At 28.2% G+C, this 63,233-nt stretch overlaps 3 protein-coding genes across 4 annotated transcripts in view; 1 reads left to right on the forward strand and 2 right to left on the reverse strand.

Annotated features, from left to right (window-relative positions):
* Nucleotides 1–826: 826 nt before the first annotated feature.
* LOC101240139 (codanin-1) lies at nt 827–33,683 on the reverse strand. Its single transcript, XM_065805126.1, has 15 exons — nt 33,503–33,683; nt 33,217–33,296; nt 28,075–28,132; nt 26,779–26,817; nt 23,846–23,982; nt 21,829–22,217; nt 19,866–21,613; nt 19,632–19,702; nt 19,480–19,553; nt 19,111–19,200; nt 10,695–10,731; nt 10,160–10,242; nt 5,083–5,146; nt 1,462–1,534; nt 827–1,367 (listed from the first exon to the last, which is right to left on the reverse strand). Exons 5-15 carry the CDS (start codon nt 23,945–23,947, stop codon nt 1,231–1,233), a joined length of 2,868 nt encoding a protein of 955 aa, XP_065661198.1. The 5' UTR covers nt 23,948–23,982; nt 26,779–26,817; nt 28,075–28,132; nt 33,217–33,296; nt 33,503–33,683; the 3' UTR covers nt 827–1,230.
* A 1,473-nt stretch (nt 33,684–35,156) lies between these two features.
* LOC105846011 (uncharacterized) lies at nt 35,157–35,966 on the reverse strand. The gene has a single exon (XM_065805125.1). It carries the CDS (start codon nt 35,919–35,921, stop codon nt 35,181–35,183), a length of 741 nt encoding a protein of 246 aa, XP_065661197.1. The 5' UTR covers nt 35,922–35,966; the 3' UTR covers nt 35,157–35,180.
* Nucleotides 35,967–62,195: 26,229 nt separating this feature from the next.
* The window catches only part of LOC101240955 (uncharacterized), a 28,353-nt gene continuing 27,315 nt past the window's right edge, over nt 62,196–63,233 (forward strand). The window contains exons 1-2 of one of the 2 annotated variants that reach the window (XM_065805127.1): nt 62,196–62,476; nt 62,809–63,233. The exon at nt 62,809–63,233 is cut by the window's right edge and continues 351 nt beyond it. In XM_065805127.1, coding sequence (XP_065661199.1) covers nt 62,978–63,233 — 256 coding nt within the window. In that variant the 5' untranslated portion in view covers nt 62,196–62,476; nt 62,809–62,977. Of the gene's footprint in view, nt 62,580–62,808 lie in introns of both variants that reach the window. The other variant, XM_065805128.1, reaches the window with a different exon arrangement.

Consider the following 63,233-nt stretch of genomic DNA (forward strand, 5'->3'; position numbering starts at 1 on the left):
AACTAATTACACATTATTTCCTTGGCATTATGTAAAATTAATAACAACTATAAATATAAATAACATATTTAGAACAATCGATAAGTTTTTATCTTGTACAATATACTGTTAGTATAAAGATTGCCTTGGAAAAAAAGTTTCTATCACTCTAACTCTTCAGGAAGAATATATACTCAACTTCTCGCTTTAACTTCTGCTTAACACTGGCCCTCAGTTTATCGCACAATTTGTTCGTTTACACAGCCTGTTAGTATAAAGATGGCCAAGGGAGAGAGGGTTAGACCACCGAGAATATGAAACGTATAAGAGGGGGGGGGGGGATTCCAACCAAAGCGTATGCACGCATGGATGAGGGAGTGTAAAAATGTACGAGGTGCATCAGAGGGAGGGGAGGGGTTCAAATCTGGAGATTTTTGCGTACGTAATATATGAATGACCCCTTACTCGTTAGCGTGGCAACCACAAAAAGATCTTTCAGATTATTAAAAAGAATTAAATCACCTTTATGGACAGCGATGGTGCAAGACTATTTTTGCGCTAAGCCTTTAAGTAATTGAAACAGAATCAGCAGCTTAATTAAATTTAAAAGATATAGACCAGTTTGCAGCTATGAAGAATAAAATACTTTCATTAGATTTTTATTATACTACGATTACATACTAGTTTTTATGTCAAAATTAGGGCCAGTAGTGAAGCTTTACGGGGATGCCCTTTTTTGTCGCTACGCTACTGATTTAAGCATATTAAGTATTAAATATTTTGTTTTTTACATCTACTAATGAAAAATATATATAAATGTATAGAAATTTTTAACAAAAAGCAAACATTAAAACCATTAAAGAAATCTTTACTGTAAAACAGACTTTAAAACCATTAAAGAAATTTATAAAATGAGAAATACTAAAAATACACGGCAAAATAATAACATAAAAAAAAGAAGATTCAACAAGTGTTTTGCTTAGTAAAAAAATGCATAAAATAGCTTTGAAACTCTTCAAAACAGATTTTAAAACCAGGACTAGACAAACCAGAAAGTTTAAAAACTGGACCAAAAAAAAACAAACAGAAAGATTAAAAATAATACTTAGCTTGAAAAAATTTATGGAACTAAAATCATTCCTATTAATAGCAGAATTGAATAAATAAATATACTATTTCATTTTTATAATATTAGGTAATTTACTATCTAATATTTAGAATAAAAACCTACACAATAGTTTAAAATAAAAACTAGCAAAATAAAGAACTATCTGAGCCAGTAGAAAAATCATTGAAAAGAGAACTGTTGTACTGTTGTGTGTTATTCTTGATGAGGTTTTTTAAATAGCGATTATAAAGTATTTCTACACCATGTAAATATATTTGTTCTATAAAAAAAAATATTAAAAGTATTCTAAAAACTCTCTCACTCTAAATTACATACAATTAAATGTTGCTAAATAAAGCTGAAAGCATACTCACTGTTTACTGTTAACCATTCTTGAACCTTTAAGCAAACATTGTGAGTGACTACTTTTCCAGCAACATGTACAAACTAAAAACAAAGTTAATGTAACTTAAAAACCTTTTTTTAGATTTAACTAGTGAATGACCGGGGCCTCGACCACGGCTAAAAATCAGAATTTTTTGCAAACCCTGCCTCGTAAAAATTATAGTAGTTGATAGCCGAAGGTTAAAAAAAATTTATAACACTTTATATATTATAAATTTATGCATACACTTAGTATTTATCAAATACTGGCATATATTTATACATATTTAAACTCATTCGCCTCCAACAAGGTTGCAAGCAACCACTATTAAGTTATGAGTTACTATAAAATAGAGGATAAGGTTAGAGAGTTGTAGGTTGTATGAGGCAGGAAAATATGAAAATAGGTAAGAGTTTTTTTGTTGATGGCAAGGAAAAAAACTGGATTAAAAGTTTTATAGCATGAAGGGACAGATACAGTAAAACGATGCGACTTTCTGAATAAGAAGCTAAGCGACAATGAGTTTTGGTTGATCGAACTAGAGATGATAGCTCATTTGAGCATGATAGTATTTACCATGATATTATTTGTAGAAAAAAAGGAAGAGAGAACTTGGCAAATAAAGCAGGTTTATCTACATTTACAATGTGCTTTTGAACCTTGTCTGAAATGATAGGATTGTTATTGACCAATATATAAGAATGTCAACAATATTGCAATAGTTGTTAGCAGTAATTGAGTTTTGTTGGAGTTAAAATCCATAAGCCACTGCAAGCCCCAGGCTGTTACAGAAGAGAGATCAGATTGAAAACCGGCTGCTTGTTCTTAGCGATCAAAAAGTGAATACCTTTTGTCAAGAAAAGAGTATAAAGTTGATTTGTCAGCAAATAGACCCACTTTAGATGTAAAATTTTAAGGAAAACTGTTATTGTAGATAAGAAACAATACAGGAGCAAAGATAACCTAATTATAACTGTAAGGGAACCTCGCAATACCCTTACAGTTACTGGAAATGAAGAAAAGTGTAGGGCTTTAAGAATAACTTTAATACTGCACTTAAAAAGAAATGATTTAATAAACTCAAAATTTATATAAAAAAGAAACTAATAATAGAGTGAAAACTAATTGTAGGATAGTTGGAGAATTCAGAGTGTTTTCAAGAGTTTTTAAAAATAGGAACAACTTATTAATAGCTAACACTTTTGTAAAACTTTGATAAATAGTTTGAACCACAAGCTGTAGAAGAGTTTAATTGAGAATTAATTTTAGCATTGGAAACCTGAGTGATTTGGGTGTCTAACAATGGCTTAATTATTAAACTGTTTAACCATGGCAGGAAGAGTATGACCATTATCTAATGGCCATACTCTTCCTGCCATTCCGAGTCAAAAGAGTCATTAAGAGTCAAATTAGAAGAAAGGTTCTTTGCAAATAGCTCTGCCTTATTCTGGGGAGAAGTAATAAGATCAGACCCATGAGTTAGAGATTAAACATTACACTTACTTTAAGTAATGATGCTGTTGAAGATTTTCTAAAAGTTTTTAGAACCTAACACCTGAGATAAAATACTAAATTTAGTAAACTGAGAATAACATAGGTTAACATCAGACAAGACCTTTTTAAATTGGCTTCTTGCAACAAGGACATTTATTCTCAAAAGAGATGTTCTTGTAAAAAGATCAAAAAATGATGATGGTTTAATAGAGCAAGTGCTCAAAATGGTAAAAAATGTTGAGTAGATGAGGCTTGACTTAAAACTGAAGAGGAATAAAAGATTCCATAGCTTCTTGGATCCAAGAGGTTAAGATCCAGGAGGTAAGATGCACATTTATGCATACATAACTTTAGTATTTATACGGTGTAGAAATTGCCAAAAGAGAAGATGATGATCAGAAGGATGTGTGATATGACTCTAACAAGACAAGAAAACGAGCAATAATCTTAGGCAGAGATTAGAAAAAATGTTGTATCGAACAACATTTGTGAGAGAAGATTAAAGTAATTTGGATATCACCATGTAAAGAGGTAGCAGCTTCAGGAGAAAATGGTAGTGGTAGAAGTTAGAAAACTTGGAAAGAGTGTGTTACTTATTGTATGAGTTTTAGTTGATGAAAGAAGATACTTGAGATAAAAACTGAAAAATTTTTCATCATTATCATTATCTGACTAAAGCTTGATGATGATGATGATGATGATGATGATGATGATGATACTGATGATAAATAATGATGATGAGGACAATGATTATGATGATCATGTTGATCATGATGATGTTTACATAAAAGTATACATGCATATATATAAAATATAACATAAAGTTTGAATAAAAAAAAACAACTTTAGGACGTATCATTGTTAATGCATCCTCGGTCACAAACCCGGCCCTGGCTATTTCTTATCAAACTTGACCAAATATTTTTGTCAAACTTGGTCAAATTTTAACCCTGGTCGCTTACTAGACTCAACATTTGATTTAATTCAACACATCAGAATAATTAAAATATATCAGAATAAAGTAATAATAGCAACAAATAAAAGATTCAATATGGTAGGATTTCAAAAAATGTGAAAACAAATGTGGCTATCACTTAAACGTAATCTTCAACGTAAACAATACAAAAATTTAGAAATACCAAATAAAAATATCAAAAACAACAGAAACTGAAATAAAAATCTTATTTGTGTATAAAGCATAACATCAATTAAATTCTTTATGGATAAAATCATAGGTAAAAAGAAAATATTAGTTAAGTGATTTCTCATTAAAAACTGATTAAATGATTTTATTTACTTTTGTAAAGGGTAAAAAAAAATATTTAACAAAAAAAGATATTTAACTAGTATTTAAGAAATATTTTGGAAAATATTTCTTTTATACCTTAGTTTTCATAAAAAATTGAGTCTTTCACAAAAAATAAACTTGTCACTTGTTTACTTGTTCTGCTTAATATAAGATAACTTCCTTTTAAAATTAAAAAAATAACACTCTTAAACTTTAGTTGGAAATCGCCAAGACAAAAATAATCTTGCATTATTTATTTTATTTATTTAAAAACAAATGCTCCCTGAGCATTTGTCATTACTTAATTTAGAAAAAAAGAGAACTACCCTGCCCTAGTGTAAAAAACAAACAAACATGCTCAAGGTGGTGAACATATAAAATAGTGACAAAAGTTTAATACTCATCTTGAAAAAAGCCAAATGAAATTTTTTTGTCTAAAGGACCAAAAAATAGTATTACATAAAGCTCCAATATATTTAAACTTTGCCATTCTTAATTGAGCCAAATGAGTCAAATTATTAATTGAGTCTTAATTGAGTCAAATAGTCAAATTATAAATGAGACAACTAAAATTGAGTAAAATTTAATCAAAATTCTGCAATTCTTAGATGAGTCAATTGTATTATTACCCTATAACCACAAAAATTATTAAAGCACAGTAAGTTTCAACCACATTAACAAATGAAGACTTACAAAAATTATAAAAATAAAGACAAAAAATTATTTGAGCATTTGCAAGAGATCTCAACTGTTAACATTTAAAAAAAAAATTTTTAAATCAACAAGTTGTAAAACAATTTGATACCTAAAATAAAACATAACCCATACCTGTACATTGATAGATTCTGGAAAAAGTGACTCGATACTATTTGTAGCTTTTTCTTTCAGAAATCTAAAAAAAATGACAATGTAATATTAAATGTTTATAAATTTCCTATCTACCTAGAAAAATGTACCAAAAAAAATTTAAATTAAAAGTGAGTATGGCAAAAAGTGTATTGTTTTTAATATCAAGTATATGCTTTTGTTAGTTTAAACATAATAATAACAAAACCAAAATAATTAACACATCGCTCAATAAGTCCGTAGGATAGCTAATAAAACAACAACATTTTGACATAATTTGATTTTATTCATCAACATAGTCTCCTTTTAAGGCGATACAGTCATTCCAGCGCTTCTCTAACTTTTCGATACCATGTTTGTAGAACGATTTATCTTTTCCTTCAAAATATGCTTCAGTTTCGGCGATGACCTCCTCATTCGATCCAAATCTCTTTCCCTGGAGCATCCTTTTGAGATCTGAGAACAGCCAATAATCGCTGGGGGCCAAATCAGGCGAGTATGGTGGATGGGGCAACAATTCGAAGTGTAATTCATTCATTTTTACCATTGTTTTCATTGACTTGTGACACGGTGCATTGTCTTGATGAAAGAGAATTTCTTTCTTCTTCATGTGCGGTCGCTTTTCGTCAATTACAGCCTTCAATCGTTCCAATAATGCCATGTAATATTCGCTGTTGATCGTTTTACCTTTCTCAAGATAATCAATGAACAATATACCATGGCTATCCCAAAATATGGAGGCCATAACCTTGCCAGCAGAAGTTTGAGCCTTTGGGCGCTTTGGGCGGCTTTCACCCGCTGGTGTCCACTCAGCCGACTGTCGATTTGACTCAGGAGTGAAATGGTGGATCCATGTTTCATCCATTGTGACGTAGCAACGCAAAAAATCCTTTTTATCTCGGTGAAATAGTGCCAGACATGCTTCAGAATCATCGATTCGTTGTTGTTTTTGGTCCGGTGTTAGCAAACGCGGCACCCATTTCGAACAAAGCTTTCTCATACCCAAATGTTTGTGTAATATTGTAAACACACTGCCTTCTGATATCTTTATGGCCTCGGCAATCTCCTTCAATTTCAATTTGCGGTCGGATAAGACGATTTTATGGATTTTTTTGATGTTTTCCTCAGTAACTGCCGAATTTGGGCGACCGGAGCGTTCAGCATCATCGGTGTTTGTACGACCACGTTTAAAGTCAGCAAACCACTTTTCAACCATTTGCCTCGATGGAGAGGAGTCCGAATAACACTTATCAAGCCATTGTTTGGTCTGCACCGTGTTTTTTCCCATCAAAAAGCAATGCTTAATGAGCACACGAAATTCTGATTTTTCCATTTTTTTCAATTCACAAAAGTTGATTCAATCGTTCACACACTAACTTGGTAATGGTCCGATTGTCATGAAACTTTGACAGATATCGTTTGAAGGTTGGTACTTTCTAAAAACAATACGGATTCGGTATTTGTGTTGCCATCTATATGTCATCCTACGGACTTATTGAGCGATGTGTTAATTGAAAAATAAAATCATTGACAAACCAACTACTGAAAATGACCTTACATATTGCAAAGAAATCCTATAACTCTCCAATGAAAATAGAAAGCTTGTATTTTTTGTTAGCTATTAAACAATTATAGAAATTATTTTTTAATTAGCACTATAGATTGTTTGCCTTTCTTAAATTCTTTTACTTAACTTTATCTTTTAAAAATTTAAAATTCTTTTACTTTGCTTTTCCTTACAGAACCTGTAGGATTTTTTTTTGTAAATTATTGTAAAAATATTCATAATAATACAAAACCTATATTTGATACTCAAAAATTCATTCTTAGTGAAGTAAAATCTTAAAAAAAAAAAAAAAATGTGCTGCTATGTAAATCTTAAAAATTACTCTACAAAACCACTTTTTGAACCATGAGTTAAAATTTTATTTTAGTTTTTTAGTTAGATAACCATCGAATCTTCAGCTTCTAATCTTCAGCATCTAATTTTCAGCTTCATAAAACTTTTAAAAACAACAACACTTATTAAGACTATTATCCGAATCTTCACCAATATATTTGTTATCAATATATTTATACTTTAATATAGAAGCATGCAACCATATAATACAAGTTTTTTTGCAACAAATCTGTTATAGATTTAGATGCATCAATATCGACATCACTTCGAATTTTTCTAAGTAAACTAAAAGATCGTTTCTTTTTTTTTTAATTTTTAACTTAAAAATTATGATCTTTTCATACTTACACCCAACATAGATTGCAAGCAATCATTATTTAAAACAGGAGCTACTAGAAAACAAAGAATATTGTTAAAAGGCAAAACAGTTGACAGAAGACTTAAAAAATTTTGTGAGGAAAATATAAAGTCGAGAGAGAACTTTGATATTTGCAACATTATTATGTGCAAGGAAAAAAACTAAATGAATAAAAATCTTTAGAGTTTAAAGTATAAGATACAGAAAAAGAATGCAAGTTTACTGAATACGAGTCACAGAAAATTTTAGCTGATGACAGCTTGCTTAAGCAGTGACCATGATAGTATTTGTAGAAGAAAGAAAGAGATGCAATCTTGCCAAGTTTAAGCCTTTGTCCCAATGAGAGGCTTAAACTTGGTAACTAGAGCTGATACAACTGCATATACAATACATTTTTGGACTTTGCTAGAAGAGAAAGAGAATCATTAGAAAAACCAGCCCAAATACAACAATATTATTCTATACATGGATGGATAAGAGATTTTAGGAATAAGAAAATGGAATTGGACATAAGGAAATAGCAGGCACAATAAAGCAAGGCAACCTTACTCAATAATTTGAAAATTTTTTCCCAGGTACACTATATGAAACAAGATTATGGAGAAAACCAGCACAAAAAAACCTTATCAAAAGCTTTTGATTTATCAAGAGTTACAACCCTTGCCTCACCACTTCTGTCCAATAGTAGAATCATCTATTTAACCCATGTTAAATTTTTTGTTACAACAGTTAACAAGTCAGCAGTAGAACATGAGAAACGAAATCTGTATTAATTGTCAAAGAGTAAGTTGTTTGACTCAAAATAAGATACTAAAAGTTGAGATATTAGAAATTTGTTAAAAACTCAAAGACCTATTATAATTTATATTTATAAAATTATAATTTTCTTAAGATTTTAATTTTTTTTGACTCAATTTTAATTTTTTTGACTTCAATTCTATGTTCAGTTTGTTGTAATATAAAACAACTTTGCAATATTGCATTATTGTTATTTTATGCAGCTTTTTATACAAAACCTTTTAATTTTTGTATAAAAGACAGAACCTTTTATTTTCAGTATGAATGTTTTAGCATTAATTAACAATTAAAAAAATAATTTGGTATAAAATATTATCAATATTAACTAATAAATAACACTGATAACAGTTTATAACTTTAAAAATTATATAAAATTATAAAATAATAACCTCTAATTATAAAACAATATTTTATAATTAGAGGTGTGCTAGAACCTGTTTATGCCAAGTCCCTGATTCTGGGTACCCAAAAGGAATTACTGGGTCCGAGTTCGGGCACCCGGCAGCAGATCTATTTTAAAAAGTTGGGAATAAAAGCTAGTGAAATCTCTAGCACTGAATTGTTTTCACAAAATAACACTGAATAATTTTCACTAATGAAGTTTACTAAATATACCAAGTTTTTTTTAATAAACAACTATATTTTCACCGCCGTCTGACATCCTTAATGCCAAAAACATCAAGAGCTTTAAGACACGTCTAAATTGAATAAATAAGGCTTTGTGGTTATCAACTCCACTCTTACTTTTATCAAGAACATTTATTAGTTGAAGTTTAAATAAAAAGCAATCCTATTAATAATACTTTGACTTTTTAAAGTAACACTTCAACAAATAGTTACAGCACTTAAGGTTACTGTTTATTAAAAATTTCTTTTAAATGTCTAATTTAAATTTAATTTAATTTAAATTTAATTAAAATTTCTTTTAAATGTCTAATTAATTTAAATTTTTCTTGGTGCCAGGTACTGAAACAAAATGGCAGATTCTGGATACCTGACAAAACAGCCGAAATACCGGGTCCAAATCAGGTACACGGCACATCACTATTTATAATACTAATATTTTCAATTAAATAACTTTTTCAGTTTAAAACATCTATTAAAGATGATAAACTAAAAATCTTCAAAAAAAGTTTATAGTATAAACACATTTTAGAAAAAGTAAATGCGGTAAGTGGTGTAATGGTAAAAAAATTATGCGGTAGTGGTGTAGTGGTAAAGCGCTCGCTTCATAAGCGAGAGGTTCCAAGTTTGATCCCCACCACGTCCCTGGTAGTACCGCGCTCAACTTGTTTCTCCGCGCAGCGGCCTTGTACGTCGAGGTTCGTGTTTCGGAGTTATAGAGTTGAGAGAGGGTTATAACCACTATTAAGTAGCCTCCTCATCTGTAGTGGCCTTCTCGGCCTTGAGGAGGTGAATAACAAAAAAAAAAAAAAAAAAAATCCCACTTGAATGAAACTAATTTCTTTTAAATAAAATTAACAAGAAATTTTAATTTTCAAAAACTTCAAAATGGCTTGAATAGCAACAGATTATTATTTACATCAAACTTTTATAATGAGAACATCAACAAAAGTAAACTATTTGTAGCAAATCACTTTTCTAGAACATAGACGCATTAAATCTTAAGTATTAAAAAAATCACTTGGAAGATAAAAAAAAAGACGGATCAAACTTCTCTTAGACACCCAATGATGTCAAGCATTACAACGAAGAATAATATGAGCTGAAAGTTATTTTTTGATTAACTATTTAGAAACATCACAACAATAGTAATTTTGTATTTAGTTGCATCACATAAATTAGTACTAGGTTGGCTACAAACGCAAAAGAAACCACTTTAAAAAAAAATATTTATATGAATATTTTTTGAAATAAAATTTTACTAAATAAGCCTAATAAGTATGAACTTTTATTTTACCCATAATAATAATAATAATAATAATCAACAGCAGCATCATAATTACTTTCATCATCATCATCCTATAAAAAAAGATTTTCACCTTTTTAGATAAGAGTCACACTTTAGAGCAACAAGCTGCTTTCCTTCCTCGAGATATTTATAGTAAATAGCTGAGTTAAGAAGCTATAAATAATATTGAACTTATAATATTTAATATGATAACAATAACATTTTTTTAATGAACTTTGATATAGAAGTATGTGCCAAAAATAATAATAATTAATTTGAAACTATCAATCATAAAATTAATAGAAAATTTACTTAAAATAAAAACTTAAAAACTTAATTTACTTTTTAAAAAATGAGTTTACTCAGAGAAATATAATTAAAAAAAAAAAAATTAATTTCAGTCATCCATTATAGTTTGATTATAAAGTAATTCTATGATTTTCTTTATACTTATATAGATTGTAATAGACCGTAAAAAATAATGGTCATAAGTGGTAAGCTTGTAAGAGATAAAAAAAAAAAGATTGTATCAGATACTAAACAGATTACAAGAGATTCTAGATTGCAAAGGATACAAGTATACAGTTTACAAAAATAAAGGATTAAAAAAATATTGGTAAAATAACCTTTAAACTGTCGAGCTCAGTAACTTCTGTATCCAATCTTAAAACAAAAATTATCATTTATTAAATTTATATATAATATATCGTATATAAAAAAAAAATTATCATTAAACTTAAGTTTCTTTACAAATTAATAAGAAAAATAGCAAATAAAATATTTATAAAATAAAAAAGTAAATTAAACATTTGTTGAATCTAAAACTAAGTTCATTTGTGGAGAAAAAAAAGTTGACAGCGAGATAAGAGACTCAAATAAATTCTATTATTTTCAAATGATAACAACAACTAAGATTCTCATTTTACTTGCTATTTATATTTATTCTACAATTTTACTTGCCCTCAACCACAAGAAAATGACCTTGTATTAAAAAAAAGCAGAAAAGCTGTAAATAAAAAAAGTGCAAGACAATTGATCAACAATATATCAGTTTCAGATGTTTCATTACTTACTTCAATGCTTCACATATTACTCATGTCAACATTAAATATAGTACTGAGAGGCTAAAAAATGAAAAACATAACATGGTTTCTTATAGACATGGTATTCCATTTTTTAGGATCATAACCATTTGGAACAGCACCACGATCTTAAATTCAAGGATAATAAATGGTTTGCAATCCCAGATCCTGAAATCTCTTATAACCTTAAAAACCTAAAATCTCCTGGATTATTTTAGAAATATCCTGGGATCAGGAGATTTAAAAAATTACAATGCACACTTTTAAATTGGGTCAAATAAAACAAAAGTATTAATCCAGTATGAAATTTAGTTATTCATAAATGAACTAAATTTCAACATATTCATAAATGAACTAAATTTCAACATTTTCATTATCGATTTGTAAGTTTTAGTATGTTTAACCAATCAATCTAATATATTGTAACAATTACTAACATGTTTATTAGAAAACAGTAAAAAAACTATAAAGAAATTATAGTAATTACAAAGTTACAAAGTAGTAGTAACAATAATAATAATAATAATAATAATAATAATAATAATAATAATAATAATAATAATAATAATAATAGTAATAGTAATAATAACAATAATAATAATATTAATAATAATAATAATAAAACCAATAATTGATTTATGTTGATTTAATTATATTGTATTTTTGTATTAATAGATTTATTTGAATTTAAGGAACTTTAAACTTTTATAAGAAAGTTGAAATGTTAAATGAGTTCTTATATTTTCTTTGATTTATCAAATTAGGATACTATGTCGAATTTCATAGAGTTAAACAGCAAAACCCCTATATGGAAACATTTTCTGTGCAAAAAAGAAAGTGACTGTGTGAAGTAAGCTATTGCAAAAAAAAATAATGAAAACTACTGGCAGATCAACAAAATTTCCTCATACGCATCTACTTCAGTTGCATAAAATAAATTGAAAAGAATGAAAGAAGAACCGCAGAGTAAAAAAAATCAATTCATATTTTTAATCAAACATAAATAAAGAAGAAAATCCGAAGGGCTTACAAAGTTAACAGCTAAAGATAGAATATATCTTTCAACTTAAAATGCACTTCCATTGATATCATCCTGGGCTGGCTATGAGGTTGCCAACATACCTAAATCTACTTATATTTTTAAAAAAATGGTACTAGATTTCTTCAGCTATATATAAGATGCTATAAGAAACGAATTGCTACAAAAAATTAACAGTGGAACTAAATTTTCAATTTTATTTGATGAGTGGACATCAATTTGAAGTACCTGTTATTGAATATAAACTTACAGAGTAAAGATAATATTTGGAATCTAAGTTTAGTGAGGATTGTAGGAACAATGCCAGCTCTAAAAAATAGTATTGTATGCATGATGATAGATGGCGCAAGCCTAATAAAAAAAATTGGAAAAACCACCACAGATCAATCAACACCTATGCTTTGCTCACGATATTCAGCTGGGTATTACATCAGTTTTATATAACACATCAACATCAACCTGTCTACAGAGACAATTAGTAAAGAAAGTTGATGATGCCATAGAAAGTTTGGAAAGTGAATGTAAATTTAGTGAAAACTGTGAATAAGATAGTGATACTGATGAATATGAAAGTTGCTTTATAGTGGAAAATCACTTAATTGAGGACATAATAATTACAAACAAAGATATTGGGTTAGTGATGAATAAAGCTTGAAAAGTTATGATGATTTTTAAAAAATTACTAACTATGACAACTATGACGAAATGACGACTGTTTTCAAAAATACATAAAAATTGATATTAAACAAATAAATGGATAACAATGAAATTTACATCACATGATGTAATTTCATAGAACAAAGAAATGAAGCTTATAACCTAAAAACAATTTTTATGTTTATTGATTGAACATTCACATACCTAATATAGAAAATAAAAATTAAAACAAGAAGATAAAAATTGTTAATTTAGACATAAATGCAAAGGAAGGGAGGGGGGGGGGGGAAGGTCATACTTTTTAAATCATTGAAATCTAAAACTGTATAAAGTTATTTTTAAGATTCTCTATAATTTTCTTAAAAGGAATATATTAGAGAGACCTCTCTCGGCTACTAGCTGACATTGTTTTTCAGAATTGCATGAAAGTCAATGCTCTTTTTAAACCTCTAGTGATAGTTAAAAGGAAAACTTTGATGGAGAAAATTGAAATATCCTGGAACACAATCAAAAATATAGTACATGGAAAAGCTTTTAAGACACAAGTGCCTTCTTGAGAATCAAAACTGGATCAGTTGTTAAACATCACATGTTGCAAGTGTGAAATTGTATTATGTAACAAGTATTGTTTGAAAAATTATTCTTGTTGTGATCAAGTATTGAGTGTACTTGTATCAAAAAAAATTATAAAATGCAAGGTTTAAAAAAAAAGAATTTTCAAAGTACCTAAATGATATCAAAAAGACCGCTAGTTAGATTTCTCTAGAGAAAAAAAAAAATGAAGAGGAAGTCTGGAGAAGAGAAGAAATTAGAAATAGAAAAAAAAAAAAAAAAGACAGAAAATGACAATGCTGATGAATGTTTCTTTGAGGATGATTCAGATTTAAATGAGGAAAAGATTTTGGAAAATCCACTTCAAAACAATAATTAGAAAAAACAACTATACATTAATTAGCCATACTGCAGAAATTTCAATAAGATACAATACTTCACCAGCAGCAGCGTCAACTGTAGTTACATCCTTTTTTTTTAGACCTTATTGAAGTATGAATATATTTGACAACTGATATGTACTATTTAGCAGTTGACCCTATGAAAGTAAGGATAGCAAGGGAAGCAATAATGAAATTATGGGAGTAAGAATGTCTGAAGAAAGAATAATTGATAAAGAAACTATTAAAGATTTGTTTATTGATGGAAGAAAGACTCAACTTTAGTGTTGGAAAGGAACCATCAAACAATTAACTTTCACATGAGGACTATTAAGGAAGAAAAAATAACTGTGACCTGTGAGCCTGATGTAAGATATCCTACTCTTTACACTCCTGCTAAAGCCATACTACCAAGAAAAGCAGCCAAAGAAGTAGCATTTGCTATTGGATGATTCCAAGGAGAATCCATGGGTCCTAAGAAGTCATAAGTTAGGATTTGATAAATTGCATAACAGGAAAAGATTGAGTTTTGCTGTCAAATTTGGAACAATTAATTGAGAGGAAATTAATCAGGTTCATTTGTATGCTGCGTTGTAACAAATTACCATTGAGGCCATTACTTCAAAGGTAAATCAATACAATGAATTACCATTGAGGTAAATAGAGGAATTACCATGTAACTGTTGAACAAGATAGTCAAATAAATTCAAAGTATGGTTTCACTGACCCTATTAGTAAGACTATCTAAAGTTAATGATATAAAACAAACTGAAACATTTGAGCCTCTAGAACAGCTGGAACCTTTGATTGAAATTCCCCCAAAATTTCTCAAAACAATGTGGACAAATGCAGCTCTCTGTTATATTGCCAATACTCAAAATATTGCCACACAAAACATTCAAAATGGAGCTTAATTTGCACACTTGGAATCCCTGAACTCAATTCTTTTATCGAGCTCAGATGAAGAATCAAGAAGATTTACCACTTAAATTAAAGATTTAATGAAAACCTTGCAGCTCGGAGACTCAGCTCACACCCTGTAAAAATCATATGTAACATGACCAAAAAAGTCGGTTGTTGCCCTTTTGAAGGGACAAAGTATACCCTTGGGTACCTAAAACATAAAAAATTTAAATCTTTTACTGACATCCAATACGGAAATTTCACTTTGAATTTGATGAATAAAATTACTACTTTTTTAAATATTTGACGAATGTATATATGCCTCTCTCAAGTATACCTATGAGCAATATTTCACTTAAACCTTGAAAAAAAACATGCTTGCTGAAATTCAATTTTCCAAAAGGATTTTAATAATTCCAACAAAATAAATTACAAAAGAAACACAAGGCACATAAACAATTTCACTCGGAGACAAATTGATATACAAAATTTTCCAAAGCTTTTCTACATAATACTTCTAAATAATAATAATTTAATGACTTCTTGATGGCTTTGTGGTTATTAAGCAAGAGCTGACTTTTTATCCTTCTTTACAAGTGCTTGCAATTGTAGTCGAGAACACGCTTGAGCAAATTATGACCATACTCAGGGTGGCTTAGCTGTCTCTTGTATCTTTCCCAGCACACCTTGAAATTGGCATGTAAAGCCTCTGTTGCCTGTTCATTTTAAACTCCAAGACTTTGTCCATAAATGCTGATGAAATGTGGCATATGAAAAAAGACTGTGTACACTTTGGGCGTTACTGAAATTTGCAGTTTCATGAACGACTCTTTGAACTGATCAATTTTTTTTTTGTAGCTGGGATTAAGGAAGTTTCCAAAGCAGGTAGATCCCACCTCATTTCAAAATGTTTCTATGAAACTGAAAGCCTGGAGTGCACAATGAGCTTCAGCAAGACGCTGGAATATCTGTTTTTCAGCAACTTGTGGCAGTCATTCCAGGCAAAATGACCAACATGGTAGGGCTGAATGGCAATCCAAAGAACAGACACTGACTTGCTCCTGGCCAAACTTGACAAAGGCTCTTGAATAAATGGTTCACAACCCCAAGAAGCAAGTGCAATTCCATTGGAGGAATTAGTTCCAAAATCAGTTGATCATCTGGCAAATCAAGAAAAAGGAGGGGGGGGGTTAAACTGAGTTTTTGAAATCCTTTGAATTTTCTTCCTTCCTGACAAATGCTTGATTGTCTTTAAGAGATCCAATGCTCCTCAAGGCTCTAATGTCACTGAGTTAGCCTGATTCAGCTTCACACCAGCAGTAAGGATGCTTGCTGCTGTGCTTGAATGCCACATATGATATTGGCAAGTTTAAGATCAGTGCTGATAATCAATTGGAGCTTGTTTGCTCAAATGAGATCAAACAGTCTTTTTAGATTGAAGTAAGTTTCTGCAACATCTTTAACAATTGCAACCAAGAGTAAACACTTAACTCCAGTGACTCTGGCAACAGTCCTTGATGTAAGTCGCAATGTTTTCTGCTCGGGGCTCTGTTTCTTTGTTGTGATCAATGATGCACACACTCATTTTCAAAAAACCTCCTCCATCCAGGCCAAGTTTCACAGTGCGGTTGGCAGAAACTTCCCTCTCTGAAACAATCTTTAAACAAAGGTCTTCTACATCAATACAATGCACAACTTGTCTTGCGGCAGCTTCTGTATCAGTTTTTTCAAAGGATATTATTGAGGAAATGGTGAAAACATCATCAAGGCTTTTGCCTGTCAGCAAACTTTTGGCAAAAGTAAGGCTCAACAACTACACCTGCACCAACTTATTTCAGTGTAGAGGCCAGCTGTCACATTTTTAAATTTGATAAGCCAGTACTTAATTGCACTTGCACAAGACCAGCTGTAGTCAAGGTTTCTGGAAGTGGTGGCTGGTGCAGAGATAAACCAAAATAAAGGAAAATACAGTAGTAATACTTTGCCTATAGCTATATACTTATTTTCTATAAAAAAAAAAGCCAATTTTTTACCTTGTTGTACAGACAGACGTTTTCCTCCTTGATCTAGAGTCGGATTGTTCCACCAGGAGAGGATTTGTTCCACCAGGAGAGGATTTGTTTGGCTCTAAGAGCTTCAGTCTGAACAAGTTTTTGCAAATTTGCATGTCTGGTTCTAGGTGTACAATTGTATGAGTATCCACGATGAAAAACTGTGAGGCATTTGACACACTGTTACACGACAGATGCAGCTGGTGTGGATGGACCTGTGGAAGTGCTGGGTTGGCTGGCAACTTGCAATGGATGAGGCTGATTCAGTTGGAGTTGTCCAATGCTGCAAAAGAGACAATCACATGCAAGACTTATCCTTGTCAGTGGTTTGATTGTGATAAACTTAAAATCATATCGAGCTGGAAGAGGAGTGCTTTTGTCACCTTTGTCATGATTGCTCAAAAGAAATCTGCATTTCATGCAAATTCCAAGAGGTGTTCGGTGTTCTTGCATCGATAAAGTCTATGTGTTGGCCAATGGTCTGCAATATGTTTTTTGAAGGTCAGTTTTTAGTCACTTTTCTTCATGCAAAGGAAACACACACATTCGTGAAATTCATCATGTGTCTTGGCTATTGTAGGCCTTTTTAATTTTTTAGATACAAAATCTCAACAATTTATACCATACACATATCACATTATGGGTTAATTTGAAGACAGTGGTGTTTCCCAGAAAAAAATCCCAAAAATGGTAATTTAGCACATTTGCTGGTATTTTGTTGTAACTTTTTAAATATTCCTATTTTAGGTTTATTTATATTTAGTGATTCAATTCAACATTTATAAATGTTTGTGAAATGTTTATAAAAAGCAAATTATCTAATTTTTTATTAGCTACAACTTTTGTTTTATTCATTATATACTAAAAACTGATGTATTTGATGATGGAGGCTCAAATACATTTGTCAAATATTTAAAAAAGCAGTAACTTTATTCATCAAATTCGAATATAATTTCCGGCTTGGATGTCAATAGAAAATTTAAACTTTTTATATTTTAGATCCCCAAGTGTCCTAACAAAGTATATGCTTTGTCCCCTCAAAAGGGCAACAACAGACTTTTTTGGTCATGTTACATATAATTTTTACAGGACGTGAGATGTAAGGTCACAAAAAAAGGTTTTGCTTTTTTTGTATTGTTTTATTAATTAAAGAGGTAATAGATCGGGAGAAGGAAATATCAGATGTGTGCACAGTGCACAGTGGGCCAGAGTTTAAAATGGCAAAAGTATTTATGGGTTAAATATAGACATATGATACATGTTTATAAAGGCTTTTGGGGCCAAGGAATTCATTTTCAGGCTCCATTTTAGATTTAAAGTGGTCATGATCACACAAGTGATAATTTTAGGGGTTGTCAAGGGTGGTCAAATAATGTTTCAATGGTTTTTAAATTAGATGGGACATGTTGTATGTTTAAATATAGGTAATTGCAGTCACAGAATTCAAATCTGGGCATATTCAATCTTTAGAAGCGATCATGACTTCAAATGGTCATTTTAGGGGTGGTCAAGGGAGGCCCTTTCAATTAGATAGACACGTTGTATGTCTAAATATAGGTAATTGCGGTCAGCGAATTCAAATTTGGGCATATTCAGCCTTCAGGAGTGGTCATGACTGCTCAAATGGTCATTTTAGGGATGGTCAAGAGTGGTCCTGGAATATACCAATAGTTTTTAACTAGATGGGACATGTCGTACGTCTAAATATAGGTAATTGAGATCAAGGAATTCAAATCCGGGCATATTTGGTCTCTGGAGGTGGTCATAACCGTACAGGTGGTCATATTAGGGGTGGTCAACAGTGGTCCTGGGATGTCCTGATGGTTTTTCAATTAGTTAATTGAGGTTGGGGAATTTAAATCTGGGCATATTTGGTTTCCAAATATTTTGGTTTTTGTGAGAGCAAGAATAAATGATAGAAAAACTTTGCCCAAGCTTAAATCAAAAAAAGATTTTAGTAAATTTTTATATTAAATAACAAATTGACATTTTTTAAAAGTATATCATTTCCCCATTAGATTGAGCTCCAAATAAGACAATTGCAATATTTTGATTTTGTGTTCATCTATTTAGACCATTCTAAAGCTCAAATAAAACTTAACTTTAATAAAAAATAAAAATAAATAACTTAATTCAAATAATTTAAAACCATTTTATAATATTAATTTATTATGTATAAATTAACACTGATATGATATTAGCAAGAAATTCTAGCATGGGAAAAGACCATTAACGTTTGCAATACACTGCAAAAATCAGAGATCTTTTCTATACCTCCATTCTAGCCTATTAGCACCTTAATAAATTTATTGTCCGCTTCTTAAAAAAATACAACAGCAGTGAAACATCTCAACCTGACTATAACTAATGTAACTTACATAAAATCATTTTTAATATTGTTAACAACTTCTTCGCAACAGTAAGGTATTAAATCTTCAGTAATGTAGTGCTTTATATTTGTAAAGTGTCTAAATAAAAGAAAAAGAGACAAAATTTAAATATTTAGGAAAAACTAAAGATTAAAACTTTTAAACAATAAATATGCAATATAGAAGCAATAAATTAAAAAAATATAACTATAGCAAAATTTATTCAAATAAAAGTATGACACAAAAATAAAGATTGTGCTACAATAACAAAATTGAAACTCCTTTTTAACTATCAGTAACAAAAAACAAAATTGTTATTCGCTTTTATCTATCAGTAATAAAAAACAAAACAAAAAGCAAAACGTTATTACTTTTTACCTGTCAGTAACAAACATAAGGCATTCTTTTGTCCTTTTTGACGAGTATCGAAAAAAGCTGTCCAGAAGTTGGTTCTAATTAAATCAGATTTTTTGATTGAAAGAATTTTACAGAAGTTATTTTATTGCTTATAATCAAATATTTTTACTGACCTTCAAATTTTTAATGACATCTAATCCAACAAAAATATTTGTTCTAATAGGGGTGATTTTTCTGAATGAGCCTTGGTAATAAATTAAAACAAAAATAAACAATTATTAAGACAAGAACTAAATAATAAGTAGACTCTGACTAGAAAACGCTACATGCAAAAAAACATTTTAACAAAAGAAATACAAAAAAAAAAAAAAAAAAAAAAAAAAAAAAATATGAAAATAATAAACTACATTTTGTTGTATTACGATTTCCATTTGAAAAATCAAGAAGAGGTTTTTTTGTATGGCTTAAGAATGGACAAAGTGCATAGAGAAAGTTTTTGTCTACCAAAACAAAATCATCAATTCCAAAATTATTTGAGGTAGAATTGAACAACGATACATTCTCAATCTTTATGGTTACATGTGGCTGTTCAAAAAGCCAGCCAAGATGTAATAGAAGTGCCAAATTCAGTAAACTAAATGCATCATTGAAAATAAGCATATTTTGACTGCAGTAGAGTTCAAACAAATAACGAAGAGGAGTTTGATACTTCCCAAGCTGAAAAGCATACCTATCAGCCATACTAAAAAATTCCACAACCCAAGGTACAGTAATAAGCAAATGATGGTTGTTATACGCTTCTTCAATAAAGTTTTCAAGTTTAAATGATTCTGTAACAGTATCACGATTTTGAAAACAGTCCAAGTTATCATATGAAACATTTTTATATGGTAAGAACACTATTAATCCCAAAAACTTTGCCAGTAGTCGTAATTCCAAAATAACAACTTGTATATCTTGCCATAAACGCTTTGCATAGTCAGATTCAAAAAGCACATTCGAATGTTTTTCTATACCAAATGATTTCCTATTCAAATCTGTAATATGTGCAAACAAAATATGGAGTAAATATTTGTTAAAACAAAAACTGTCAACAATTTGAACAAATTTGTAAAAAAATAATTCCGCCAAAGAAAAACTAGGAGTTGGGCAAGGATTTGACGTAAGCAATGGTTGAGTTAATCTATCTTGCAAGCTTTTAAACTTTTCTGGATACCGCTTCTTTAACTCTAACAATGTACTATCTGAGGTGTCTATTTCAAAGTGTTTACTACCAACAGTATCTCTGCACATTTCTAAAAACTGGGCGATGAAGAGTTTAGCAAACTCATAATAAGTATTGAGTTCATTGTCACAAATCATAATTTGAGATACTCTACTATTAATTAATTTCTCTAAGTTAAAATCAGGATTACTGTGTTTCTCTTGCCATTCTCTTACCAAACCATAAAATGCATCACGTTGCTTAGAAAATGAATAAAAATGCTTATCACTTTTAAAAGATGTTCTTTTTTCAGAATCAACTTGAAAAGGAATCCCAGTTGCAGATAATTGCAAAAAATGTGAGCTGTAGTCAATAGAGATATTATTATCGGAATCAATATTTTCTTGTAAATACTTTAAAAAGTCATAACTAGCAAAAGCATGCACTCGTGTATTTTCAGCTAACAACTGCAGTGTTTTTATATCGAAATGGACTAGTAAGCTCTTTAACCTACAAAGGCTATTTACAGCAAAGTAAACACACCCAGCTAAATTATCAAATGGAAAAGAAAACTTGCTTTGCTTTGTTTGAATTGTAAGAGTTGAAAATAGAAAAAAAAACTCAAGAGTAAAATTGGTCACAAGATTTTGTGAACATACAAATATATAAAGCTCCACAACAATGTTTAATGCCCATGTGTTATGTACATCCTTTTCTGATAGCTCAGGTGGCAACAAAAAACATTTGGAGAACTCTTTATTTACCTCAGAGTTGGTTACTGATTGGAGTAGAGTTGAAGTCCTTGAAAAACGCTTATTATCAATAAAAAGCTTGTTCATGGATTCATCAACAACTGCTAAGGAGTTACTAGTATCAAAACATGTAGAGTTCACAAGTTCTGGTGAAGAAGAGTTTCCTACTGCAACAGGTGTTGTTGTAATTCTACGAGGACTAAAAATGTAATATTAAAAAAATTAAAATATTTATTTAGTAAATGATAATAAACATGAATACTATGTAAATAATAAATGTAATAATTGTAAATAAACAAAAAAAAAAGCCTGAATAAAATAAAAAATAAAAAGCAAAAAATGAAAGTACAAATACCTAAATATAAATGTCAACAACTTTTGCATAAAAACAAAAAAAACTTAAACAAAACTAACCCTTTTGGCTTTACTTGTTTTGCCAATTTTGTCATTGAGATAGATGGAAAATCATCAAAATTAGAAAGTTCAAAACTATTTCTTCTGGAATATTTCTTTTTATCAGAACTATCATTAGACTTAATAGGGGACACTCCAAAAAAATTAGATGAAATCTGTGAAGGACTTGTTGAACCGACCTTCATAGGAGAAGAATAATTTAAGCTTTGAACACATTTTTTCTTGCTTCTATTTTGTGGTAATACTTTAGATTCATTCTTATCTATATTTTTCTCAACTATTCTCTTTGGTGACTGATAATGAATATGGTTAGATGGAGATGCCTTTTCATGAAGGTAAGCAAGAAAATACTCAATAAACTCAGATGACGATGCAGAAAAGCCATTAGACTAAATAAAAAAAAAAGAATAAATGCAATTCAAATAGACTGCTAATTACGTAGATATAATTTATACAAAAATAAAACATAAATAAGTAAAAAAAAAATTCAATTAAAAACTTTTTAAATAAATTTAATAAGATCTTAAAAATAAAAACCAGCAAAATATGATACAAAATATGATACAAAAGCTTTAAAATGCTTCAATAATCATTAAACTTTGGCAATCATTAATTTGTTTGTAAATTTCTAAATTAAAAATTTCTAAACAAATTCAACCCATTTACCAAAAATTTGATTGAAAAATAAATTTTTGTTTTAGTATCAGCAAAACAACAAATTATCAAAAGCTGAGAGAATTTTCATCTCAAAAACAAAATTTTGAGAAATATTTCAAAACTGAGCAGACTTGAACCTACAGTAGTAAATAGATATATACACAATCAAAAATTATCTTTCTTTTCTACCTTATGTCAAATGGAACAAGAGAGATGTCAGTTGACAAGATATATACAAGAATTGCAGAGTTAAAAAAATGTCTTTTCATTGCTTTAATTGTCAGGGAGAAAAACTTGAACAAGCTAAAGTGAGCTATATTTGTGGTAAACTTGACACCAATTTTTTTTAACAATACATCAGGGGAACATAAAAAAGAAAAGGATTATTATCTATCTTATTTATATATAAATATCTTAATAATTTATGAGTCAGGTCTATGAAATATTTCTATATAATTTCAACACAAGGACAATAGCTAATTTAAAAATTAAAACAATTAATTTATATAAATAAAAAATATAACATAATTTTTTTATATTTAATACAGGAATCTGAGTTGCTTGAACTAGATTGAGCAATGAAAACCCACAGAGAAATATAAAACTAGACTGAGCAATGAAAGTCCATAGAAAAATATGAAAATAGCTCTTAAAAAAAAATTTATATCATGGAGAATTTTATTAAAAACAAAGAAAATCAAAAAGATGTTCAGAATGAACACAGATTCATTTTAAGAAGAAAAAGTTTATACACATATCATTCACATAAATATTTATGGCCTTGAAATCGTAAGACCTGACATTTTACATCTTTTATTAATCTCAGACACTGATTTAAACTTGCTATTCACATTGTTTTTCAAAATGACCGAACCAAGTAGTGTGCTTAACTTCTTAACTCATTTTCATAAAAATTTGAGTTATTTTCAAAAAAGGCCATTTAATTTTTAATTCTGCACTACTGTCATTATTTTTCTAATAACCCACAACCAAACAAAAGATTCTCTTTTTTGAGATATGCTATAAAATAAAACTAAACTAAACAAGAATAATTTAAATATGCGATATTATTTTATAAGTTTAGATTTTAAAAATGTATGAAACACAAAACACTTATTTTCTAACTTATTAATAATATATATTATATAACAAAATTTAAAATAATCATAAAAAGAATTTATTATTTTTTTAAATATAGCAAAAGAAGTATTTATTTAAAAAAGTCGCATATTTTTAAATTTATGTATATCAAGTACTCAATAAATTGTTAGCAATTAGATTTTTAACATGTTTCCTTGTTATGTTAAATAATATAAAAATTTGGTCTTGTTATTATTCTATAAGGTTTTAAAAAACGTACAACAACTGGAGTTCTGTTTTTAATGGCATTGCAAACATAAGCAACATCAATTTCCCCACTAAGAACAGCAGAAAGAATGTTTTCAGCCATTCTTTGTTTCATCCATTCTTTGTTTCACACAAAATTATATTCCTTATCTAAATAAAAAATATATAACTAAAACATTATAATCAGAAGATAAAAACAGAAACAAGTACACTCTTTTGTAATGACTAACTGATTTTTACAGAGCTTTAAATTATTAAACCATTACATATTAGGCTTTTAAATAAAGGTGTGAATCATTTATTTAAGTACAAAAGTATGAAATAATAAGTATAAAATTGGGTATTAAGTAACTTCAATTTTGAATTTGTGATGATATTATAGGTATTATACAAGGCACTTATGTTTCTTTAATGTTTTATATTTATAAAAATATTTTACATAACAATAAATATATATATATATATATGCATATATATATATATATATATATATATATATATATATATATATATATATATATATATATATATATATATATATATATATATATATATATATATATATATATATATATATGTACTCAGCAAAATTTCTATGGTTCCACTTACAATTTGTACATATAAATGAATTCTCTAAGCATTTGAATTTTTTTTTATTTATTACAAGAATTATTAGGAATAAATAAATATGCAAATAATACTTTAATACAAAATATTTATTAATTTATTTCGTAAAAAACTAAAAGCTAGAAATATTTTGAAAAACATGCGAAATTTTTATAGTTCCATCAAAAGTTAACCTTCATAATTTTTGTTTTGAATAATAATTTTTTAAATACTTTAGTTTTATACTGATTTTTTTTTTTTTTTGTAATTCACCTCCCCAAGGCCAAGAAGTCCACTACAGATGAGGAGGCTACTTACTATCCCGACTCTATAATTATGAAACAAAAACCTGAAAAACAAGGCTGTTGTGCGGAGAAACAAGTTGAGCGCGGTACTACCAGGGACGTGGTGGGAATTGAACTCGGAACCTCTCGCTTATGAAACGAGCGCTCTACCACTACACCACTACCGCATAAATCAATTTGGAGATTCGGTCTTTCATACTTTTTATGACTTTTTTAAGACTTTCCAAACAAACTTTTGAAATATCGTTTCATGCTTGTTGAATAGAAGTTTTAAGTTTTTGAATTGTATTATATTGTCGATAATTTTTATATATAGTTCGTGCCAATATTTCCTATAAATTTTCAATAGGGTTCAAGTCGGGTGAACGTGATAGCCAATCCGAAACTTGTATATCTTTTTCCTGGAACAACTGTTTTACACTTTGTGCTGTGTGAATCGCAACATTATCTGGTTGGAAAATCCAATCCTCAATAGGTAAACACTAAACATTAAAAACCTTTACTAAACTCGATTAAAAACATTAAATATTAACACTAAACATTAAAACATCCTTTTAAAGATCTTCGTAATTTCTTGAATTCATTTTTGTTGTAATAAAACATATTGGAACTTTGCTGTGGAAACAAAATGCAGCCCACATCATAACTGTACCTCCTCCAAAGTTACAACTCATAGCAATACTATCTTTTTTTTTCCTCAGAAAAAAAAATCTTTTTTCCATTCTGCATCCCATGTCATGTGGTTCTTGGCAAACTCAAATTTTGCACTTTTATGTTTTTTAGTTAATGGAGGTTTTGTGATCATTTTTTGCCACTGGAATTGTTCTGATTTGGACAAAATTTGACATCTCCTGTGGTCACAAATTCTAGTTCAGTCCTTATTTGTCTTGCTGTTCATACTTTGGATGATGCCAAATGCAAAATGTAAGAATGTCGTCTTCTGGTTATTTATTATTTCCGCCCTTTGGGTGATTTTTATAGTAATTTTCATCTAAGTTTATAAAATTATTCACTGCATGATTAGACCTTTTGATTTTTTTTACAATTTGTTAATTGGACAAACCTATATCCTTATAAGCAATAATTTTTACTTTTTCTTCCTCATTTAACACCCTTCCGTATGGCATTGTAATAATTAAATAGCAAATGTTAATTAAAAATACACAAAACTTCCATATAGAACAAACAAATCAAAATTTTACTCAAACTTCAATCAATTCTTATTAAGTGTTCAAAACAAACTGAAGGAACTATGGAAATTTCGTGTGTATGTATACCGGATTTTAAAAACATTCTAGAAAATTTAGTTACAATTGTTTCAGAAACACATAAAATTGTCATAAACGCATTTGTTCGCAATAGGTCTAATAAATATAATTTTTGTGGTTAGTTTCATAAATAACTTCCACATAAAATCTGCAATATTTATATGGAACGATAGAAATTTCGCTGAGTGTATATATACACAACTATAAATGTGTTTAAATAAGCACTATGATGTCACACTGAAATAGCCTGTTGTCAGGAGCTTCAGTACATACAGTAACTATCTTATAGCATGCTGCTTCAAAGGAGGGCCACTACATCTACTGAGGATTTGGGATGGGGCAGCAATCTTGAATCAAAATTTTAGCCCACCTGATGATATATATCATCAGGTTGGCTAAAATAATTTGACACAAAGGGGTTACCATAAAACATAGAAACAAGGTCGGCAATTTTTTGCCATTTTTGAACACTTTTAGGTTTGGATTGCTGAATGCCGAAAATATAAATATAAATATACATATATATATATATATATATTATATATATATATATATATATATATATATATATATATATATATATATATATATATATATATATATATATATGTTTTAAAAATAACATTAATTATAGTATTAATTAAAACAATTAATGATGTACTATTATTTTACTTTTAATATTACTAAAATACAAAAATGTAATAAACAAAAACAACAAATTTGTGGGAATGAGGTTCCACCAAACACTGGCAAACACAATAACAAACCAGATAAAGCTTTTAAAGAGAAGCAATGCCAAACTTAGTCTAAAAAAAAAAAGTGTATATGTATCATTCAAGTTTCCACTAAAAGTTAAAGAACAGTACCAAACATATCAAAATGTTAACAAATAACGATTGTAAACTTCTGTCCAAAAACTCCTAAAACTCATACTAACTGGCAGTTGCTATTTCAAATACTTAAACTGGTAGTCTTTTTTATATCATTAAGTTACATGGAATTCTGGATTTTTTGAACTAGACTGAGCGATGAAGCTTGCAAAAAAACATGACATACTTACGGAAAAAACTCTGCCAAGGAGAATAAATAATACAAACAAGAAAAAAGGAGCAGATGTTTAGAAAGACCAAAGATTAAAACTAAACAGAAAAATATATTTACAAATCATAACAAATGATATAAGATCAGTTATCAATAACAAACATGCATTGATGCATTTTAAAAGTTATTACTGTATGTATCATGTGGCAAGATCAAATTTTACTGGTTAAAAAATGTATCTTGAAGGTCAATTATATTAACCATCCTATTTATATTGCTAACTATCAATAAATAAATATGATTTAACTCTGGCATATACATAAAGTCAACTATCTATGATAAATAAACATGATTTAACTCTGGCATAAACATAAAGTCAAATTAGGAAAATATGTAAATATAAGTATATAAAAAACAAAGAATTATTATTATTTTTTTAAAAGACTAGGGCTCTTTAAAGACTAGGGCTCTTTAAAGACTAGGGACTTAAAACAAATCGTTGAATAATATGGCTATATGCCCAATTTTTTACATATGGCTAAACTTTGTTTTTAATATAGTACAAAACAACTGAAAAATGACATAAAAGCTTGTTACTGTCAGTAACAAGCTTGTGTGTTATTTTTCAGTTGTTTTTCAGTAATATGAAATATCAGATTTAGCAGTGCATGAAACATTTTTAATGATATCATACTAAAAAGCTATCTATAGGACTTCAGCTCAAACATTAAGGATTTGGTGTCTATGTATAAAGAATGTTTATTATGCAATAAATTATTCAATTTTTTTTAAGACTTCTTTTTTATAAAAAATTATAAATATCAAAAATTATTTGAACTAAAACTGTTGTTTTTTTTTAATTAATTAAAGTGCGCTATTTAATTATGATTAATTTGTTTTAAATTAACAAATTTTAAATTGTTACTATGGATAAACTGTTACTATGGATAAATTGTTACTACGGATAAATTGTTATTACGGATAAATTGTAATACTAAAAATGTAAATAAAAACTATTTTACCTTTGTTATCCTTATTCTTTAAAGAATTGAAATCTTTATATTTTTGACTGAGCCACTCCTAAAATATTTTTAAAATGTTTATATTTAAACCAATGAATATTTATAACAAATGGACATTTAAAAAATGTATAACAGCTTGCTTCATCCCAGATTTAATTTATTCAAAGATTTCTTTTGTTGTAATTTCCTTTTCTTTTTTTTTTTTTAACTTTCTATAATATTTTGATAAAAATGTTACACTTAATAAAAGTGTCTGCTGGGTTTCAGTGTGAAACAAATAGATGCTGTGAGATATAATAGATAGTGTGAGATATTATAGATTATTTCAGAATTAATAGATTATTTGTATAATATATATAATATAATAGTGTTGTACACTTGAAGAGTGATGAGTCCAAACTACGTAGAGTTTGTAACTGTAACAGCTGTAACACACAAACATACAAATAAATAAAATTTAGTATTTAAAATGTTCATCCAATTTGTGTTTGAATTCGTTGATACTGACTGTGTCTATTGTTTCTTGCTGACTGTGTCTATTGTGTAAAAATTTATGATACCCTTTCAACTACTTGAACATTTGTATCAAATCACCCCTTCTTCTGTATCAAATCACCCCTTCTTTTTCTGTTCTTCAACAATAATAAATCCAACATTTTTAATCTCTCTTCATAACTGTAACCTTTCAAACTTTTAATTCTAGAAGCACTTTGTTGGACTCTCTCAAGCTTATTTTTATCATACTGCCGATAAAGATTCCAAATGGGCGCTGTGTTTTCTGAATGTGGTTGTACTAAGGCTATAAACAAGAGTTTCATCATTTTTTCATCTAAATATTTGAAAGTGTGTTTGATCTGACCTAGCATTTGATTTGCTTTATTTACTGCTTTATTTACATGATGTTTCCATTCCAAATCATCTGAAATGTACATTCCTAGATCCTTTTTCATACTTGTGTAGACTAAAGCTGTATTATTCATTAAAACTTTGTGCTGGTTATTTGAAATGTTTTTATATAATAAAAAAAAAAGTCATTTGAAAGCAGGTCAAACTTCTAAAACCCCAAACCAAACTTCATCCATAACAAAAACCAAAACAAACCCAACCTCACCCAACAAAATATAAAAAATAAAAAAATTAAGATAAAAAAATTAAAATTTAACTTTTTCTGCAAACATTTTTTTAAAATCTGTAAAATAAAACAGGTATTTTTAAATTATTTTTACAGAAAAAAGACTTAAAACTTTTTTATTTTTTATTTTAAGTGTAATAATGTTTGACGCATGACAATTACCAGCACCATTGATGCAATTTTTAACTGTACAACCGATTTTTTTATTGTTGTTAACCAATATCATTGATCATTTAGCACCACACCTACAAACTATGTGTTGCTAACCTTGACATGAAGTGTTTTTGTTAATGACTAATTTCGATACATACTTTATATGAAAATTCTGAAACATGAAGTGTTTTTGTTCATAATTATTTTTTAAGCCTACTTTATATTTGAATAGATTTAATAATCATAAATTTATATATAGAAATTGTAAAGATTTATTAATCAGTTTAGACATTATTTGATAAAATCCCCATTTACCAAATTAACAATTAGTGTATTTCATTCAACCCCATAATTTACTTTTTTGTTTTTAACTTACAACTTCTTTACTAAAAAAAAGATTCTTTACCAGAGTAAAAGATTATTAAGGACACATTTTGAGTTTACTATTAGTAAATTTCACTTCTGAGAGTTTTAAGGTCTTTTTATACAAAAAATTTTACGCAGTCAAAAATTTAACAATTTATTCAAAATATTTATTTTTATCAAAATTTTAAACCATTTTATATTCAAAAAAATTCTATACAACATGATTGAAAAATATTAGCAATAATTATTCAATAACTAGGTTTATTCAATAATTAGGAGCAGAAGAATTAAGATTGTCATAACTTTTATATTATATTCTCTGTTTTACTTGGCAAAATTAAATATTAAAAAAAGAAAAAATAAATTAATAATAACAGCAAGCTGCAAATCAGTAAAACGTGCTTTTTTTTCAATCATGTTTAATTGATTATAAAACCATAGTTAATTTGTAATTAATCATGGTTAATTGAGGATGTTATACTTTACTATCCATTTTTTAGAATATAATAATAAACAAAACTTGCTCCAGCCATAACCCTTAGTTAATGCAAGTACATTGAATTCTTGCCTAACCCTATGTCAGTTGATATGTGCAATGACCTGTGTTGGTAATAGCCTTATTATTAATCAATGTGAATTGTGATGTTTCCACCCAAACTTTTACATGTTGCAGTTATAAGATAAATACTAGGTTTAATAAGTTTTGTTGTTTGATAAGAGATGGCACTACTAAGTTCGTTGTTTTGTTTTCTAAAATTGTTAGTACTTTATTATGAACACATGTGAAGTTTCACGTAGATCTGTTAACTTATTTGTATATTTACAGATGTTTAAATTTGACGTATTACAGTATTTTTTTACAACGGAAAAAAATTAATATTGTGCAGTAATAAAATTCTTTTTTTAGGAAAGTGTAACACCAAAAAAAATTTATGAACTATTGTTAAAAATGTGTAAGGACTCTTCACCTTCAATTAGAACAGTAGAAAGGTTGCTGAACTTAAACATATATAGAAAGATAGGCTGCTGAACTTACACATACAAGTCTTGAAGATGATCCATGTGAAGGACATCCAAAAAGTGCATCAACATCAGAAATCATAGCAAAATTATAGGATATGCTTTTGAAAGATTATTAATTAACCAAGAGAGATTTAGTAGAAGCTCAAGGCATTTCATAGATATCTCAATATTTTGGCTGGACCTTTGGGTTTCAAAATGCTGTGTGCACAATGGGTGCTACATTCGCTAATGATGAAAGAAAAACACATTTGAATGCAACTTTCTCAGCAACATTTGGAGCGTTTTAGAAAGGATTAAAATGATTTTGTGTGTTGTTTCATCACTACGGATGAGACTAAGGTCTACCATCATGATCCTAAATCATAACAAGAGGCTAAGGAGTGGTATGAACCTGGTGCTTTGGCTTCAAAGCAAGTTAGAGTCCAGAAATCAGCCAAGAAGGTATTAGCATCAGTCTTTTGGGATACAAAAGGAATTTTGTTTGTGGATTACTTTAAAACTGGTAAAACAAAAAACTCAGATTATTATTGTAGCTTTTTGGACCAGCTGGAGCCAGCTGGATGTAAAAATTTGTTAGAAAAGACCTGATTTACATAGGAAAAAAAATCTTTTTTGATCTAAACATAACATCTCAAACAGTTTAAAAAACTCTTGCAAAAATCAGTGAAATAAAGTATGAATTGAACCTACATCCACCCTATTCGCCAGATTTGGCTCTATATGACTTCTTGCTGGTCTCACATCTAAAAAAATTCAAGCATAGAAAGAGATCTTCATCAAACGAAGAATGAAGCGTGGAAAAAGATTTTCATCAAAGAATTTGAAGATAATAGCTGCCTATTTCGACAGTCTTCTTGATTCTCACTTCAGGGATGGAGTCTATAAATAAGAAGATCACTGGAACAAGTGTATTGAAAGTCAGGGAGATTATATTGAATAATAAACTGAATTCCAAACAATAAAATCATGTTTTTCTTATTGAACGACACAACTAATTGAACAACCAGTTATAATAGTATTATTCTTAATTTGATAAATAGGAGATAATAAAAAAATGACAAGGCTATACTAAAACCTTTTTAACACTAGAGATTACAAAATTACACTTTCTAATGCAAGTGATTACAAGAAATTTTGTAACAAACAATCACATTTAGAATATTAAATAATTAAATTGTAAGAGTAACAGAATAAATTTATTTCAAATTACATTTGTAATTAAACTTTGAACAAACGAATTCAATGCACGCAATTCAAAACATTTTAGGAAAGTTAACATAATATATTTAAACTGTTAAATACTTAAACTCTTTACTTGTTAATATTTTATTTTAATAAATAACTTCACTTAAAAATTTAAAGCAATGTCTATTAAAATAAACAAACTTTTTATTTTTTCATATTCATTAGGTTTCTATATAAAATTATTGACTTGTAAAAATATTGTTGCAATAAAAATCACTTAGCATGACAATACAAATTTAAAGACCATAAATACTAAATATAAAACATGTACTTTAAATATTTATATTTTTTGAGTTTGCAAAATTATTTGATATTTATAAAAGATTTTACAACAAAAAATTGGTAGAAAAAAAAAAGGAAACTATAAAGTCTTGTCACAAAAAACTGTTTTCTTTCACAAAACTGCAAAAAGTTTTAAATATATAAAATAACTACATAAATAATAATTGTTATTTGAATTTATTACCTAATGTAGAATACCCATAATCTTAACAAAATGTGTAAACAAAAAGTTATGCTCAACAACAAAAAGGTGAAACAACATCAAAAAACAATTTAAAAACAATAGAAATGTTTAATTTTTAAATATTTAAGAACCAATTCCACACAAAATGTCACAAATGAGATAAGTTTAGCCAGAAGAGGTGTAACTGCGTTAACTAATAGGTTAGAGTGTGGTCCAACTATGTAGTTTAACCAACACCTTGATAAGTTAGTTGGTCAACTATTTAGAACTTGTTATTTGTCAAAATAAAAAATACAAAAATAACTAAATTATCAATACTTAACCAAGCTATAATAATGCTTTTATTTTTTAATTTAATACTTCTACATTTTTATTGAGCGATTTTGAAACTATAAACTTAATAAAAATCATCATAATATCATTTCATCATTATAAAATGATGCAACCATTTCAGTTGATATCATGTGATTCAAATTGTAAAATGCTTTTAGTCACTTTTAAGAAACAAAACTAAACAATCATTAATTTTATATATTATAATATAATTTTATATTTTATATACCGTATAAAATTTCTTGTAAGGTTTATGATAATTAGAACACCTTAGAAATTGATACAATTTGTGAAATAAATTTTTCTAAAATAAAACATGTAACTAAATTGCCTCACAAAATTGATTACTTTCAAACAATACTTACAAACTATATAAATGTAGATAAACTGACATTTGGAATTATATTTATTAATAACTACACACCTTAAGATCTTTAATGTCATCAAGAAATTCTTGCATTCCCTTTTTATACACCATGCCAGACTTAACATCTTCAATCAAAACTAAATTAATAATTTCAAAGTTAACAATAAAACACCTATAAAACTGTAAAAATATATTAAGGTTGCCAGATATCTGGTTTTTATGATGGAGAACACAGTAAAAACCTTGAGTTTTAAAGGTTTAACATTGTGTAATCCTACATTAAAACTGGACATCTAGTAACCCTAAAATATATATATACACATATACATATCTATATACTAACGTTTTTCTAAAGTATTGTTTTTATGCTTCCTATAAACATTCAATGCAGAGCACACAGATATCAATGAAAAAGTCCACAAGACAAATGAGTGATTTCTGTCAATAAATTGACGAAATTTACCAAAAGAATATGACATGTAATTGATATTTAAAACTATAAAATTTTATTTTAAAAAATAACTAGAAAAAAATATAGTTGTATAAATATATATATAAATATATATATATATATATATATATTGATATATATATATATATATATATATATATATATATATATATATATATATATATATATATATATATATATTCTTTGATTTTTAGAATTTTAAAACTTTAAGTGTGCAAAATATATTAAGACAGTCCTAACTTAAATCCACTCAAGTGTATATATGTAGCAACTACTACACATTACACTTCATATATTAAAAACTAAGATTGTTTTTTGTTGGTGTTGCAAAAGATTATACTCATATCTAGAAACTAGATCAGGTACATCCTAGCCTAATCAGTTTAAGTCTATACAAAAGCTCCACCTATCCCTATTACAGTATCACATCTCTAATGACATAACAAAAAGACCTATTCTCACAGTTAAATATGTTCTTGATTTTTACTGGTAAATATTATTATTTTAAACTATATGTCAATACATATTTCACATATTATGAATCATCACACAACATGGTGCATGACAATAAATTTTTATTTATTTATTTTCAGAAATTATGTTGGCGGTTTCAGTGGCACTAGTATATATTAGGAGTATATATTTCTTAACTCTAAGAGGTAAGTATAGATCCCCTATGTGTATTTATAAGTGCAAGTTGTGGAAAGACTTGGAAAAAGTTGTTGAACTTTATATTATATATTCATTATCTTTTAATATGGAAGATATGGAAGTAACAAAAATTAAAACCTATACAAAATCATTTTCTTTATCGATAGTTTTTTCAATAGATAACTCCATTTGGTTGTTTAAACTATTTTATTTGTATATAAGCTAGGTTATTTTTTATATTAATTTTATTATAATAATTATATTTATATATACATATATATATATACATATATATATATATATATACATATATATATATATATATATATATATATATATATATATATATATATATATATATATATATATATATATATATATATATATAATTTTATTTGTATATAAGCTATAACCAAGTTTAAATATTATACAAACTTCAAAATTTTAATTATCTATTTTGAATAAATTTGAAATAATCTTTTAAAAAATATTTATCTACTTCAAAAGAAATTTAATTTTTTTATTTCCATACACCTTCTATAGGATTTTAGGTCTACACTAACATTTTGTGAATACCTTAATTTTTAATATTTTGTGAGTAATTTTTAAAATTTCTACTAAGTACTACTGACCAATAATGGGTTTAACAGTTAACAACCCTTGTTTAATTTAGAGATGAAAAAATACTTATTCCTAAAAAAATTATAACTAAGTTGGTAGTTCTAACCCTAATTTTTATATGCACATAATTATTATAAGCACTTTGAAAATTTAACTTTATCTTACTCTTCCAACATTTTATATGAGCATTTGTAAAACAACTGTTATCAAATACTATAATACTCTTTTATAAACTAAAAAAAAGTCGATAACATTTGTAAATTCAATTTATTTCATATTAATGCATTTTTACTTTAATTGTCACATCAGTAGGAACTCCAGCAGGCTTATGTTTTTTGGGTTCATTCATAGGTAATGGAATTGTAAATGGCATTAACCCATAATGCCTTGCTTTAACAATAGCAGCCTCAACTTGTTTATATTGCATTTTGCATATATTTGTAACATATGGACTCAGGATCTGCCATGTATATGGACATACAAAATGGGATAACAACTCAACATCTGTATAGTGTAAATCATAGTCATTGTTTATTTTTAACTGGCATAACGGACAAGGGTTACCAGAAAGCATTTTTCCACCACAACGAATACACTTTTTTCTTGGCTTTAAGGGAGCAAACTGGCCTTTGTAATTTCTTTTATACCCATGCCAAATAAGCTTAATATCTGATCGCTTGTTAATCTCCACTTTTGGCAAACGTCCTTCAAATAAATTTTTTATTTGTTCAGAAGCTTTATTAATTTGGAAAGGGTTTCCAACAAGTAAAAGAAAAGAACTTGATACATTTTCTACACTATTATTCTCTTGATTATCTACTACACGTACAACAGCCCCTGTGTTCTTTCGTATTTGTTTAACTGCATTAACACCATTTTCATCTAATATAAAATGAGATGGAAATAATAATTTAACAGCAGAATAATCATGAGTAGATGGTCTGATGGAAGTTGAGCTTAATACTCTATAGCTTGAATATTTAGCAATGTTAACTGACAGTCGCATCCAGACATTCATATTTTATCATTAATTTAGAGCTAATAAAGCTAAATATAAAAATTAAAATAAAAAGGGTTAGACCTAGTTTTTAAGAATATTTTACATGAAAGTCGTATTAAAACAGCTAGCTACTAAATAAATTTAAAGGTATAATTAACTTAAAATGAGTTAAGCTTTAATTGATTAACTTAAACAAAGTGTAAGTAGTTATATATTTACAATTAAAATAATTATACTATAGCATAGTATAAACATAAAATAGCTAAAATTAGTTAAAGTAAGTTATAGTCTATAATGTTACACTTTAGCTTCTATAATTTATAGAATGAATATAATATATTCTATATGATATAATAAAATATATGTTTTTATATAAAAAAAAAAATATATATATATATATATATATATATATATATATATATGGACTAAAATTTAAAACCTAAAAAATAAAATACAATAAATATGTACAAAACCATCATATATATATATATATATATATATATATATATATATATATATATATATATATATATATATATATATATATATATATATATATATATATTTATAAATATATATATATATATATATATATATATATATATATATATATATATATATATATATATATATATATATATATATATATATATATATATATAGATATATAGATATATAGATATAAATATATATATATATATATATATATATTTATAAATATATATATATATATATATATATATATATATATATATATATATATATATATATATATATATATATATATATATATATATATATATAGATAGATAGATAGATAGATAGATATATAGATATATAGATATAAATATATATATATATATAGAGAGAGAGAGAGAGAGAGAGAGAGAAAGAGAAAGAGAAAGAGAAAGAGAAAGAGAAAGAGAAAGAGAAAGAGAAAGAGAAAGAGAGAGAGAGAGAGAGAGAGAGAGAGAGAAATGCAAAATAGTGTCAAATGTTGGTAAAGTTCAACATAATTGTAACGTTATCTTGACACTTATAATTAAGAAAATTTCTAACACATTTATATAAGCAGCTTTAAGTCTCTTGTGATAATAAATCATTGCAACAGAGCCATGCCATAAAACTGGGTACAATAAGTTTTGAACATGCATAACTTGACCAATAAATTACATTTAACAACTCTACAATGTAGCATATAAGCTCTGACATAAAACAAACTTGTTTGATTCAAAATATCATCGTTGTCATCGGATACTGTGGATATAGAGTAATGTAAATATTTAAAACTGTCCACAACATTCGAGTAACTATCATTCAATACAAAACTAGGAAAAAGGTAGGTAACTTATCTTAAGTAATTGAATGGGAAAATATAAGTGTATATAATTTATTTATGTTGAATTTCATATCTAATTTGGCAGCAACACTTGAACATATAATAATGCTGGTTTATTTGTTCTTTTTTCTCCTATAAATGCAAATAAACAATTCATTCCTTCTTTCTCTCCTACAATGCAGATAAAAAATGTAGATAAACAATTCATGCCTTAATGGATTCCAATTAATAAACGTGATCTTGCTAAGATAAAAAATTCTTAATTCTTCAATAAATGCTCTTGAGCACTCTATGAAGGTGCAATACTACATCATCTGCATAAAGTAGGATACTAATAGCCACATCATCAATATTCATGTCACTTTATGCCAGCTTATGTCACTTTTTTAAATCCAAAACAAATGCAGAGATAAAACACTGTCTTGTCTAGTCCCATTCATTACTTTAAAAGATGCGATAACAATATTTTTCTAACAAATATTTATCTGTAGATTAACGTTCCAAAAAATTAAAGTTCAAAAAATTCGAGTTCAAACCCTCTTAAAATTTACAACTCGGGATCTGAGAATTACAAGTTTGTGCATTCAGTTTTTCAGTTATTTTGTGCTACATCCAAAATATAGTTTTACCAGATGTAAAAAAGAGGACATAGTTTAGCAATGTTATTAATGGATAGCTTAAAATCTAATATAGCTAGAGTACTTAAACTCTCAGGATATATGGCTTTGCAAAAATTAGGCTAGATCGACGCTTAACATGAAAAACGTCTGTTATTCTTACGTCTCGAACTTTGTAAACATAACTAGTTTTTTATAATTTTTCAAAATTTCAAAAGTAATCGAAAGTATTCATTAACATCAAGTTTTTTAAAACATTTTAAATGCACTGCTCTCTCTCTAATTAGGGGTCGTCCATAAAATACGTACGCTTTTCTTTCGCTTAACCAGTAAGAGTAACTTAAGAAAGTAATAACTTTTATTTAATTTTTTTTATCTTTATATCATTTAAAATAACAATTTATTAACTTATTTAGTTCAAACACCTGGACGGCGCTGCGTTTTGACCCAATTTTAAGAGTTTTTATAAAGTAAAAATTTCAAATTTTTTTTTTTTTTTATAGTTAAATTTAATAAAGGAAAAATTTTTAAGATTTGTTGGGCCCTAATGAATCTATTTCTTGGGGACAACTCCGAACAACTAGCCGCGCCACTGATTATATTATTTATTATTAATTATTATTGTTTCGTTGGAGCAGGTAAATTGTAAAGGTAACCCATTACCCTCACAAACCATCACAAAAATTAGTAAGCTGTGTAGTAGGCCATAAATACCTAAGAGGACACAAGTACTTCTACAAAAGGTTACAAACTTGTTTCAATTTTTAAAAAGAGAACATTTAAAAAACTTTCTTCAAAGTAATAGTTTTTCACAATTTTTACTTTCAATATTGCTATATTTATTTCATAAGTCAATGTTTTTATCTTCCAAATAATCTTCATTAGTAGCTTCTAAATCGTTCCTTATTTCATCTTCTATATTAATAATTTCTGTAGGTTCCGATAATTCTAAGTCTGAGGATTCTATTTCTGTTAGTTTTATTGATTCCTTATTGTCCACTTTTAAAATTAAAAAACTCTTTACTTTTTCTGGAAGTTTGAGCACAACTTTCTTCGTCCGTCTAGATTCCAAGGAGATAAAACTAATAAGAGGATTAGATGATCTCATTGCACTGGTAAAGACGTCTTTAAAATTTGTTTATCTTGAACATTTATGAACATAGTTTGCGATGTCGTCTTACGAATATAGTTTAAGATGCCGATTACGAATATAGTTTACGATGTCGTCTGTAATATTTGTTTCGGCATTCAGATGCTTCCTCGGCTAAAACTTCCAAGAGAACTGGCGAGTTTATCATTATTTCTGCTCCATGTGGAAGAACTTTGTGAACTGTTGACAGCATTTTATACCAATCATATTGATCTAAATATACTGTTTTACAGTATAGCTCAAATAACTTTGGATTCAATGTTTGCTGATAACTTATTACAATTAAGATATTTTTGAACATTTTTATAACTGTCTCATCAATCCCTATTATTTCGCTTAGTTCGTTTGGGTCAGAGAACGCTTTTCTGCAAACATTTCCGGTGGTAAATGTTCCTGCGGGAAAAACTGCGGGAAAATCAACTCGGAGGTGCTTCCTTTTGAACATTAATTGCTGGATAAATTTCTTTTTGTTATCGTATACTGTCTTGAATTCTTTGGTTACTCTCCAATTTTTGAATTCGAGTTGGTATGAAATATGTAAAAAACATTCTAGAAATCTTATCCAAGCATGTAACGAAGATATCCCATAGATAAGTGTCAAATTTTCTATTTGATGTTTTTTTCCTAAAACTGTTTAAAAGCAACATATTTTCACTTAGTTTGTTACTGATATCCAAATAATCCATTATTTCTTTTTGCCTCATTTTTACAATTCTTTTAGCGGTATGATTCATAAGTGCTTGTAAATCTACTTTGACTCTTAAATCCCTAACTTCCAAATCTTTTTGATTATATACTTTTCTACGGGCTATAAGCAATGATTTTTCAATTGAACCAATATTTAAATTTGTATGCTCTCCTGCGATTATCTTACGTTTACTTCTCTTACTCATATCATCAAAATCTTTATTTGGTCGCCAATTCCAATGACAAAAAGTCTATTTCAAACTTTTGATTTAACCATTTTTTGTGTTTCTTTTCAAAAAAAACTGTGTTTCTTGATGATTCTCTCCAAAATCTTTGGTAAATCGATTCAGCTCCATTTAACTTTTAACCAAGTTTTCTTTTTTACCATCATTCATACGAACTCTAGAAGTTAAGAAAAGTAAAGCATTGTTTATATTTTCTTCTTTTGTTGAATATTTGAAACAGCTCATTTAGTTTTAAAATCCATTGCTTTAAATTTTAGTAGAATATATAACTTTTTATTCTTTTAACTTTTTAATTTTTTTTTTAACTATGTTAATATATAAATAAATTAGCAGAAAAAATAATTATTCACGAAACACTGCAAGAAAAATAAAAACATAATTTTTTTTGAAAACTTAAATTTGGCAACCATTTTTGACTTTTATGGTCACTATCTCTGGGATTACTATCAGAGTGAAATATTTTGTACTTTCCTTAATGTAAGTATTTTAAATCAGTAGGAATTTAGTTTTCAAAAATCTGAGACAACTTTTTTTGTATTTTGGCCACCCCAAAACGCATAGTGCGCTGGTGCCAAAATGTTTTCGGAAAGTGTGTTAAATTTTCGGCTAATTTCAGTAATGATATTCTTATGCTCAAGTATAGAACTTGAGGTATTCATAGTAGAAAAAAAGTATGGGTATTATTGACTATACAATACAGTAAATATATCCAGAACCATCGAGTTCAAACCCTACTTAGAATACACGGTTTTCGAAATTCAACTTTTGTTATGCAAAATATACATACTAGAATATAGAAAACAAAAAATTTCGAGTAAACAAACAGATTATCGCAGTGAAACACAGGCAAAACATCCAATTAAAATGAGTAACAATGATGATTTAGTAATCCAAAAACAATCTATTGATGAATTTAAACTATTCAGTGTAATAGCATTAAAGTCTTTTTTATCAGTACGTAAAAAATCAACATCTGGATCGTTTGATACTCTAGTGGCAAGGCAATAGACCCGCAAGCCGCCGCCATTAGCCGCTAGCCGTCGCCAAGCACTGCTTTATTTTTAGCCAGCTGTGAAAAATGCCTTCGCCAGCCATGAAAATAAGTCGCCATAGCCAGCCGTTAAAATCATAGTTAGTTAATTGAGTTAAATCTTTAAATAAGTTTATATCCAATTATATATCACCGTTTATATTAAAATATCACCGATCGCTTCGTAATATAGTTTTTGGTTTAACCATGGAATTCCACGAGTCTCGTGTTTATATACCGTATCACAGTGGGCCAGTAGGTGGACAAAATGGGAAAAATTTTAGTTGTCTAATCTTGAAAACCTATTTAATTTTAGTATCTACATATATTAGGAGAAATCTATTGATAATTTATTTATATTAAATCCCTTAGTTACCAGGACTCTAAGCATTTGAATATTGAGATAAAATAAAAAAATAAAAAAATAAAAAAATTATAAATAAGTAATTAACGGTGACATCAACGTTGTGTTATATTTCAATAACATCTACGTTTTTGAAACAAAAAATTAGTACATGTTATTCTAGAGTATTTAGAGATAAGAAAAACCAATGTGTGAAATAAATTTGTCATAGCATGTTATCTCAGTTATACTTTGAAAATCACAGATTAAAAAAAAAAATTTCTTAAGAAACTTATTTTTTGCCGCACAATAACTAATAATTACCACAATTTGCCATGTGTTGTCTTATATTTATTTGAGCTATATGATGCTTCAATCGAGTTTTAATTGATTGCTCGTCCCCTTAAATCCCCGTTCAGATTTTATGTATGTTTTAACTTGGTTGATATGGTACTAAATTTTGCATAGCAACAACTCATTTTTACATTAACGTTGTTTTAACAGTATTTTACTTGCGCTAAATACACAATATTGGGGGTATGTATTAAAATGAGATTCAGAATTCTTATGAGGTTAACTTTTTTTGGTTACTATGGATACCTTACTTTGCATAACATAGCAACAACATATTTTCGGTAGTTGTTAGTAATTTAATTACTAACACTGACAGTAATTTAATTACTTTTAATTTTAATTACTAACACTTGTTGTAACTTAATTACTAACAAGTATTAGTAGTCCAGGCGGCATATATATTATAACATTTTACTTTTAAATACAAAATACTTGTTACAATAATTATTTAGATATGGTTTTGTTAAACTTAGACATTCATAATTTTCTCCAAAAAAACAATCTTAGTATTTCAAAACAAAATATTACTGAAGATATATTAAAATTTATTCAGCCAAAATTTGCTGATTTTAATGACGTTGATTTTAGACATGCTGTTCAACGATTTGTTTACTTGTATAAAAAAAAGTGGAAATCTGCAAACTATACTGTGAAAAATTTTGAAAAGAAATTTGTGAACTGGCTTAATGAATATTTAATTGTCAGAAAAAAAGACAATGAACCAACTGCAAGTAGACGTGGTCGAAAACCAGTTGCATTTGATAATAGTTCTAATAAAACTAAAAAACGGCGTGTATCTTGTTTAATTGAATCTCATTCATCCAATGAATTATTTTTTGCTGCTAATAAAAAATTTAGAGATGAATCTGTTGTTATTGCTGCCAAGAATGTTACAAAAATATCAAATACAGATAAAGCAACTAAAAATTCAGCAGACGAAGCACTGGCTTTAATAATTGATGCAAGTCTGACAAAAGCTTCCTATCAATTGATTAGAAGCGGAGCCTTGGAGAAAGAATATAACATCTACCCCGCTTACAATGATGTCAGAGATGCAAAATTGAAATGTTATCCTGCAAACATAACAGTGGAGACTATTCAGCTTCAGTTCCTTTAAAAGATTTAATGACTCATACTTTGCAAAGAATCTGTGCAGTTCAGGAACCTGTGCTAAGGCACTTGATATTGAACGACAAAGCAATAAAAACAATGACACTAACGTGTAAGGCTGGTTTTGATGGTGCTACTGGCCAAAGCATTTATAAACAAGTTTTATCAGAACCCGACATTAACAGAGATTTAAAGCGTGAAGAACCATTATTTATTACTTGTCTTGTCCCATTGGATTTGACTGGATTTAACAACAGCAACGAAAAGGTGCCTATTTGGAGAAATCAAAAGTCGTCCTCCACAGCCTATTGTAGACCCATAAGATTTGCATACAAAATGGAATCCAAGGAAGTGATTGAAGAAGATCAGTACATTTAAAGTGAGATAGAAAGCTTGGGTATGATTTTATTAGAGGTTTGCGGATCTTCTATTGAAGTGAATTGTATTATTGAACTTACAATGATTGATGGGAAGGTTCAAACAATATTATCTGAAAAAAATAACTCATACCAATGCTGTTCAGTGTGTGGTGTCTCTCCAAAAAATATGAATAGTCTTGATATCCTTAATATAGATTATACTAACAGAGAGTTCAAATATGGTCTTTCCAGTCTTCATGCATGGATTCGATTTTTTGAGATGTTATTGCACATTGTATATAAAAAAGAAACAAGAAAGTGGCATGTGATCCTGTTATTTCATCATTGCGTAAATCAACATCACACCAAACAAATCATAAAGCATTTCCTTCAGATGTTTTACAATTACTTAAACAATCTTCAAACGATATTACTGTTTTATAATTTTTTGATGTAATTTAAAATTGATAACGTTTTCTTGCACTATTTTTTGCTTTTATTATTCCTAAAACATTATTTACCTAAATACTCAATTTTTATTCAATATAGGTGGGTCAAAAATCCGATAAGATATTCAAATATCAATTTACCACTTTGTAACTAAGGAAAGTATCCGGTAACTAAGCAATATAAGTATCCATAACAACTAAATTTAAAAAATTATCACTTTTGTAAGAAGTGTGATCTCATATTGGTACTCATGCCAAATTTAGTGAATATAGCACTTATAAAATATCTGCAGATAACAAAAGTAGGTTGTTGCTAAGCAAAATAAAGGTATCCATAGCAACGAAATAAAAAAATATTACCTTCATAAAAAGCGCAGACATCATATTAGTACTCATACTAATTTTAGTGAATATAGCTCTAATATTAAATTAGTTATGAATTTTGTCCAGTAAAAGTGCATTCTGGCCCACTGTGCGTATGTTCAAATACCTTAATTTTCGCGCTATAAAAAAAAGTCTCTTGCAGTCCGAAAACAGTAGTCAATGTTTATCATAAAAAAAAAGAAAAGTTGTCATCTGCGCAATTTAAATTTTAAAATGAAAAGAAACAATCATTCTAAAGGTCCGAATTATCATAATTGTTTGTATTATATATATATATATATATATATATATATATATATATATATATATATATATATATATATATATATATATATATATATATATATATATATATATATATATATATATATATATATATATATATATATATATATATATATATATATATATATATATTCTTATATATATAAGAAACTTTTCAATTTTTAATCTGGAGTACCACAGTGTTATTGGGAATAAAGCCTCTGGGTCCAGTTTTCAAAGTAATATGATCTAAAGTAATGTTTAAATAAAATAATATGCTTTAAAATGCATATAGTTATACATATAACTCCTGATAGTTAACTATATGTATAACTAGTTATACATATAATTTGTTATAAAAACTTATTTTTTAAGGTTATTATATTACGGGGCGACTGAATAAGTGCGAATTTTATAACTGCGAATCTGCATAAGTGCGACTGGCATAAGTGCGAACTGGCATAAGTGCAAACTGGCACAAGCGCGAACTGGCATAACTCCTGATAGTTAACACTTATGCCAATTCGCACTTATGCCAGTTCGCACTTATGCCAGTTCGCACTTATGCCAATGTTTGCAAATTCTTTCGGCGCACTTATGCCAGTTCGCGCTTGTGCCAGTTCGCACTTATGCCAGTTTTTGCAATTGATTCGCACATATGCCAGTTCGCACTTATGCCAGTTCGCACTTATGCCAATGTTTGCAAATTCTTTCGGCGCACTTATGCCAGTTCGCATTTGTGCCAGTTCGCACTTATGCCAGTCTTTGCAACTGCTTCGCACTTATGCAGATTCGCAGTTATGAAATTCGCACTTACTCAGCCTCCTCGTATTTACGACTCGGGAATATATAAATCTTCATCCCAGTGAAAAATAAAACCGCGTCCCACATGGGTTCCGCGTGGGTTCCGTGTGGGGTTGATGGGATTTACGTGGGACGGATTTTCCCATGTGGTATCCGTATGGAAATTTGTCACCTTAAACCCATATGGGTAATCCCACATGGGTTACATGTGGGAACCATATGGTATTTACACACATGGGAAATCCCACGTGGGTTTCCTGTGGGATTTGTATGGGAATTAATTTGAAAGCTGGAAACTAAAAAAAAAAGAGGTCTTTAAGACTTATGGGACTTACGAACTACATTGAGGAACAAAAACAGGATATTTACAGAAACTTTTCAATTTTTAATCTGGAGTACCACAGTGTTATTGGGAATAAAGCCTCTGGGTCCAGTTTTTAAAGTAATATGATCTAAAGTAATGTTTAAATAAAATAATATGCTTTAAAATGCATATAGTTATACATATAACTCCTGATAGTTAACTATATGTATAACTAGTTATACATATAATTTGTTATAAAAACTTATTTTTTAAGGTTATGTTTGAACAAATTAGTACCAATTAATTCACGTTCGAGATTTAGTTAAAGTTCAAGTTAAAGTTCTTATTTATTCATTGTTTTTGTTAATTTTATATTTATTTGCTCAAATTTATCAGTTAGTACTATTTTTAACTACAGTAAGAATGTTTATCATTGTTGAACGTGATTTTATTAGTAACTTAATTTTATTTTCAACATATTTTGACAACACCCTTTATATATTAAATGATGACAGCTTTACTTTTCTATTGATGTTAAATTTATTATGTTTCAATAACTCAGATTGAATTTTAACTGAATTATTGTAAGCTTTGTGAGGGTTTGTTGTATATCAAATGGTGTTGTAAATAAAGTAAAAATAATATATATATATATATATATATATATATATATATATATATATATATATATATATATATATATATATATATATATATATATATATATAACATTAAAACAATAAAATTGATACAAAATTTCACTTTAAAACGAATACCATTAACATTGTGATGATAATGGCATTAGGAAACTAGTACGTATGTATTATTATTATACTATAAATAAATAGTTTTTTAATTCATTTTATAAAATAGAGACTGACAACTGATAATTAATGGAAATAAATACAAATTATAAAAATAATGTAAACTTCATTTATTATTTCTAAGTACTATATTAATGTTAGTCTACAAAGTTAAAATCAATTTAGAGCATTGTTATTAGTTCTTTTGCGATTCGCACTTCCACTTCTGTCACTCAAATTTATAAAATAGGTGGTCAAAACTTGCTCAATAGGTAGGTTCTCAGCATAGCAATGCTTTTTTCTTACACTTTCTAAAGAGAAATATGGCAAATTGATTACTTATTTTACCTAAATCATAGGGTCATCTATGCATAATGATGTCAGATAATGACCCGTTTATTGAAAACCTTCACCCAATTATCAAACTCAGTCAATTTTTTGCCATCTCCCATTGAAAATGATGTCAGTTTTTGTTATCATGTTATGATGGTATATCTGAATTGTTAATATAATATCAAAAATGCATATACCATCAATTTTTTTCTGGTTCGATTATACATTTATTCTCAACAGTACTAAAAGTAAAAAAAAAAAAACATAAATTGTTCTTTCAGATAAGCAAGCTAATTTCTGAATTTAAATTGTTTTTCCTATGATCCTCTACAGTTTTAAGCAACGAAAGCAAGAAGTTTTTAGACCACATTGTTGGTGTAAATACCTCTAAAACCTTCTCATAGCTAGCATAAATTGTTTTACTTTTTTTTTAAATAAAGTATGTTACTTTTTTTTTAATTCAATTTTATAATTGACATTATTTTGGTCTCAATATCCCCTCCCCATTGTCAATTATTGTTAAACTCACACTGCCCTCTATCTACTGGCATCATTTATGGATGATCCCATAGCCTAAATACTATATATATATATATATATATATATATATATATATATACATATATATATATATATATATATATATATATATATATATATATATATATATATATATATATATATATATATATATATATATATTATTTTTACTTTATTTACAACACCATTTGATTTACAACAAACCCTCACAAAGCTTACAATAATTCAGTTAAAATTCGATCTGAGTTATTGAAACATAATAAATATAACATCAATAGAAAAGTAAAGCTGTCATCATTTAAAATGTAAAGGGTGTTGTCAAAACATGTTGAAAGTAAAATTAAGTTACTAATAAAATCACATTCAACAATGATAAATATTCTTACTGTAGTAAGAATTAGTACTAGTTAACAAATTTGAACAAACAAATATAAAATAGTGAAAAAACAATGAACAAATAAGAACTTGAACTAAATCTTGAATTTGAATTAATTGGTACTAATTTGTTCAAGCATAACCTTTAAAAATAAGTTTATATAATAAATTTTATGTATAACTAGTTATACATAATGCGGTATTATCAATGCGGTAGTGGTGTAGTGGTAAAGCGCTCGCTTCATAAGCGAGAGGTTCCGAGTTCGATCCCCACCACGTCCCTGGTAGTACCGCGCTCAACTTGTTTCTCCGCGCAGCGGCCTTGTTCGTCAAGGTTCGTGTTTCGGAGCTATAGAGTTGAGAGAGGGTTATAACCACTAATAAGTAGCCTCCTCATCTGTAGTGGCCTTCGGCCTTGAGGAGGTGAATAACAAAAAAAAAAAAAAAAAAAGTTATACATATAGTTAACTATCAGGAGTTACATGTATAACTGCATGCATTTTATTTAATTTATATATTACTTTAGATTATATTACTTTGAATACTGGACCCAGAGACTTTATTCCCAATTACACTGTGGTACTCCAGATTAAAAATTGAAAAGTTTCTGTAAATATCCTGTTTTTGTGTTTCAATGTACTTCGTAAGTCCCTTAAGTTTTATGAACCTTATTATAAATAAAGTTAAAAGTTTTGGAGCCTAAAAAAAGTTACAGAAACCTCCCTATCTCCCCCCTATTTTAATATTTTTTTTTTAATAAAGAAAATTTGACTTTTAAACCAGCATTTCTTTGTGGGACACTGCAGTGTCCCATGCATGCATGCTTGGTTTTTGACAACATTTGAACTTGCATCAGTCAACTGTTTGCAGATAATATACTCAAGAACTATATTCAAATATCATATGAACATGTTAGAGAATGTTCATATGATATTTGAACATCACAAGTTTAATAATATTGTTGTGATATGTTATATAAATAATACCATAATAGATTATGATATGAAAATAAGATAGGATATAAAGGCAATGATCAAAGAATAAATTTACTTATAGAAATTTAGATGTTTGTTTATTAGTTTCAGAATATTATATTATGTGTGACAACGGCCTTCTATAATAACAGGCCTTGACATCGCGCAACAAAGTTGTTAAACTGAAGGCCGATTCATAATACTGTGTTTACATTTTCATCTTTTAACATTAGACGAAAGTTTGTGTTCGCGCTTTTTTAATAAATCTTTAAAATTTGATTGGTTTATAAATTAGATAGCGCAACTTCAAGACGATAACGTTGTAAGGTTCAAGGCGTTACTTTGTAAGGTCAAACTAACGGTAAGTTTTTTTAATAATTAAAATGCCTTTAAAATGCTGTGTTTCTCTTTGCAAGTCGAACTATCTCAACTACAACAAAAATATCAATACTCAACTACAACAAAAATATCAATTTATAAATTCCCAAAGAATCTAGAGGAGAGAAAAAGATGTAGTGAAGCTATCCCAAGAACTGGTTTTATTGTTACAGACTATACAACAGTATGTCAACTTCATTGGCCAAATGAAGCACCTTTTGAAAGCAAATATGGGAAGCAACGACCTTGAAACTTACCATCTGTTTTAAAAAATATTCCGCCTAGTTGTTTAGCCACACCAGCAAGTAAAGTTAGAAAAACTGTAACTTCAAGCGGTTTTCGAAGCCTTTTACCAGATGAGTTAAATGATTTTCTAAAAGAGGATAAACTTATATTTGACGATATTCAATCTTTGTTAAGTGATAATAACGATGTTATTGTTTTCCAGCTTAATAAAAAAAGTTTACACATACAATCAAAAATGTCCAAACTTGGTGTTTCATTATTTATTTTAGTAATTTTCAATGATTATTCATTTGTAGTTAACTATAATGGCACAACTTGTAATATTTTATCTTTAGCTATTATAACGAATTAAAGTTAATAAAAACAAAATCATCTCTATTTGAAGCAGTTAGATTTTTAAAAAATAAAGAAAGTTCGCTTCAGTTAAATATTCTATATGAACACCTTAATGCTATGAGAAAAGTTAATATTGGTGAAGTTTTATATACTTCAGATATTATATGTAGAGCATATGAGTATTTTGCTATGCGACGAAGTTTATATGATTGTTTGTGTATTGACTACAAGTTGCCAAGTATAAGGAGTTTAACACGATTGACTTCAAAAATAAGCTCCATGGAGGACCTAAGTTTCATAAATAGTATTTTTATGAATTTAAATCCATTAAAAAGAACTTCCATACTACTAATTGATGAGGTCTATGTCAAAGCTTCATTACTTTACCAAAGAGGTGCTTTGTTTGGTCAAGCAGTAAACTACCCTGAAAAGTTAGCTAAAACAATTTTATCATTTATGATTAAATGTCTTTTTGGAGGTCCAGAATTTATATGTAAAGCTCAACCTGTTGCAAATTGTTCCTCTGAATTTCAGTTTGCTCAATGTCAACAAATTGTTGATACGATAAATAATATTGAAAATAGTAAGACACTGGTAATAATTACTGATGGTAACCGTGTAAATCAAAGATTTTTTGGAATGTTGAGAACAGTTGATAGTAAACCATGGTTAACAACATCAAGTATATATTTATTGTATGATTATGTGCATCTCTTAAAATCTATACAAAACAATTGGTTGACAGAAAAGACTGACGAACTTCAATTTTTGAACAATAAAGAACTGGCTTTGGCTAAGTGGAGTGATTTGAAATCTTTATATACTACTGTGATCAAAAAGTAAAGTGAATTTTTTTATAAAATGAAAAATCTTTATTTATTCTTCCAAATCTGTATCGTCCCCCTCAAAATAATCCCCCCCCGGCCCCAATGCACTTTTGCCAACGTTTTTTCCAGTCTTCGAAGCATGCCGAAAAGTCCTCGGTAGGGATACCCTTCAATGCGCGTGCCGATTCACGTTGGATCTCTTCAATGGACTCAAAACGATTTCCCCGGAGTGGTCTCTTGAGCTTTGGAAACAGCCAGAAGTCACACGGTGCTAAGTCGGGCGAATACGGTGGTTGTGGAGCAACATGGGTAGAATTTTTGGCGAAAAACTCACAAAGAACCAGTGCTGTGTGCGAAGGCGCATTATCGTGGTGCAAAATCCAAGAGTTATTGGCCCATAATTCTGGTCTCTTTTTGCGAATAGCTTCACGCAAACGTCGCATAACGCTTAAAGCCGGTCTCGGCTCGCCTTTTTCACGGTATTCGCTCGATTGGTCGGTTGTTTCAGGGTCGTATGCGTAGACCCAAGTCTCATCACCAGTAATAATTTGTTTGTAGACGTCTTGATAGTCAGAAAGCATTGCTTCACACGTTTTAACGCGACGCTCTTTTTCAAAGAAATTGAGAAATTTCGGCACCAAACGTGATTTTAGTCTTCTGAGGCCCAAATGATCCTTCAAAATCGCTTGCACCGACCCAAATGATATTCCAACCATGTCAACAAGGTCTCGAATGGTTAACCGACGATTTGCAAGCTCCAATTCTTTGATTTTGTTGATGTGGTGATCATCAATCAAAGTCGATGGTCGTCCGGAGCGTTCCAAGTCATCAACACGTTCTCGGCCTTCTTTGAAGTCTTTGTACCACTTGTAAACATTTTTTTGAGACATAGTCCCTTCACCGAAGGCCTTTTGCAACATTTGATACGTTTCAGCAGCAGAAATATCATTCCGCAAACAAAATTTAACAGCACTTCTTTGCTCAACAAAATTAGACATCGTGAAAATCGCCGAATGCACTTTTGGTACTTCAGAAACAAGCGTAAACAAAAAAAAATAATTATGAGTTTGACATGAAATTTGACATAAAACTGAGTGCAATAGTCTTTTTAAAGTCTCTAAACTTACAGCTAAATCAGTTTATCCAAAACTAATAGAGAGACAATCTGTTTTGTTTGTCTGTTTTTTTGCGAAGAAACAGTATTATATTAAGAACGCATCCAGAGATTGAAAATAAAGCATTTGAAGGTACTGCTGTATTTATTGAAAAAAATTTTTTTTTCGAATGTTGTTAATGTCAAAGCACCTGGTGCTGGCATTCGGTTTTGAAATGAATTATGCGAAGAAATCCACTCAGTTGGTGATCAACAGTTACAACTGCTACGAGATATTGCTGAACTGTCAAATTTTATGAAACATACAGGTAAGCGTGTAAAACAGCTTACGCTAGATACTAGCAATGCAATAGCGCATTCATTTTATGGCTTTATTGATCTTGTAGAAACTTTGTTGAGTAATGGAGCAAAGTATGTCTTATTAGGTTGGTTTTCAACAGATCCACTTGAAAAAGCTTTTTCTAAGCTTCGACAGGGATCTGGAGGTACTTACTTAATAAACGCTAAATCTATAATTGAAAAAATTAATATTCAACATACTAAATTGATATTACAACTTGACATTCCTGTTTATGGTATCGATGGTCATACTTGTGACATATGTTTTAGAGATATTTCTACTGATGAAAACGAACTTCTGGATAATATATATGATCTTGAAAGCTCAGTTAATAAATCTACATTAGTGGCTATAGTTTACATAGCTGGCTATGTGCAAAAAAGTGAAATAAAAATTTATGATGATTCAACTAATTATTATTATAAATATGGAAGTTATCTGTATAGCCTAAACTGAGGCGGACTTGAAATTCCTTCTGATACTCTTGTCTAATGGACAATAAACTAATTACCACTATCAAAATACTAAAGCTATCATAATTTATGTGAAAATTTGTTTTGTAATTTATTATGCTATTTACTTGTTATGTTTTTTATTTTCTCATTAGCCTATATGTCTCTCAATATGTTTGGATTTGTAAATATTTACCCTGTTGAGATATATTGATAAAACTTTTTTTTTGCTTGAATCAACTTTGGTTGGTGTTTTTTATTGTTGGTAATTTTTATTGTTACCATTTTTAGCAAAAAAAATTAAAAATACAGTTATCTTTCTAATATATATATATATTTATACTTTGTTATAGTTCTGCTTGTTATTGATACTATTTAATATTACATAAATATTCTTAATGAAATTTGAAATACTAAAAATATGATTATCTTTTAACAATTTTTGGTTTTCTTTTTATATTTCCGTCTTTACTAGAGATTATTATTAGAAAACATAGACTGGCATTACACCCAACCTAATATAAAAGTATATCAATATAAGTAAAAGTGAGAGTTTAATTGGCCTTCAGTTGTTACGGCATTTTGCGCGATGTCAAGGCCTGTTATTATAGAAGGCCGTGTGTGTGACGAAAAAGTAAAGATACTTTTGCATCCAGTGGCTATTGCACCCAAGGTCTTCATCATTGTAAAAATAGGTTTTTACATTTTTGTTTTTATTTTTTTGTTTAACTACTTATCCTGATCACTTGTTTTCAGGATTCTCCTTATGGGTTCAAGCTCATTACGCATAATATATGTTTAATTACCCATAATACGTTAGTCATTGTAAGTAATAAATTAGAAAATAATTATTTGTGAAATATTGTAGTCATTAATGACATCAACCTGGCTAATAATTAAAATTGCTCGACTAATAAGGTTCCTTATTAAAATTGCTCTCTTTCTCTCTCTCTCTCTCTCTCTCTCCCTCTCTCTCCTCTCTGTCTCTCTCTCTCTTTTTATATATATATATATATATATATATATATATATATATATATATATATATATATATATATATATATATATATATATATATATATATATATATATATATATATATATATATTTATATATATTTGTATTTTTTTATTTTTTTTTTAGAAAAAGTTAGAAGATACTAAAAACCTTGGTATTATGCAAACCGAAGCGATTTAATTAATTCAATCGACAAAGAACGGCGTTTAAATCGCAAAAGAAAAAATAATATTTTTAATATTCATTTTGGATGTATTGATTAATAGCATTTATTTTAAAATAAATTCATTTTGCAACACGTTTTTTAGTTTTATAAAATTTCGTCATAATAGTTTAAGGTAAATCCCACAGGTTATAGGTGGAAAACATCACATATAAAAGATCAAAAATGCTACACATTTTGAATACCAAATGGGATAAAGTAGCAAATACCAGATTAAGTTAAGCCTCTCTGAAAGCTTCGATGATTAATTTTAAATTACTATTTAAGTAATTTTTAAATTAAAAGAATTTTAAATAGAAGCATTCGGACTTTCATTTGTCTAGTATTAACTACTTTTATACCATTTGGATTAAAATATGTAGTATTTTCCACCTATATCCCATGTAGGATTTACCACATAAAACCCATGTGGGATTTACCATATGAAACCCACATGGGACAAAATAATAATCCCCATATGGGTTACATATGGTAAAAACCCACGCGTATCCCATATGGGGTTTACCATATTGAATCCATGTGGGATTTACCATATGAAACCCACATGGGACAAAATAATAATCCCCACATGGGTTACATATGGAAAAAATCCACGCGTATCCCATGTGCGCTTTTTCACTGGGATGTCACGTTTATTGCAGATTATCAAAAAAAAAAAGGTCCTCGTTTTTTGAAATTTGCAGACTGACTGGTCTAAAAGGTCTACATTTGCCGACTGACTTGTTTAAAAGGTTCAAATTTTCCAACTAAATAAACGAAAAATTCATTGATGGGGGGGGGGGATCAGGTCTCCTTCCCCAAGCACCACGCACTCACCTTTTTTGCGCCGGCCTTGCTGTGAATAAACAACAAATGCCCTGACTGTGGCATTTATTGTTTATTCATTTTAACCACGACACGAAGGTAGCTACGCAGCCGTAGGTAGATAGGTGACTTTTCCTTATATCTTCTCTATTTAGGGGTTGTCCACAAATTACGTCACACAATTTTTGACAGTTTTAGACCGCCCCTCCTTTTCGCCAATCCCTTCCTCCCCCCTTCCTACACACACACACGCTGTGTAGGGAGGAGGGGAGGAGGGTTAGTGGTTTTGTAACTGAGTCGTTACAAAACAACTAACCCTCCCCTCGCTCTAAAGCGTGACACAATTTATGAACGACCCTTAATCATATTTAGTATATAACTTTCTTCAAAAATATTTAATTGATTTCTTCATAAAATAGAATCAATTCTTTGCATATTTTTAAAAAAATACGTCTTATTGTGTAATTATATTAATATATTAATACAATTAATAATATAATATTAATATGCTAATATAATAATATATAATATTACGTAATAATATAAGTTATCATAATTAGAAACTTGACATTTTTAAAACGCCATTAATAAGAAAATGTCAAATTAGGCTTATAAAATAATGTTGGAATGGTTAAATAGAGATTATGGTGAATCGTAATATGAGTTTAAAGGCAGTCCTAGCTCAGAAGATTTAGATATTAATTTTAGGTTAGATTTTGGCTATAAATTCTATTTTCTTACTTAAAGTATTTGTTATATTTTCAGCTTCTAACGAGCTGGTAAGTCTCAGCTCATGCAACTCTTAAAGATAGATGTTAAGTTAACTAAACAAAATTAAAAATAAAATTTTATAAAGATGTTAACTTGAAGAACTGGAACAAGAATTTGTGAAATTGTTTTATCCGATTTATTATCAATGATGACAAGATTTCTACGCAAAAACTTCTGTTATAAATAATATAAATAAAATTAAATAAAAGCAAGCTACTATATCTACTAATTGTGACATTATTGATTTATGGGAACATCTCAAGAAGATTACAATGATAATTCTTTACATTCGTTTTTATTTTGCTAAAGACCAGCAGCCGTATTCTCATATCTCCGTTAAGCTTAACGGAGCTTTTGTCTGAAATTTCATTACAATATTTCTAAGTAAAGAAATGATGAAAACTTATATAAATTCATTAAAATAAAACTTATACCAAAATAAAGCATTTATGTTTAAAAAATTATAATTTTAAATAAATTTTTTATTAATGTAATCTAAAAAAAAATTTGACTAACGCTCCGTTAAGCTTAACGGAGAGATGAGAATACGGCCGCAGGAGTTAATGCAAACCTTTACAAAAACTTAACAACTTTTGACTGTTTTAAACGATTTTTAGTGACGAAATTCAAGATAAACTAATTAATGTTATTTGTTCCTTTGTCTCCGACAAATGCAGATAAACAATTCACGCCAATTAATAAACGTGATCGTGTTAAGATAAAATATTCTTAAATAATAAGACTTTAAGTAAATATTTGACATATATCACCCTTAGTGTAACTCTGTGTTTTCGAAAAATAGATTTGTGGAAATATATCGAACGACACCCTATGTTGCTTCATCTCAGGAAAACAATGCATAAGAATAAACTGAGCAACTTAAAATTTTTGATTATAATTATCACAAAGAATTTTATCCATATATAAAAATCCAGATAAGAAAAGAATGAGACAATTAGAAAAAGTCTTTGAGTATTTACTTTAGAAAAAGTCACCATGTTTTTGCTGATAGATAGTGCAAAACAGACTCTTTGATTTTCTATAAAAGATTTATTTTACTACATTTAAATCTTACAAACAATAAAAATATTTTTCAGATGGTATCAACGCTCTAAAATGTCATAAAATGAAACAACTACAAACCAAGTACTGTTGCAGTGAGTTTGCATATTTTTTCGTTCAGTGGCAAGATAAAAAAACTAAATAATTAGCTAAAGCTTCTTAAACCAAGTTTTCAAAAAATGTTGTTACAGTACCTTCTTGCCGCGCGGGAGTCAGAGAAAAGCCAGAAATTATTAACTAATACAATTCTTTTATAAAAGCGTGTGAAAATTCCTTTATGAAAGTCTGTGCAACATATGCAATTGTTTTAGCAATACCACTTATTATAAATGGAGAATCTTTTTGCAATCATTTCAATTATGCGTTAATAAAATTTGTTGTTTTCCACGAACTCTAATAAATTTAAATTATTTGTTTGTCACGTTTCACATGCAGGCCAGCCGACCCAGTGGGCACGGTACGTTTTTAAAACATTTTTTAGACGTTTTTATAAGGTTTAAACATAATAAAAACGTCCAAAGAACGTTCTACAAACTCGATACTTGAACTTGGTTAAATATGATAAAACAAAAGCAAAAATTTAAGTTAAAATGAATGAAATTATATATTTTAGCAAAAAAATGTTAATTATGAAGACTAGTCAGATTACACTAATATTACTTTGCGGGCTATCTTCATTGTGAAACTAGAGATAACATTTTCGTACAATAAAGTCTTGGCGAAGTTGTTTTCAATTGAAACCACTATAAGGTTAGTAAGTCGTTCTTCAGTCTTCAGTCATAATTAATCACGATTCGAATTTGATAAGAGCAAGCTTACTGAAAAAGCGCTCTTCTTTAGCTACTGAAAGCAGGGTTGTACTAAATATGCGAAGCAAAATACTGAATAAAGGAAATATTGACTGAAAGCCTTTCTGGTAGATTCCGTTGAGCAACTTGATAGAAGAAAGGGGTTCTATTTTTTCCAAAGGTTTTGGTCGCTTGAGAACATTTAAATGGCGGATTTCTTTAATCAGTTTCACTCTTCTTTTACATCATTTACGTAGACTTTGCATTTTTCTTTCTAATTAATGTTTCTTCATAACTAGAGGGATATGATCACTAGAAAGAAAACATGTCCGTTTTCTTTTGAGCTGCATCAATTCTGCTTCTTATCTGCTGAAGTAGCGTGTCAAGAGCTACTTTGAATACGTTTAGCTCAAAAGCCTTTAATTCGTCTTAGTGGATGTGGTCTATATTCATTGATTAATATTCGTCGTAAAGCGTTTTACTTTTCCTTGTCTTCTTCTTAACAAATTCATTTTGGAACCCAAAAGAAGCTAACTGAGATGCAACCAGTTTTGCTTCCTCGAGAATTTGAGGCCAAAATGAACGTAATTGGTCAAGATTATTAATTAGGTTTCGACAATAGCCTCATAGCCTCTATGTGCGCACTTTATCTTGTTTAAGACTTTTGATAAAGGGACAGTCCAGTTGCTTCAGTCAATATTTTCAAACGCACTAAAAAGGTTATACAACGATTGGATGTTTCCAAAACAGTTCTTGACTGCAATAGAAGATTCTTTTACATTGGACATGTTGGCCCCGTCATCATAGCCCTGGCCTATACAGTTCTTTAAATCGATTTGGCTTTGATCCAAAAAGTCTATAATCAGCTTCACAATTTCAGAACCCTTATAATTTGTTCTGTGTGAGACGCATCAAACAGTGCGCTTGTACCCTTGTTTCTTGCTTTTGGTGTCGAGAAACTTCTTCTAGATGTAATTGGAGTGTCTTATTGTGATTCCCAAAAAGCTCAAGGGTGGCTAAAAAATTACTATCATCATTCTCGTCCAGCATATTTGATGAACGAGAATGATGATAGTAATTTTATATGAGCATAATGTTGAAATAAAAATTACATCTAGATTTATATTCCAAGCAACGTTGAAATTATTTTATGAATATAAATTGTAAACACATCTCAATAAATTAGCTTTCTCAAAGCTAAATGGAGACTGACGTCCACGACCCAGCGTAAAACTTCATACCACTTTGATACCTCATTTTTTATTGACTTTCAAAGTCTGAATCAAGTCCGGTCTGATTTTTCAATGTTTTAAAAGCTGATTTCCGGACGATGCACAGTGGGACAGAGTGTGCCAAAATACCAAAAAATCAATATCGGCATTGCACGGTGAAAATTTGTCATAATGGTGAAGACATGTTCATTAGAGGAAATATTTAGTTAAAAAAATATTAAATATTAATTTAAGCGTAATTTTATTCGATTATTTACACGTTAATTTGAGATGTGTTCCAAAACGCTATTTTGCATTTTTTATTTATCAACTTTCTTACGCTACTTTTGTTTTAAATTAATTTTATTGACTTTCATTTTAAACTATATTATTTTAATTAAGAATGTTTTTTTTGCTCAGGATTTTAAAAATAATTTAAAGTAAATGTAATCTTTAGTTTTTATGCATCGAAAACAGACAGTTTTTGATATTTTTTTGCTACAAATCTTTACTATTAGGTATCAGATAAACTATCCTCCAATATCCTCCAAACATTTGACTTTGTAAATCTCATGCTAAGTGTATGTAAATAGCCATGCATCATAAATATATTGCAACTTTTTGCAATAAAAAAAGTTATAACAAAAGGTTGGTCTTCGGTTAATGGTCAGTTGATGAGAAGTACTAAACATGTAAAAAAGATGTTTTGTACACAAAGAATACCTACAAAATCTTTCATTACTGTTATAATATATAAGCTTTGTAAATATAAATCTAAAAAAGTTATTTTATGACAAATACATGCATCGAAAAGTAATATTTTTAATGTTTACACAGATAAAAGTTGTCCATTAAAAATATTTCGTATTTTTCACCAAATAATTAACTTTTTTAATATTTTTTTATATAATATATAATTACATGTTTATTACTTTATTTATGCATTTTATATATAAATATAGCTATTCTAATAAAAAAAACTACGAAAATAATTTTGGCACAAAAAACTCGATTTTGTTCCACTGTGCGATGTATTGATTTCTGTGATGAACATTAGACTGGTGGCTTTTAATATTTTCTCCTAGTTTTTGTCAATTATCTTTTATTCCGCCATTTATCTTTTATTCCACACCAAAAAAAAAAGATTAAAATTCAGTAGGCTCTGTAGAATAGAAGGAGAAACAGCCTGTTGAAGAAAAATTAGATAAGTGCTAATTTATATATATATACATATATATATATATATACATATATATATATATATATATATATATATATATATATATATATATATATATATATATATATATATATATATATATATATATACATATATATATATATATATACATATACATAAATATATATATATATATATATATATATATATATATATATTTATGTATATGTATATATATATATATATATATATATATATATATATATATACATATATATATATATATATATATATATATATATATATATATATATATATATATATATATATATATATATATATATAAATAAAAAAGTAAGATGAAAAAAAAAAAAATTTTTTACGGAACTTAAAGTTTCATGCCTTTTTCATGATATATAATATATGTCTGATGAGTGCCGCAAACGCCATGAAACTTTAAGTACCGTAAAAAGTTTTTTTTTTTTCATCTTTCTTTTTTATTTATTTATTGATCTATTTTGCGATTATTTCACTTTATATTGATTACTCTCAAATCGAAAAAATTGATTATTATTAAATAATCAAAACAACAATATATAATATATATATATATAGATATATAAATATATATAAATATATATATATATATATGTATATATTATTTTTAAAAATAACACGATGTTTTTTATTCTTGACATGTTTCGTAAAATTTTATTTACATTTTCAAAAGATTATTTTACAATAATAAAAAACTCTGAAATATGTATTAAAAAATAGAAGTCTTTACAGAGAAATATTAACGGACAAAAAATTATACATAATAAACCAATATATTTATTACAAAATAACTCGGTAAATAACCAATAAAGATAACCAACTGTCAAAAAAAATATATATATATATAAATAAACTGACAGTAAAATTAAATAGATAAGTTTATAGTATAATGTAAAGCTTGTTTATTAAGTGAGGGACTTTCCCATTTAATGTGGAGGGCTTCTTTTATCTTTAATTTATGTTTGTTTGGGGCATTATCCAAATCTCAAAAGAATCACAGTTAGCCAAATTTTGGATAATGCCCCAAACAAACATAAATTAAAGATAAAAGAAGCCCTCCACATTAAATGGGAAAGTCCCTCACTTAATAAACAAGCTTTACATTATACTATAAACTTATCTATTTAATTTTACTGTCAGTTTATTTATATATATATATTTTTTTTTTGACAGTTGGTTATCTTTATTGGTTATTTACCGAGTTATTTTGTAATAAATATATTGGTTTATTATGTATAATTTTTTGTCCGTTAATATTTCTCTGTAAAGACTTCTATTTTTTAATACATATTTCAGAGTTTTTTATTATTGTAAAATAATCTTTTGAAAATGTAAATAAAATTTTACGAAACATGTCAAGAATAAAAAACATCGTGTTATTTTTAAAAATAATTACTTATTTTATGCTATTACGACGTTCAATATATATATATATATATATATATATATATATATATATATATATATATATATATATATATATATATATATATATATATATATATATATATATATATATATATATATACATATACATATACATATACATATACATATACATATATATATATGTATATATATATATATATATATATATATATATATATATATATATATATATATATATATATATATATATATATATATATATATATATTTAACAATAATCTCTCTCCTGAAAACTTTAATAACAAGTTTGAAATAAGTAGAAATGAAAACTGTTATCTAAGAGCAAACATAAGTAACACGTATAAACTGCTTCAAAACTAAATAAATAATAATTTTAAATAAATATACTGAATATGGCGAAATTATTATATTTTACCGAAACCGTACAAATTATTATATGTTACCGAAACCGGTTACGGTAAATTATAGTTATATGTCAGTACTAATTAAGTAGAATATATATATATATATATATATATATATATATATATATATATATATATATATATATATATATATATATATATATATATATATATATATATATATATATATATATATCTTGTAGTAATGTTTCGAAACCGTAATTTACATTACTAAAGTTTACATTACCAAACGATAATTTTTTACCGAAACCGTACGAAAGTAACAAATTTTATGACATGCAGATAGGCCTGTAAATCGAGTCGATCGAGCCAAGCGTGCCAGGGCTCGGCTTGGCTCGTTAACATATTAAGAGTGTTCAGGCTCGGCTCGAGCTCGTTTCGAACATGAGATTCTTTGTCCGAGCTCGGCTCGTTAAGGATTAGTAATGTTTGGGCTCGGCTCGTTTTACATGTTGCTCGAGCTCGACTGGTTTAAAACTCGAAATAATTATTGTAACCTGTTAGTTTAAAGCTCGTTTAGTAAAAAAAAATTGTTCGTTAAAGGCTCGTCTGTAAATAATGCAAGTCCAAATCAACAAACAACATAAACAATCCTACAATCTATAAACACTCAAATAAACAACATAATGAAATAAGATCCCACAAATCTAATAGTTCAAAATAAAAGTTAAAACTAATAGTTCAATGTTCAAACTTAATGTTCAAAGTTCAAACATAATGTAAACTCTCACAAACATAATAATTCCTATTAAACACTGCACTCTAATAGTTTAAATTACATTTTCACAAATATAAGTTTTGTTCTCATTGCATTGGATAAATATATATATATGTATATATATATATATATATATATATATATATATATATATATATATATATATATATATATATATATATATATATATATATATATATATATATATATATATATATATATATATATATATATATATATATATATATATATATATATATATATATATTCGAGCTTTAATCGAGCCTATATGAACGAGCCTATGATGTTCAAGCTAGGCTCGTTTAATAAGCGAGCCTAATTTTTTGTTCAAGCCCGGCTCGTTTACCATTCGACCGAACATAAACGAGCTCTTGTCGAGCCGATCACCGAGCCGTTCACGAACACGAGCCAGGATTTACAGCCCTACATGCAGATCGGTATCAAAAACAAAACCTTTGACTAATATCAGAAAACGCAGCCCCAGTTTAAGGAGTGTTCCTTACTAGGCATTTTAATTTTGAAAAAAAAAAAAAGATTAATTTAATTAAAAAGAAATGAATCTTTTCAACTATAAATTAAAAAAATGTAATTAAAAAAATTAAAACATTATCGATGCTGGGGGTTTTTCAATTGGAATTTATTTAACTGAAATCATGCATTAATTACACGAATTCCCAAAACAAAATAAAGCACGATAGTGCGATTTACATCCAAGTTGAACGTTTTAAGGTAAGCAAGCAATGACAATTACTTCAAAAAAACAGGTGTGAAGTAATAAAATAAGAAATATTGCGCTATTATATCTAGAACGAGTTTTAGATTTTTTTTATAGGTATATTGTTACGCTTCAGCTAATTTTAGTGATAAACTGCTTTTTTTTTTATGCAGTTTGTTTGTAATAATTTTTTAGCATGTCTCGTATTTTTATTCGCTATAACCACGTAAATACTTTGACTCTGTATTACTATTCTAAAATACTTATTGTATTTTAAAATAATAAATAAATATTTAGACACAAATTTTATAATCTTAGCTGAGTTTTTATTTTTATTTTTTTATAGGTAATCAAAGGTTCAATCGTATATACATATGTTCATATATATTATAAATGAACATGTTATGAGAATTATGTCTTCTGTAATGAAAAATTATAAATGGAATGATTAACAAAAAGGAACTGTTTCTTAATATTGAATTAAAAAACAGTGTATCAATAAATCAACATAAAATATGGATCTCGAAAGTTCTAAAAGAGAATATGAGAATTCTTGCAAATGCAAAGAAAATGAGCAAAATCCTCTTATATCACTTGCAATTGCAGCATCAATGCTACCAAGTAATCAACACGATAGTTCTTTGCATATTAAACAAGTAAGTGACAAAGATGTTGTTCCTTTAAACAAAGGTGCCAGAATAAAGGCTTTCCAAGAAATTTGTAATGTTATAGCCCCTGACATAAAGCTACTAAAAAACAAAGAGAATTTTA

Source organism: Hydra vulgaris, chromosome 09 (assembly GCF_038396675.1).
Source record: "Hydra vulgaris chromosome 09, alternate assembly HydraT2T_AEP".
NCBI classification, from domain to species: Eukaryota; Metazoa; Cnidaria; class Hydrozoa; order Anthoathecata; family Hydridae; genus Hydra; species Hydra vulgaris.

What these genes read in the sequence shown, in the direction of transcription:
- LOC101240139 (XM_065805126.1), bottom strand. Translation starts at nt 23,947, where the DNA reads ATGAAACAAAGAATGGCTGAAAACATTCTTTCTGCTGTTCTTAGTGGG. An exon ending in TGTGACTCTTATCTAAAAAG is followed by an intron (nt 5,147 to 10,159) that starts GTGAAAATCTTT and finishes CATTTTTTTTAG; the next exon opens with ATTTCTGAAAGAAAAAGCTA. An exon ending in AGAATGGTTAACAGTAAACA is followed by an intron (nt 1,368 to 1,461) that starts GTGAGTATGCTT and finishes TTTTTTTTATAG; the next exon opens with AACAAATATATTTACATGGT.
- LOC105846011 (XM_065805125.1), bottom strand. Translation starts at nt 35,921, where the DNA reads ATGAATGTCTGGATGCGACTGTCAGTTAACATTGCTAAATATTCAAGC.